Source organism: Lacerta agilis, chromosome 4 (assembly GCF_009819535.1).
Source record: "Lacerta agilis isolate rLacAgi1 chromosome 4, rLacAgi1.pri, whole genome shotgun sequence".
Lineage (NCBI taxonomy): Eukaryota > Metazoa > Chordata > Lepidosauria > Squamata > Lacertidae > Lacerta > Lacerta agilis.
In genome coordinates, this window is record NC_046315.1 from 59,175,724 (window position 1) to 59,247,812 (window position 72,089).

General features: G+C 40.7%; 2 protein-coding genes across 9 annotated transcripts; one reads left to right on the plus strand and one right to left on the minus strand.

The window, feature by feature from the left end:
* Positions 1-4,424: 4,424 nt before the first annotated feature.
* Positions 4,425-44,227, minus strand: GK (glycerol kinase). 7 transcript variants are annotated; one of them, XM_033147211.1, is made up of 21 exons: positions 43,995-44,226; positions 38,705-38,778; positions 37,451-37,557; positions 36,750-36,827; positions 35,349-35,428; positions 33,806-33,943; positions 32,093-32,202; positions 30,473-30,539; positions 28,227-28,244; positions 26,350-26,385; positions 24,781-24,848; positions 23,671-23,713; positions 23,288-23,368; positions 21,772-21,850; positions 20,958-21,054; positions 20,610-20,694; positions 19,059-19,179; positions 16,814-16,957; positions 16,113-16,193; positions 8,715-8,801; positions 4,425-7,083 (listed from the first exon to the last, which is right to left on the minus strand). In XM_033147211.1, the coding sequence occupies exons 1-21, from the start codon at positions 44,070-44,072 to the stop codon at positions 7,070-7,072; spliced, it is 1,686 nt and encodes a 561-aa protein (XP_033003102.1). In that variant the 5' UTR covers positions 44,073-44,226; the 3' UTR covers positions 4,425-7,069. The 7 variants fall into 7 exon arrangements, with proteins under 7 accessions (XP_033003102.1, XP_033003108.1, XP_033003107.1 ...); XM_033147215.1 differs by lacking the exons at positions 4,425-7,083; positions 8,715-8,801 and adding exons at positions 13,169-13,302; positions 43,062-43,165 and having other exon boundaries at positions 43,995-44,227; XM_033147217.1 differs by lacking the exon at positions 8,715-8,801 and having other exon boundaries at positions 43,995-44,225.
* Positions 44,228-52,366: 8,139 nt separating this feature from the next.
* On the plus strand, positions 52,367-58,724 carry C4HXorf21 (chromosome 4 CXorf21 homolog). Of its 2 annotated transcripts, none has more exons than XM_033147219.1 (2): positions 52,367-52,421; positions 57,307-58,724. In XM_033147219.1, exon 2 carries the CDS (start codon positions 57,316-57,318, stop codon positions 58,186-58,188), a length of 873 nt encoding a protein of 290 aa, XP_033003110.1. In that variant the 5' UTR covers positions 52,367-52,421; positions 57,307-57,315; the 3' UTR covers positions 58,189-58,724. The 2 variants fall into 2 exon arrangements, with proteins under 2 accessions (XP_033003110.1, XP_033003109.1); XM_033147218.1 differs by lacking the exon at positions 52,367-52,421 and adding an exon at positions 55,230-55,415.
* The last annotated feature ends 13,365 nt before the right edge of the window (positions 58,725-72,089 follow it).

Sequence of the window (72,089 nt, forward strand, 5' to 3'; positions counted from 1 at the left end):
ACTGGCTTCTAAGGGCACTCATGGTGGATAAACATCTTATGACTCAGCTGGCAGCATATGTGGTGACCTTCCATAAATGCAAGAAAGCTAATAAATTTTCTAACATGTAGACTGATTATATAGATCCATTTGCTTGAATGTCTGAGCACTGGTTTGGTCTGGACCACCAGTTGCACCTTGTCTTCTTTCCTTCCTCTCCCTTGAATTTCACATCTCATACCCACATCTGTTTAATTCATAAATGCAGAGGATTTGTCAAGTTTCAGTTCTCTACAATAATTCATTTCATCACATCTGTAAATAACTTGCAGTCAATGATATCACCATGTTCAAGTTTATTATTATTACAGTACAGCTGCTGCCTACTGCTGAGAGCACATTACCTTCATTTCTCTGAAAACGGGTGTAATATATTTTGTTAATCAGTTACTCAGTGTGAAGTGAATGAATAATAGCTATTCCTTCAGAAAGAAGCTTCAGTTGCAGCATTATTTTTCTTTATGCCACTCCTGAATAATGTTCCTTCTCCATCAACTAACTTTGCCAAGAAGGTGAGGCCAAACTGTATTAAACAATTAATGCAAGTTAAACATTGGCATTTTCTATTACAATTACTCCACAGAGATTTAATTATAAGGTCCCACTTAATCCTTTATATTTTTATGCAGAGAAATGAATTTTAATTAAAACTCATGCAGCAATTTAACTTGAGCTGTTTTAGTACAATTACTTGGTAATTTGATAAATACATGCAATTAGAACTTTCTTCTGGTTTTGGGATTCATACATTTTTTGCATGTAGTTCTGCAGTGTTTAAAATGATTCCTGAGAACAAATATAGAGTCTGCTGAGAATAATAATGTTTTGTTTGTTGAGATATAGAATCCAGCCATATCTGTGCCCCAAGTATACCCTAAACCTTAACATGTCCATATTTCTAAGAAACTATTTGTGAATGCACTTCAGCCAAAGTTAAGCATTCTTAATTGACTTGATTTCCCTGCGAGATTCACCCCTCCCTGAACACTGTGTTAGTTAGCAGTGACAAAGGCCAGCAGTAATAGGTTTAGGATTACATTTTCGCCTGATGTGAGCCAGGGAAAAGAGGTTTCAGTCTGCAGCAACAATATGGAGAAGGTGAGGTCAGGGCACAATGTGGGCTGATAGTCTGAATCCTGGGCTGCCACCTTGGGAGAAGCAAGAACCTCTTGGAGTGTAATGCTTTGAACCCCTCAATCATAGGCTCAGATTGCATATATGTGTAAATAAACCATGTACTTATCATAAAGACACTAAAGGTAAAGGGACCCCAGGAAACATGAACCCTAGGTAAGCACCTGGATTCCTGGAATTGTGCACTGCTTGGGGTGGCATGTAGCAATAACATTCCCAGAGAATTCAGGTGTGTGCTGAAGTTTTAGCAAGTAGAAAGCAGCATAGAATAAGGCATTATTAAAATAGCTTCCATCCAACCATGCTCCGTTTTCTTTTCCCCAACTTCATTTTCATATTTCCTCTAGCTGCTTTTGAACTGATGCAGACCTCAACTTAATATGGGCATTCATTTTTGTGAAATAGCTTGGGGGGGAGGAGGGGCCCGGGGCAGGAAAGTGGGGTGGAATAACTAGTTACTATTATGAATATAAGAAGGCTTGAGATCTAGGGTTCTCTAATACAGCAGAGTTGAAAAAACAACAACTTGTTTTTAAAAGTACCAAACACTATTACTCCAACAGTAGCAGGTCTTCTTCCTTTTTTTTTTTTTAAAGTAGAATCTTCCAGATGAAACACTGAAGAGCTATCTAACTCAGCTTAAAGGTACCTGCTCCCATTATGCTGATTTTTGAGCATTTTTAAGAGTATATTTGTAAGAAACTGGAACTGCCCACTAAAAGAAATGGAATCTGGGCATTTTATTCTTAATGTGTTTAAACAGTTGGCAATTGTATTTTATTCTTTTTGAGCCAAATGGTGATGTACCAATTTTTAATTATTTTATGAGACATCTGCCCCTTTTTAGCTAAAAGACAAGCCTGGGTGTTGGGACGGCAGTGAGGGCAATCCCATTTCATACACTGCCTCTGATGTACAGTGAGAGCGTTTCTGTTGGCAAGGCTTTTAATTAGGTTTTACATGGAATATATATATATATATATATATATATATATATATATATATATATATATATATATATATATTCTTCTTTATTATAAACATCTGGTAATTTCCAGCTTACACAATGCTGCTTTATAAAACTCAATTCTTTCATGCAGAAAATATAATGTGTTGGGTTTTTCAAAACATAAAATTAAAGAACTTGCAGAGCAACCAAGGCTCATTATATTGAGGCATAGTTTGTGCACATGCTCATTTACATGAAAAGAGAAAAGTTGTTTATGACATTTACTCAGGGCTAACTCAAGCAGTACTGGAAAATGCTATCAAGGAAGCAAAGCACAGTTGCAGCTACTAGAAATAAACATCTGTGCAAATGATTTTGTGCAAAACACAGTTTGTTCAAATAACAACATGTGCTATGTGGGCCTCAGAAGACTAATTCCACAGCTGATCAAATAGGAGTTTTAACAACAAAAGTATTTCCTTAATAGCTTGAAAGGTTTGGTGACAAACTTTCTGCCCCCCCCCCCCCGCTCCACTCCGGAAAACTAAGTTATATATGCAGTTTTATTAAACCCTGTTTGGTATAGGCCAAGTAGGAAGAAAACTACCACCACCTCAACAAAGAGTCATAAATCAAAAAAGAGAATCCATAGTGTCTTATCAGCAAATGCACCTGCTCACCACAGGCTTGTGGCACAAAAGCCAACAAACAAGCTAGCAGTCAAGACTGAGAATCTGTTTCCTATCTCCCTAAAAGCTTGTGATGTTCAAGTTTTCTTATTATTTAAATACACTGGTCTTCAGGCTGGTTCTTGTCCAGTTGTACCATTTTAAAACAGGAACACCCAGACACTTTTGAAAAGACAAGGGGCATGTAGCAGCTAGGCTATCCTTTGCGCATGAAACCGTCTCCTACCATTTCATGAACCTTTCAGTTTTAACTGTTTTTTGCCGATTTCTTTGAAGTCTATGTAATCCTCACTTTGAGGTGACGATACTATCCCTGTGGAGAATTTCAAGTGCAAATGGAGAGTTATGGTTTGGAAGCAAAACTTAAATAAAATATAGGGAAGAAACAAAATAGAAAATTCTTTCCAGTAGCACCTTAGAGACCAACTGAGTTTGTTCTTGGTATGAGCTTTCGTGTGCATGCACACTTCTTCAGATACGGCAGACCAGCACGGCTACCCACCTGTATATAGGGAAGAGTTTACACACTCGCCAATACTATAGAGTGGTACCTCAGGTTACATACGCTTAAGGTTACATACTCCGCTAACCCAGAAATAACGCTTCAGGTTAATAACTTTGCTTCAGGATAAAAACAGAAATTGTGCTCTGGCAGCGCAGCAGCAGCGGGAGGTCCCATTAGCTAAAGTGGTGCTTCAGATTAAGAACAGTTTCAGGTTAAGAACGGACCTCCAGAACGAATTAAGTTCTTAACCCGAGGTACCACTGTACTGGTTAACAGTTTAACAGCACAATCCCGTGCATGTTTACTCAGAGGTGAGCTCCATGGGGTTTAACCAGACTTAAAGGTTATATACTTGACCAACAGAACACACTTAATATGAATTACCACTGGATACAATAAAACCTACACCCAAGTAAATAGGCATTAAGATTGTACTTTAAATATCACCAGTCAGTAACTGACTGGAAGTGTTCCAATAACTTATTAAGATATAAATGCAACAATTCAAGCAAATACATTTCTTATTTTAAAAATATGTTAACTGTGCTGGTATAATTCTTTGATTTATAACTTATTGAACTAGATATGCAAGACATATCATATACCTGAAGGGGGGGTGAATGGCTACCACACTGATGTACAGGAGGTGGCATGCTGCCATCTTAGTTCTTGAAATGCTAGGTAAGAAAGCAAACAAAATTGACTTACAAATTAACATGCTATGTTACTTTAAGGCAGGGGTCAGCAAACATTTTCAGCAGGGACTTTTTCAGCAGTCCACTGTCCCTCAGACATTGTGAGAAGCCAGACTATATTTTGAAAAAAATAATAATGAACAGATTCCTATGCCCCACAAATAACCCAGAGATGCATTTTAAATAAAAGGATACATTCTACTCATTTAAAAATATGCTGATTCCCGGACCTCCCGCAGGTCAGATTTAGAAGGCGAATGGGCCGGATCCAGCCCCTAGGCCTTAGTTTGCCTACCCGTGCTTTAAAGCAAGAAAAACAGAATCCCAGGATGAGATTTTGTGAAGTAGAATTTTCTTGTTTCCCACCAACCAACCAACCAACCAACAAACAGTAAAGCATTTACACACTTGAATCAGATTTCATTTTAAATTTATTCACGGCTTCCATTGCAAACATAATTGCAAACAAGATTTAGGTCATTTTAAGTCACATGTATTCTCAGCAGTGCAAAACCAGCCAGTGTTGCTGTTACAAACTTTCCATATGCCCATTTAAATTTCAAGGTGTCACAATATATAGGGGGAGGGGGGAAATCACAAGAATCTGTTCACAAAAAGTGAACAGTTAATTCTGTTTTGTAGAAAAGAAGTACATTTTACAAAATTGCAACTGTAATTATAATATCACAAAAATAATTTAATGTCCTATATACCCCCCAGAAACTGTAGTTAAAACTGCCCATCACACATTGTTTAACAAAGCATCAGCCAAACACATATGAAGGCAGCTCAAGAAACAAGTGATTTCCAGGTTCTTTTATGGTTTGCTGTTTCATCATTTGTTTGGGAAAAGGGGTTAGTATTTGGCACTTATATCTTTGAAACCCAATGTTATCACACACTGAACACCCTAGGTCTGTGTCCATTCCATTGACCTCCTAGGAAAAATACAGTTTATTCAGCCTGCCAAACACCTGCCCCTGCAAGCTCTCCCCTCCCACTTTTCTCTGAAAGCTAAGCTCATGGAAATAAGCAGAATACATTGTAAGAGAACAAGGCTTTCTCCTGTGCTAGCAGGGGGAAGCCTTGGCTTGCCAAATACGGTCCAAGCTACACAGTGCCTGTGCAAGTTATAAGGCTAAGACGTGGAGTTTTACAAATCCTACTACCAAGTTCACATGTACAGTAGTTCTGACACAAACCAATATTCCAAATTGCTTTTGTCATTTATCAACATGCTGAAACATTAAAACCCAATCTACATTTAAGGGACAACGTTGTCAAGAGAATTCTAGAATTTACACCAAGTGCAGAATGCGCTGCAGCTTCAGAGACCATTGTTTAAGATTTTCATTGCACTTAATGAAAAGGCATTGGTATTAGACCTAAAATACTTTGAATTTCCAGTGCTTAATGTTATTTCCCAAGTGATCAAACACACATATTCTGTAACAGTGAAGACAAAGTCACATGAGACAGACACAGAAACCATTTGAGCATGCACATTCCCTTTAGCTCCTAAATGCACATATTTAGAAATACACACCAAACTTTCAAATCAGGCAATTTCATGTTAAGATTACACCAAGCCCTCTTTATTTACCAAATATAATCTTTTGCATAAGATTTTATAGCAGGGAGTAAGCTATGTCATTTTTCCACATAGGAGTTACTTTTTGCAGCAATTTTGGGGTACATTCCAGCAATCTGAGGCATCTCAAAGGACAAGGCAGACTGGATCCAATTCATTTCACAGATGTGGAAACCAAAACTCCTTCCAGCTACAGGCAGCATTGGCAGAAGAAGAAAAAGATAATGTGGGGTACATATCTGGGAGGACCAGAGTAGCCTTTGCTGAAACCCTGTTACATTCAAGATTTGAAGGGGGTATTTGTCCTTGCTTGCCTTTTCTAATATAGTTCCCACTCCATTATTCTGTTCCTTTACAGCATTCCAATTTCAGAAAATGGGATACAGAGCAAAATAGGATGGTGGTGGTAATGATGGTAAAAGCAGAAAAGGGAACCAGGCTGTGTGAGCTGACAGATGTTTCTACTGATTTTTTTTATTAAGAAAAGAAACAATTCCCTCCAAAGATTGTAGAATGGATCACCTGAAAATGTGTCAGCTTAGCTTTGATGTTTTTGGCTAGCAAGTAATGCTTTTGCTTTGATGCCTAAAAACTTGCACCCAAGACACAAAATTGCCACTGTCTAGAACGTGGCTATGCTAAGAGGCTGAACTTTCCCATTCCTACACCACCAGCTCCAACACATCCAGACAATGGAAAGGTTCATTTGGACTGTACCTGCTGCCCAAAGAAAACATAACAAGTGCATCCAAAACTATTTAATCTCTGTCTTTACACCTTAGCATAGTACTTTGCATGTGGAGCTTCTTTGCTGCTTAGGTCTCTGGCTTGCTAATGTATAGGTGAAAGCACATATATTTTAATCTTAAATACACATTTGGAAAAATAATCTTGTTAATTAACTTGTGGCACTTTCAGGATTTAGGGTCCTCATTACTAATGGACAATGCACATGAACAGAAGAGAATAAATCAGTTATTCAGGTTTTAGTATGATGAAAAAGCACCATTAACTGCTTCAATATTGGAAGAGTCTAACTCATGACGATACAGACAGGCGTTGCTCCATTGGTCACTAGTGAGCACTGGCTGATACCATTATGGGCAATTTTCTAGGAAATGGAAAATGCCACCATGACTTTACAGATGTGCATACTGCGCCAAGCTTTTGAACCATACAGTTGACAATAATACAACCCTTTTCTTTGTGGCAATTTCCCATGTCAAAATGTATAAAACAGGTGATGATGGTTGAGGAAGTTAATGAAAGGTTTGCATCCCAGTGTACATTTAAGTAGGGAACATGTGGCAGCAATGTTATGTGTGTTCCTCATTCCACGTTCAAGTCCTCTCCTATATATTCATGCTATTTTGACAATTAACCAAGTCAAAACAATCCCATGACAATGGAAGAGAGCACCAGATTCTCTTCGGATGCTGCAATCTCCTGGAAATCCATTAAGGAGCCTCATTTGCAATTACCTTAAATAGAAAACATATTGTCAGGTGTTGAATACTTCTTGTTGAAAAAATGCAATGTTTATGATTACTTCTTAAGGAGAGGTTTAGCTAAAGGCAGTTCTCTCTTTCTTTCTCTGGGATATGTGTGGAGAAAGAAGAGTAAAGTCTTCATATGGGTATTACCTCTGTAGAGAGAGGCACTCACAGTAAGAAGAACAATTAGGGCTTAGTCCAGTCTCTGTCAAATCTTTTGGAACATAGCCTCAATATTTGATTGTAGTAAAGAATACAAAAGATGGGTCTGATATTCAGAGGCAAAATCCAGTGGCAACTTCTCCTGCACAAGTCTCATTGAAATGATTAAGTTAAGCTATAGTAGGTAAATTCTGGATAGGAAGCCCATTCATGCCCCACAGGTCAGCTAAAGGTGAACTGATAAAAGTATTAATATTCTGCAAATGCTTTTCTCTATTATCATGGGAAGAATACTGCACATATCTACCACAAACCTACAAACCGCTGGTCTGGTCTACCCTAAAGTGAACTATGGGTGCATAATATAAATTGCAATGAGCTCACTGCCTTGAAAAAATAAGGCACCATCCATAGAATTTAGATTGTGCACTGAAATATACTGCACTAGTCCCATGGAGATGACGCTCACCTGTCAGATATGCTACAAGTACACAATCCATGAAATTCCCTCTGCTATTAGTAACATGCTAAGGCATGTATACAATCACAATGAATTTATTCTCTACAGCAAGGTACAGCCACTGTAGTGCCCTCCAGATTTTGTTGAACTTTAACTCCCATCAGCCCCAGTCATAAAGGTCAGACATCAGGAATTATGTGAATTGTAGTCCATCAACATCTGGAAGGCACCATGTTGGCTATTCCTGCATGCTACATCACTCTAAAAAGGTGTAGTACTTGGGGTTGTTTTGCTGCATATATACCGGTATACTTTTCCCAATAGTGATCCAGACTAATTAGCCCACCAAATATTCTCCACAAGCTGCAAATGAAATGGAAGTTTATTTCAAAATATTGAACCACGGTGATCTTTTCAAATGTGAGACCCTAATCTTATGACTAAGTTAGATCATCAATATAATTTGTTTGAGGGAAATTTAAAAACCAACCAGCCAGCCAACCAACAAAAATGCACACTCTTTTAGGAGAGAAAATCTTTTTGATATTAATGATGGTTTGACCTTAAATATCAGCAAGTCAGCTTTGTAGAGTTGCACTGGAACAATAGCCTGTTTGGCCCACCTTAAACATTTATCTGCTGGTCCAGAAAGTTCTAAAAATTTGCTCATAATGTCTGAAAATGCTGATTTCTTAAAATAAATTATGTAGCTTTGAGCTTTCAAAGGATAACTGGAATGCATAATTTTGTTGTAATAAGTAGAAAATCAGAACCTATAATCATGCTTAAAAATAATCATGGCAGTGTGGTTGACACCAGAAGTCCTACATAAAATATTGGTTCCAGAAAATCTTAAATCAACGTCTTGAGAAGCTGTAGCTATTTGTGCCACTGTTTATTCAACATAGAACAAGAATACTGAAAACAAAAGGATAACAATCAAACTAGCAGTGATAACCTTGTAAAAATAAGCTAGTTCAAATAATAATAAACTAACCTGAGATGTACTTTGCTCCGATTAACATTAACAGGCTATTCATTATAAAAAAGCCCAAAGGCAGACTACAGAAGATACTAGTTTCACCTGATGCCATCCAGTAGGAGAGGTTCCAGTCAAGCAAATCAAAAGAGAGATACATGTAAATTGCAAGATTTAGGAATCACATAAATAAATAAAATTTACAAGAAAGCAGCAACATCTGCAAAATGCTAGTTTTAACACACAGTAATAATTAGAGCTGAGCCAAGCCTTTCTGCTTAGATATATTCCGACTTTGCATCCAATGTCAATATTCAATGTGATTTAGGCAAAGCCAATCAAATATTAATAAAGCAGACAATGCAGAACTCCAAAACAAAGCTGATGTTAAGTATTTAAAAGATTCTTCTAGAGAGAATGCATGGGTGATGGAGGAGCATGTGCATGTGTCTCCACCCACATATATATATATTCATAAACACACATGCTAACGTGCAATTTAAGAGCTATAGGCAAAGGCCTGCACATGCAAGTCTCTCTTCAAAAGAGGAAGATGGCATGAACAAAGCCTAATTAATGTACAGTGTCCCTCGGGGTACCTCCAAAGAATCCGTTTGCTCCATCATCATGCATACTACCCCAGTAAGCGGAATATGCATCTACCACTATCCAGACTGCAATCAAAAGCACAAAATAGCAGTATTTACCGGTATTTCACCCATTGATCCCTTACAGATGTGCTAAAACCACTGGCTGACAATATAGTGTTGTCTAATCTAGAAAGTTTTATACATGGATACTAGGCAACAATAAATTCAAGTAACAACTTGACTAGTTGAGCAGCATACATGCTGGGATAGCTCAGTCAGTAGAGCATTGGACTCTTAATCTCAAGGTTGTGGGTTTGAGCCCCATGTTGGGTGAAAAATTTCTGCATGGCAGGGGGTTGGACTAGATGACCCTCATGGTCCATTCTAATGCTACAATTCTTTGTTTCTATGATTAAAGCTGCCTTCAGGAACAAAAACTTGCATCTAGTTCAATGGTTCTCAAGCATTTACCTTCTAACCCACCTCACACCAATTTTGCTGATTAAGCAACAAGCTTTTCCTCTCTATATCAAAAGATACCCTATCTCAGTAGTGTGTCGCAACACACTCAAAATGCCATCCCTGACCCATTCAAACATTCTTGGACACAGCATGGAATACACAGCATGTATTTCATTATAGTCTTCTTGGTAAGTTATCAAAAGACTCAAGTAATAGCCTTCAAAACAATGAAGAGCTCGCCCCAAGTGCTCTACAACCTCTTCCCTTGGTTTGTACACAAAGAAAGCACCTAAGGTTTAGATCAGGGGTAGTCAACTTTTTTATACCTACTGCCCACTAATGCATCTTTCTTGATGGTAAAATTTCCTTACCGCCCACCAGTGCTGCAGTAACTCATTTTTTTTTAGCGCAAGTAGAAAGGAGGGATTTTTTTTAATGTACTTAAATTTATCTTTTTATTTCTACTTTATGCATGTTTATGTTTTTAACTTTATGAAGTTCAATGTGAAAACAATAAAGTAAATTGAAATTACTTCTTTCTTTTATTTGGTAAGATAACAAAATGTAACTTGCCAAAACATGAGCCACCCTAAACACTATGCTTCTGCCTGTCTCTGTTTTCTCCTATTTTTTTCTATTTTTCTTCCTATTTTTCTATTTTTTCCTTCCCTTTCCTTTTTACCTCCTTTTTTACTCTTTTCTTTTACCTTCCTTATGGCAATGTCCAGAAGTAAGCTTGAGCTAGTTACACTGGTGGAGGAAGAGGAGTGCGGGGGGAGCGCACCACCCCTGGCAGCGCGACCCCCAGGGTGCCATTGTGGCTGCCCGAGCTGGGCACCACGCCCCTGCAGGCGGTGCACCCAGCCCCCAGGATGTGCGCCAGTTCCGCCCCTGCCTGCCCTCCGCCCCCTGGTGCTGGAGCATGAAGCTCCACCACTGGCTAGTTAGCTCACTTATTATTATTAGTCAACAACAATTCTCTCCTTCTCCTGCCTATAATTTTTTCCTTTCCTTCTTTCTCCTATTTTACAAGTACTCTGCTCCGCTTCTGCCTGTCGCTGCTATTGTGCATCAGCTCACACTCCTCCCCTTCTGTTGCAAACATCTTATAACATTGCCCCACCAATCGCTCTCCTGCGTTTAGATTATTTCCTTTTTTGGCGTATGGTATCACTTGGCAGAGCCAGTTACTTTCTGGATTACCTCATATCAGGCATGGCCAAACGTCGCCCTCCAGCTGTTTTGGGACCACAACTCCCATCATTCCTAGCTAACAGGACCAGTGGTCAGGGATGATGGGAATTGTAGTCCCAAAACTGCTGGAGGGCCAGAGTTTGGTACACCAGGCCATACAAGATGGATACATTCACAGGCAGGGCCATTGGATACTTTTCTACTGCTGCCTATGCCTACAGATGTACCCACTTGGTGCCTCAGAAACATAAGAAAAACACAAGTAAGGGGGCGGGAGATTCAAACTTGGCTACCACACTTCCTCTTCCTGCATGTTACACTCGCTCACGCTCGTGCTTTCATGTGCGTTTGTGCACTTGTCCCCGCCCACACTTCCTGCTAACCACCTAGTGCGAGAGAGATGAATAGAGCATTCATCTCTCTCGATGGAAGGAGGATTCAGCTTGTGCTGTAGAATCCCCTACCTCCCACCCATAATCCTGAAATGCCCACCAGTGAGCGGTAGGGACCAGGTTGACAACCCATGGTTTAGATCAGGGGTCGGCAAAGCTTACCTTTCCTGGGCAGGTTCACTGCCATGGAGAAGAGAAGAAGAAGAAGAGTTTGGATTTGATATCCCGCTTTATCACTACCCAAAGGAGTCTCAAAGCGGCTAACATTCTCCTTTCCCTTCCTCCCCCACAACAAACACTCTGTAAGGTGAGTGGGGCTGAGAGACTTCAAAGAAGTGTGACTAGCCCAAGGTCACCCAGCAGCTGCATGTGGAGGAGTGGGGACATGAACCCAGTTCACCAGATTACGAGTCTACCGCTCTTAACCACTACACCACACTGGCCCCCTCCGTGGGCCAGATCGCACGCCCACGTTTTCTGGCATCTGCACAGATGTGATTTCCGGAGCTGCGGTGCTGGTTTAGCGCAGCACACAGGGACTTGCCGAGCGGATGGCTTGGTTCGGGGGCAGCTCGGGGGGCACTTGTGGCCCATGGGCCTTAGGTTGCCGACCCCTGGTTTAAATGATCCATGGTGCGTTTGATGCAGTTGCTCCAAGCCCCACAACACCCAGAGCCTAGTACCTCTTTTACACACACCTGCATCCGTCTTGCTACCCACTCTACCTCTTACTTCACTGTAACCTTTGTGGTTGTATGCCAGGCCATAGCAGCTCCACTGTGATCGCAGCGAATGCTTAGGGGTGCCACGTGTGAGTGTTAGAGAGACTACAGTATAAACAAAATAGTAATAACCAGCAAGGCACTGTTTCTTGACCCTCACAAACTTCAGCTCTCACAGGAGAAAGAGAGGATATGGCAACAGATAGTTATGGGGAGGATTCCTCCTGGAGCTATGGGAGAAGGAAATTATTACCTTGAGGTGGGGGCACACCACAGAATGAGGGAGAGACTGGTTTTTTGTTGTTGTGAGGACTCACTCAACTAATATCATTCCAAAGTGTATGATGACTGCAGGGAGAGTTGTATAAATGACTTACCTAGCTTGCATCTGAGATGAGGTGTGTGAGAGACACAGTATCTAAAGAGGGACTTTTATTTTTGTCTTTTTGGTGGGTGCTTTTATTAAACTACATGTGGCCTTTGCTTTGATTTTTATCTAGGAAAGGTTTATGTTTCCGATGATCTACCAAAACCAAAGTCTCCCTACCCCCCTCACAACAACCTTATGAGGTGGGCTGGGCTGCTGGGCTGGGATACAGTGACAGGGCCCAAGGTCACCAAGTGAGCTTTATGGCTGAGCAGGGATTTGAAACCAGACCTTCCCAATCAAACACTGCAATGATGATGCCTTCAGAATTACTTTGCAAAATAAGATAGCATCAGTTTGAAAGAAATGGGATCTCATAAAATGGCAGCCTTAGAGAAGACTTGAGTCGCTTGCTAGAACCTGAACAAAACACCCAAAACTCCATGAAGGACAAAAAGAGAAAAGTAAATATGTTCTTTGATAAAAATCAAGGCTTCATAATTCATTTTGACTAGGAAAAAAAATATATTATTACATAGCATTTCCCCCCTGAAACTTAAGCTATTAAAACAGACTTTCAGATTTCTATCTAGATCTTTAAAGGTGATATTACATGTGCAAGCTAGCACTATAAAACTAATTAACTATGATTTCACTGAAATACTAACTTTAGAAATAGTTTCATGCTTTGCTTCTGGGCATTTCATTTCATTTAATTGTGAATAAAACACAACACCCTATAGAGCTGGTTTCTTCCTTGTTTTATTGCGCACATTCATGAGGAGAACCCTGATGCCCAAAACAGGAAACACAGACTTTGTTCTTCCTCTGTCTCAAATTCTTGTTCTATTGGTCTGGGTCTACGTTCAGTGGGTGCTGCTATATTGATGGGATGAAAACATAAGACAGTGTCATTTTTCTAATCTCTGAATAAGCACAGAGGTTGCCATGTCTGCTAGCCATTGCTAAACTGCCTTTAAAGTGCACTGTCACTAAGGTGGGTTATAAATGCAATATCTATGCAAGATAATTTAAGAGAATTAATACACACACACGCACACACACACACACAAAATCAGAACACAGAAAGAGCCAGTGAAGCGTCATTAGCATTGGATATCATTGGCTTGGTTCACACATAAACACCATAGCTAATGTTCAAATACAGTAAAAACACCAAAGTCCCTGCTTTGTACTGGGGAGTCAAGAAACAAACTGGGCTACCACTCTTTGGAGTGAAACAGGCCATGAGCTTGTGTTCCTTTGTAATGAAAAGCCAAGGGTTATGGTTTGTTGTGCTTGATGTAGAACAGCCAGGAGTGGGGGTAGAAACAAAACAGTAGCCTTTAGCACCATGGAATTTGCTCCCTGTATATAAATGAATGCAACCACAGAGAACACCCTTGCCAGAACAGGGCCTCTGCTGCAGATCTAACCATCACTGGTGATAGGTACCATTCCTTGTTCCATTGCTTCGGGGAGAGGACTACTAGAATAGAGACCTCACCTGCGTGCACAGTGAAGGAATAAATTTAGGCTCCTGCCCAGTTAGAATAGCACCAAGTGATTATTTCCAACATTGGAAGAAAGGGTGTATGGAAAAAGGTCAAGCTCACAGAGCTACTGCCCCTATATGATCTTGAATGCCACCACATTCAGTAGAGCACACTTGAATGCAGCAGCTGTTTCTGTTGCAAGATGGAGCCATAGGCGGGATGTACAGGACAAATCTGAGTGAATATTGTTCAGTATTTCTCAAATCTTCTCTCTATTTCTGGGAGTACTATACCCTCTCTCCTATTACTGTGTTGCCCTCAACTTTTACTGCTTAGTGAGAACATGGACCTTTAAATTTGAGTTTCTTCTTTACATGCCCATTCTAATGAAGAAACAACCACCAGAAACTTTATTTACTTAACTAAAACTCCCCTCTACAGCTGTTATGGCTTTAAAGAAAGAAAAAGCCATAGGTTTTCAGTAAGAGTCCAATGACTCCTTCCACGCAGAAATCATGAAGTTTGAGAACCTTTGATCTAGTTTATGCAACTTCTTCCCGTTGGCTGAAGGAACCAGTAGTTTATTATTTTCTTCAGATTTCATATTATAATGCATCTATAACAATCTAATGATAAAGCACAGAAGTCTGTGCTTTATCATTGTATTTTGTTCATTGTATTTTGAAAAAAACCCTCAAATAAAATCATTACAGTTTAAGGCTATAATTTTAAGCACACCTACAAGGCGGCGGGGGGGGGGATCTAACTGAAAGAAATAGGACTTGCGCCTCAAATTTGCATACTTTGGATCTCATTACAGGCCAGCTCTTTAGTGCTATTTTGTAAATGTCAATGACCTGATACTCACATCACATTAAGCCATAGTTTAAAACAATTGGTTGTACCCAATGCTAGTCCTATTCAGAGAAGACCCATTGAAGTTAATAGGCATGGCTAACTTAGGCTCAATAATTTTGCTAGGTCTACTCTTGAACTTAATTGGATACAAGCTTTGGTTTAATGTAAACCAGGCTTCCTCAAACTTGGCCCTCCAGATGTTTTGAGGCTACAATTCCCATCATCCCTGACCACTGGTCTTGCTAGCTAGGGATCATGGGAGTTGTAGGCCAAAAACATCTGGAGGACCGAGTTTGAGGAAGCCTGGTGTAAACCAACAGACACATGCTGCTCAAAATTTCCTGTAGCACTCCCTCCCCCTGCCCACCCCTCCAGCTGAGTCTGGACTCGAGTCTGGCTTGTTATATTGTCAGAATCTAGCCTCACTGTTAGCTTCTCTTCAAGGATTGTTCTTGACTTACCACTGCCCATTCACCTTGAACCATAGTTTGTTTCGTACTATGGTTTAATGTAATGTGTGAATTGCGTCAATGAAATGCAGCCACCCTTTAATATGTTCAACACGAGAATTGGGATATATTATTCATGAGACTTCAATAGCAATCTATAGGTCTCAGAATCAGGAAATTTTGTTTAACATACACTTTTCTATTCTGGTTGTTATAAGCCAAATTATTTCAGTCAATGTGGGATTGCAAGCCCTTTCCTGCCTTTTGCTGACACTGTAGATAGGACAGCTTCTCTTATTTAAAATTAATCCTACTTGATAGCATAGTATCCATAGATTGGTCCTACACAATTTATTTACTATTCTCTACATGTGAGAATAAAGTCCCACAGAACCTCTATTTCACTGGTTTCAAATAACTTTTTTTTAAAAAAGGATTAACACCACTCTCTCTTTTTAGCATTTGTTCATATATAAACATGTTTCCTATTTGCAAAATGTATATGTAATTCTGCTTAGGAACCTTTAGACTGAGTTCCTGATGCCATATAAAATTATCATTAAAATGTTAACTCAGGCAGCCAAGAGGAAGCAGATAGCTATTATTTAGATGTTGCCAGGTGCCATACAGTTTTCTCTAGTCTCTATATACTTGCCTAAAAGCATTTATAATCGAGTTGCTCCATAACCACCTGTTATGGAAGTTAGATTTGTTTAAAAAGCTGGGTATATTCTTTGCTGCAGCCAGTTTAAAACTTTTATCTTCAAAAAAGATAGGTAAGAGGAGCCTCTGTTTACAAAAGCATTAATCACAAAAGGTGAATGACATTCTTCTAACAAAAACTCAGCATAACTTTCACAAGCTAGTAACAATTGTAATGGCTTACCGTCTACTTGTGGTTCTGTTGTTTCCCAGCCCATTGACTTCTGAACAGCTTTCTTCCACCTGGTATAGCGATACTCGCTTTCTGAAACCACAAGGAAATTTTTCACCCCAATTTCTAACCTATATTTTCACACATATCCTGTTGCAATAGTCATATCTAGTCATATGACAGGGGTCGGCAACCTAAGGCCCATGGGCCACAAGCAGCCCACGGGGGTCGTTTAACCGGCCCACAAGCCACCCCCGAACCGAGCTGCCTGCTCAGTGAGTCCCCATGCGCTGCGCAGGGATTTGCTTCTGTGGCGTCGGAAATTGCGTCTGTGCATGTGCAGACGCCAGAAATCACAGACGCACGCACGATCCAGCCCACAGAGGAATCTCCGCTGCAGTGAACCGGCCCAGGTGAGGTAAACCTTGCCGATCCCTGTCATATGAGATCTGGACTGGTCTTGTTAGTCACATCTAGATAAGAGTCTCCTGAACTCTTTATCAAGTGACAACAACATTCAAACAGAAGTGTGAAAAGCATTGACTAGAGGCAAGTACTTTTAGCCCAGAACACACCCGCACTCACTCTACTAGTCTAATTATACCAATGGAACAAACTGCACTAGTTCCTCCAAGTCATGTGAATTGGCCAAGGCCCAGCATGGGCTGATGAATGCTCAGAGAATGGATAACATATATTAATTTCCTTCTTACCCTCAGGATTGATCTGTGGCTCAAAACGTTCACTGGTCACTGCCGTAAAGTCAGCAGGATTCAGACTCCAGACTCCCACTCCTTCTGCAGCTCCTGCTGCCATTGCTGCTCCCAGTGCAGTGGTTTCAGGCATGGATGGCTTTACTAATAAGCCAAAAATGAAGGTAGAGTGTTTATGGACTGCTTTACATAGCAAGGTATTTATAGGATAATGAAGTACTGTAATCACTTTTCAAGTGAAGTTAGAACACCAAGCAGCATGCTTCTAATTGGCTTAATGCAGAAAAATAAATGAGAATCTGAGTTAAAGCCAAATATATATATAGCCTATTAATTTAAAAAAAGAGAGAGCAGCACTGGTTCTTAAGAAACAAAGCAGAGCAAATTGGTATCAGCTGTAAAGATATTAATATCCTAGATGTTATTGCAATTAATTAACCCCAGGGTTATTTTGCTTCCAGAGATTTTAATAAAAGATGAGTAAGGAGAAAGGGCAAGCTTATGTCTTTTAAATAATATCTTCTTAAGTTTGAAATAGTGCATGGGTCAAAGAATTCCTCCCCCCACAACACATGCCCAAATTTAGAGTAGTATTCAACCAAGTTTTACTCATGAGTAAACTTGTTGAAAGTAACTGACCTCTCAGTACAGTTCATTAATTTTAATGGGATTTTCTCTGAGTAAAACTAAAGCTCACCCACACTTCCATTTGCCCTGCTGCTTCCCCCGTGTTTATAGCTGAATCGGACCGAATGGCAATTGGGTTTTCTGTGGATTGCCGCTTGTTCTGATTCAGTAGTAAACACCATGTTTCCCCAGGAAAAGCTGTAGGGCAAACACAAAACTACTCAGACCATGCCTAGAAAGGATGGGACAAGCGTGAAACCACTTGGACCAGTGCTTTCTAGGCAAAGGACAAGCAGAAAAGTGTGGACGAGCCTTAGTTGATTGTTCCTTGGTGTCTGTTGCCTTGTATTACACTCATCCAATTTAACGTTTACACCCAACTCATTAGAACAGGGGTCGGCAAACTTACCCGGCCTCGGGCTGGTTCCTCTGGCGCCGATTGCGCGGAGGGTGGGGCAGTGTGTGCCCATATGTGCGCGCACTTGCTTTTCCCAGAGCACTTCTGGCACGGTGCTGGAAATAGCTTGTGCACATGCGTTATTTCCGGCGCACTGCTGGTGCGGCACCGGAAATAGCTTGTGCGGGCCTTCGCAGACCCGGAAGTACACCGGAAATGACGCTTGCACATGCGCACAAGCTATTTCCGGCGCCGCACCAGAAATGACACTTGTGCATGGGCACAAGCTATTTCCAGTGCTGCGCTGACCTGGAGATGGGCAGCCACACCAGTAAGAGTGGGCAGCAGCGGGGGCCGGATAATTGGCTTGCGCAGGCCGTATGTGGCCTGCGGACCTTAGTTTGGGGACCCCTGCATTAGAACTATATAAAGGTCAACATATGCTGCTGGATTTTGAACTTTTACAGATGACATCAAAAACAGAGTTGCTTAGCAATATTTACTGAAACTGTCATGATAAAAAGAGGACTTGGAAGACATACATAAAATAGAACCCACATAAGCCAGCACACTACTGCGAATCTCTGTACATAAATTGTTTGCGGGGGGAAACCCCATTCCATTAAAAAGTCCCTTTGCACGATTCATTTAACAGAGAACTTGCTTCGTTTATCACAATTCGGGGGGGGGGGAGGGGAGAGGCTGGGTGCGGGCGAGGAGAGGAAATTGCCTTCCACAGCAACCTCTACAGCAGGAGGCAATGCTGTTACCATGAAAAACAGGGAGAGCAACCTGCCTCCTTCTCCTGAAGGAAATTTGACAGGATGATGGCACACATATTTTAAAGAACATTCTTTCTGGGAAAGAACATTGTTCAGTCATGGCTGAAGGACACATATGTGAAGGGCTCGTTCTAACCGCGCGGAGAGGAGCTGAAAGTAGTTATTCTCCACAGATCCAGAATAGCACAGGAAGATAAAATTAACTGGCAAAAACATGTATGCAGATGTAAGCTGCACAGTTTTGTATTCAGAAGGCCAAACTTTTTATGACACAAGTAGTTCTGAGCATCCTGCTGCATCAGCTGCTCCAAGAAATATAATCTTTAATTGAAACCTTTTCAAGGGAGAGGAAGGCAAGTTATCTTGTCTATTCAAACCGTCATACTTATTTGGCCTTGTAAGTAATAATACTAAAAGCACCAGGACAATTATTGCTTACCTACTGGAATACAGAGAATGTCAGCTTGAAGCTGCATAAGGATCTTATTGTTAGTCATTCCTCCGTCGACTTGTAACTGTTTCAACGGTATCCCACTATCCTTATTCATTGCATCCAGTATCTTAAAACAGAACCATGTCACACATTTCACACAAATCTCTTCAACAGGAAGAAAAACTCTTTGGATTGTATCTAATGGCTGTGCAAGCAGAAGGCAGCTTCTGCAATGAATCTCTTTTACTCTACCTGCCCCTGCACCCTGTATCCTAAAAACCTTCTCCAGAGGGTCAGGGGCCCCCAATAGCGGGGGCTGTATCACAGAAGCCTGCAGTGAGTTGAAGGAATTGCTTGAAATCAGGTGAAGGGATTGTCCCAGATCCCTCTGCCCAATTTCAGGTAACACTGCCTCCAGCTGCAACCTTCTACCACACAGCCCCCACTATTCAAAGGGTTTGTGTGACTATCTGCAGAAGGTTTTTTTTTTGGGGGGGGGGGTGGTACTGCAGGCAGAATAAATATAGGAAACAGCCTGGCTGCACAAGCTTCTTTCTGCTTGGGCGATAGTAGGATACAACTCTCTTATCATTATGAAGCTGCTAGTACAACAGCAGGAATCTGACTGAAGTTCCTTTTAAATTTAAGAAGCACACACAAGGATGCCTTATTTGAACATAGCTGTTTAAAGAGATAAAAGTTACAAGGCCAAACTAGACATTCTAATTTATTTTTGTAGAAAAATCATGCCCTGAGGTATGTGCTGAAATTAAACAAATCTTTAAGAAATTGTTGGGGGTGGGGGTGGGGCGAGAGAATTGAAAGTGGGAAAAACTTGACAATTTCATCTGCATTTTGAGCAAAAATCCCAGAAGATGAAATGTCCTACAACTCAAAGGCATTCAGGTATGGTGGCCCATGGAAATATATCCTGAAGTCAGAGACACCCATGCTTGTTTGTTTGTGTAGTATTAGGGAAGAGAAAGATGTTCTACATGCTTTTAGAGTTGAAAAACAAAGCTTTTAAATTCATGCTCCTGTCTGTGACAATAATTCTTCTCAAGGTACACAAATTAGTCTCGTGATACTAGCAGCTCCTGCTTAAGACATTATGCTGCCTGAGGCAGAACACCAAATACTATGCCCTGCCCACAGTCAACCTGCATAGTGTCCAAGGTTAGCCAAGTTATTTTGGTACTTGAGGCAGACAATTCCATAACTGCCTCTCCCTGGAATTAAAAACACAGCAATAAATGAATAATTAAACTTCTACTGCTCTTTCGTGGCACCCAAAATCAACTGCCTCACACTTTGCCTATTGAAAGAACCAGGCCTGGTTACTAACATTAGTTTTTAAGCTATACTGAACAACCTGAGACCTTTGGTTCTCCCAACCTTCCCAACAAACTTTTGAGGTCATACAATTTAAATCATCTGAATCATACAAAATACAACTCATTATTATTATTATTATTATTATTATTATTATTATTATTATTATTATTATTATTTTAAAAAGAAGTTTGCCATTGCCATCAAAGCAGCATTCATCCATACCTCTCGTGTTTGGAAGCAGACAGCCTCTAGTGCAGCAAAGGCAATGTGGTTTTTATTTGTAAACTGAGTAAGGCCACAGATAATTCTGTAGAAGGAAAAAGGAAAGGAAATTCTACTATCAAGACTAAACAAACCTTCTTTTAAAGTCTCATGTGGCTGCCACTGAACCCCCTATAACGCACGGTGGCTGCTGTGTGCACATTGCCCTCTCAGCTGGCAAGAAGTGTATATTGGCAAGATGTACAACATTCCACTGTGTATCTGGCCTAATTACTTAAGAATGGATAAAAATAAATATTGGCAGTTCCTGAAATTCTTTAAGTTAAACATTTGGTCTGATATACCTACCCTCTTGCACTGGGTTCCCAGTATGGTGCATATAATCCTGAGAATGCTGGAACAAAGTAGCAGCCATAAGAAGTGCCCACTTCAGCAGCAAGTTTCTCTAAAACCAATGCCAAAATAGAGTTTATCTTCACGCAGCAGGAGCAAATAACATTTATTGCTATTTATTACACTTGTCAGTTGCTTATTACTCAAATGTTACAATTAAAGGTCAGATTGTCTAGAAATGTTTTTATTTAAATAAAAAATAAATTCCAAATTTATGAAATGTTGTCACCCAGATTACTCCAGTAAATAAATATTGGACTAAGGAAAATAAGAGTCCCAATTCTAATTATTTACAATTGCGTATCAAAGAACAAGAGCATTCTTGGGCATCTAGCAGCATGCCAAAAAGTAAAACTCTTGTTTTCAAATAAAAGAGAAGTATTGCACAACAATCCTATATATGTCTACTCAAAGGCAAGTCCCACTGAGTTCAATGGGACATACTCCCAGGATAACAAACTTGGTGAATGATAGCACTGAAAACTCTTGCTATTCCTACAAGCAGTATCCAAGTAATAAGATAGTCTAACGTAGTGATTTCTATTTCCAAAAGCAATAAAAGGATGCAAGACTAGGAATCTACATGTATCCATTTAAATTCATACATCTCTTCCAGACATTTGGTTTTAGAAATGTCACAGAATATTACCAGTTTTCTAAAACCAAGTGCATGCCACAGTTAGTGTCCTTAAAACTGACATATCCTAGGCAAGGGGAAGATCAAGCAACTCTTCACCAAAATAAGCTACTCCAAGTTATTGATACTCACCAACTTCACTTGAAGACTTTGCAATGCCGAGGTTGTCTCTCAGCCAACGTACAACGGCACCAGCTATGGCAACAGAGCCCTACATGAAAAGGGCAAGTTAATGTGTTTTGTTACTTCACTCTCACTCTTAGAGCAAATCATGAAAGACAACACACAAAACCAAGGCATGCCTTTTTCACAGTTTTGGAATTCTTAAAGGTGCTGGGCTCATAATTAAAGGAGTCCCAGACTTAAAAGAAGATGCTGAGGATATAGTCCCAGAAACATACATAATTAGGGCAGGCGACAAGAGTAGTCACAGATCTGCTTCATAACCTGTAATGATTTAGTATCACTTCACCTTTAGCACAAAACTTTTCAGCGCAGTAAATTCACATAGTCAGCTGCCAGTCATCAAGCACAAAGCAACTCAGTTTAAATCAAGTAACAGATATGCACGTATGAACCAGCCTCTACCAAGTCAACTTTTTGTGGAGTCACAGAACATTGCCCTTTGACATCAGAGACCCCCTTACCCCTATGAGTAATTATATAACCTTTAGAAGACATCTGAAGGCAGCCCCATAAAAGGAAGCTTTTTAATGTGTAATGTTTTATTATATCTTTATATATGTTAGAAGCTGCCTAGTGTAGCTGGGACAACCCAGTCAGATGGGCATGGTATTATTATTATTATTATTATTATTATTATTATTATTATTATTACCAAAAAGAAGCAAACAAACAAAAAACACCTAACTTGCATTAATTACCCAAGCACTTTGTAGTAGGTTTGCAGTCATCCATAGTACCGTATTTTTCGCTCCATAGGGCGCACTGGACCATAGGGCGTACCTTGTTTTTAGAGGAGGAAACCCAGAATTTTTCTTCTTCTGGTTTTCCTCCTCTAAAAGCCCTGGTTTTTTTGAGGATCAGCTAAAAGTTTTGCAGCTTTTTTGCAAAGGGGGAAAAGCAAAGCTCCTTTTGCAAAGGGGGAAAAGCAAAGCTCCTTTTGCAAAGGGGGAAAAGCAAAGAGGAAAAGCCCCGTTTTTATGGGGTTCAACTCACATTTCTGCAGCTTCTAAAGGAAAGGGAGCCTTTCTTACGGTTTCCAGACAGATAATCTAATCAGCCAGTCACATGTCGCTGGGGAAACAAACAACCTCCCTCTGCAGCACATTCAACAATGGAGGCCTGGGCAAGAGGGCGGGGCTGAAAGGGAGCCAGGGACTCTTATCTCTCTCCCAATCTCTTGCTGATCAGCTGCTGAGTGGGGTCCTTTCAACACCCCCTTTTCTCTTTGTAAAATAAAAAGCATGATCCTCTTTTGGCCCCTGGGCATTCAGCTCCAGGGACCGCCACCATTCGCTCCATAAGACGCACAGATATTTCCCCTTACTTTTTAGGAGGAAAAAAGTGTGTCTTATGGAGCGAAAAATACGGTACATATACTGTCGTCACCTCTTGGTATTAAAAACCAAAGAAACAACTTGGCATCTTCAAAAGCCCATAGTATTTGAAAAATAATTATACTTACTTCTAATGCATAATACACAGGTTTGTCTCTGCCCATTTTGTACGCCACTGTAGTCAGAAGGCCATGTTCAGAAATTGAAGGCTGGAAACAAAAAGAAAAAATATGTAACTACTTGATCTGGAAAATATTAATTATTTTTTATCATGTTAGTTTACCCCTGGCTGTTATCTTGAACACTGCCCAACTGCCCATAGCATTCTAGCACAAGACATTTCCTCTTTGGGACCTTCATGTTAAACAAGGTACACGTGAATATTTTAAGCTCAAGTGAGAATGTAAATTATACAGAACATAGGCACAGGAAAAAAAAACCTTAATTTTATTTGTAAAACACAACAAAAATATTTTTTAAGGTTTCAAGTTGTTTAATTCCCAGCACTAACCTTTTGACCTGTATTGCAGAGTAGGAAGCAGCCTGTTCCATACCTGAAGTGCAGACACAAAAGTTATTATTTGCTACAAAATGAAGCATAAGCATTATTTTATGCCATGCCATAAAATAACTAGGAATATCAAAACAGTAGTAACATAACTGGAATGCTGGTATAGTAGGACAACTCCTCTGCATAGAAATGGCTATAATCGGGTAACTAGTCTAGCAAAGACTGGCTGAATTGTGGCAAACCAGCTGACACTGGATTGGGGAAGCAATGGAGTCTTCCTTCTATCTCCAGTTCCCGCCACTACCACTGCCCTTACTTCATTCAGGATTGGTATATGTCTTGGAAGGCCAAGCTTCCATAATTCACGCTGGAACATACTCTATAATCCTCTGTATGGAGCATTATGGGGCAAGCTTTATTTAGTTTGCTGTGTGTGCTAGCCAGGGAGAAATGTGGCCAGCCTGTTGGGTAGACTGAGTCATGTGGACTTCCGATTTTAAAGTCCATTCAAATAGCTACAGGAAATAAGGTAGGGGTTTGGGAATGGGTGAGGATATGGAGTGCTTTTCCAACCAAGGCACTGCAGAACCTCCTATTCCTGACTATGTTTAGCCCAGGACACTTATTTTATTAGAAACCCAGTTCTTCTTCATCTGCTGGGCCTGGCATGGTCTGAAGTACTGCTGACAGAAATAGACTGAAGGGGAAGGAGAACAGGCCATGTACTCTTTCTTACACAAGTGTGCAAGGTATTTCAAATGCATTTTAAAGTATGTAGCAAGTTAATAAAAAATAATCAACCTGATTCATTATTATCAAGATTTAGGAACATGTAGCACTCCAGATGCTGTTAGACTATAACTCCCATCAATCCTGACCATTGTCTGTAGGTCCAACATTTGGAAAGCCACAAAGGAGGAGTTCTTGCAAGAGGTGAGATTCAAAGTAGGATCTTCCTGACTCACAGTTTCATCACATACCCATTGTGTTACACTGGCTATCCCACAGTGTGCATTCCTAAAAGTGGCTGATCCTCTAACACGCACCCCCCCCCTTGTATCAGATCTATGGGTGCAATGATGTAGGTGTCAGTTCTCAGGTTAAACTTACGTATTTTTTGCTTGACCATCTTTGAAGCACATTTGTCCCACTAAAGCAGCAGATTGGTCACCTAAGCACTGGAAGTACATATAATTCATAAAGTTCAGTCAAAGTATACCTGCATATTTAATTTTTAAAGTAGGTCTATTTTGTTTACAATTTGGCCTCTTGCAGATCCAGAATGGTGGATACAGTAATCCTAGTTTTTCTGCACATCTAGAATAGTTTAGAAGCACCGATACCAATAAATGCAAACAAACAAAAATGCAGAGGAGAAAATGGAAAGAATGCCCATTTCCAAAAGAATGAAATCAGATGTTTGCCTTTAAAATTCTGTTTACATTAAGGCTGCAATGCTACACACGTCCTATCAAACTCAGTGTGGCTTACTTCTAAGTTAACATGTATAGGAGTGTGCTGTAAATGCTGCTTTCAACAGCAACCTAGTTTAAAAATGAAACTTGAATGTTATTCAAAAATATTCTGCACTTATTTTTAAACTATATCCATCACTATAAAAATCCTGCCTCTCTCCTAAAAGGAAAAAAAGACTTGAGGACAAGCATTTGATACAATACATTTATTGTGTAAATAATAAATATTTATGATTCTCAAATATAGTTAAATTGTTTTCATGGAAAAATACTGTTTTGCCAAGTAATCACTATCCTTACTTGTGGAAAATTCTGGGCAATTAGCCTTTTACATAAAAGCTAAAAGCTACAATTCCCTTCTGTGATTTTGTCAGATGCCTTTTGAATTAGTAGAGGGCCAAGCAAATCCATTTATTTCACAATTGCATCCCTTTTGTCTTAGCAGACATAACTGTGTAGTGCAAGAAATAAGGGAACTTTATGACCAGACCTCTGTGCTCTTAGGTAGTCTAAAGGCTTGTTTTAACTGTTGTTGCAACCAATTAAAATTTGTTGCTCTGGAAACTCGTGAATTATAGTATAAGAAACTTAAATGTATTTTTTCTTGGTAATTTAAATCACCTTGGACAATCTACACTGGGCAGCATAGCTCCTATGCAGATACATTTCAGGCAGGATGGGATGCAAGTACCTGTTCCCTTTCCTTCCTTCCTTCCTTCGTCACAGAGGCTGGAGAGAGGCGAAAGGTTCAGTTTATACATTGTATTCTGCTACCCTTTGTGTTCCATGATATTGGAACACCGTTTAAAATCCCTAAAATGAAAGTTATTGGCACTTAGGTCTGGCTGGAAGCACCTATTTAATTCCACAGTAACTGGTGGTAGTTACTCACACCATCTGCTCCAGGCTTCAGGCTGGGCACATTAGATGCTAGTTATGTTTTCAATTAAGTCTACTTACTGCATAATCCTATATGAGTCTACTGAGAAACAAGTCCCACTAAGCTCAATGGGCTCCAAGGTAAGTGTATATGGGATTGCAGCTTAAACTTATTTTTACTAGCTTATACAACTGATACTTTAGACATGTAGTTTCTACTGACTGCACCCCCTCCATTTTTTAAAAAAATAAAACAAGGTCTATCAAACATTCCACTGTATTCAGAAATTGTACCAATAAATTACAACACGATTAGGGAACTCACCCCAGAAATTGGTACGCCAGTCAAAGCTCCAGAACTCTATAGCAAAACAAATACATTTTTAAAAGGTTATTCGACATCACTAATTTTCATCTAGTAGGTTTTCCATTATTTAAAGAACAACCGAAGCAATGTACAGCTAGAAAACATCAAAGCCATAGTCAAGCAAGTCTATCAATGCTGTTAAAAAATAAAGATCGTGAAGTATAATGAACGCTGTTGAGCTATATGCAAATATTCTCACACACAGTCTTTCAAAAGTAAAATTAATCACCTACATGCCATGAAAAACAGAAAGGCCACATAACATCTCTATTAATGGGGGGAGGGGGGAATAGAAATTAAATCCTTTGCTATTTAATTTGTCCAGCAGAGTCCCTCTTGTACTACAGCGCCATAGAAACCCACCTTTATTATATAGCTCGAATAATAATTTACTACTCAATTATATATAATTTCCCACACAAGGCAAAGGGACAATTTTAATTTGCATTCAGTTTCTTCAAACTCCATAGCTTCTGAGAGGGGGAAAAAACCAGGTACCAAAGATAAAGCTTATGGAGAGTCTTTAAAAGCTACAAATCCTGAATGATATAAGAATTACAACATTGGTCTTCCATAACAGGAACAGAAATAAGTATAACAGGATACAAGTTAGCAACAGATCCACTGAGTATCTTACTGGTATATGCAAACAATACAATATTTCCAGATGATGGAAAACTACATTTAATGGTAGAATAGTGGCTTTTAGTTACAAATGGAATATCAGCCCATCTATATGTATATTTAGATTAAAAAACACAAAAATTCTAACATTGTTCATTATACGATTGAACTTTGGCTGAAACCAGGATGCGATAACTGGTCCCTGTTTTAGCAGGAAATGCGCTATATGACAGCCACAACACAACCTTACTTCTATATGCCCACTGATATCACTGTGAAATAGGCCACATACATAGCGAGCACATCTAAACTGGAACTGACTTGGGGAAAGAAGAAATAATCTAAGGGGCAGATAGTGCACAGCCATAGCGTTACCATTAGGCACACTGAGGTGAGTGCCTCAGATCCAGAGGTAGCAAATCCCAGTTCATTGAAGAGCTAGTGTTTGCTCTACCATTTATACACATATTAAAGCACATCACAGAGTATGACTTGATTTCTGATAACATGTGGGGCTACAATAAGATGGTAAACAACATGCTTCAAAATGGGAGGTCAGTGCTTAACATACAAATGTGACTGTGGCAGAATACTAGCGGAAGAACACACAGATCTCATTTTGTAAGATACCATCGAACAGTTTGTGATGTTTTCTTGAAAAAGAAAGAAGAAATACATGTTTGTGTGCTTGCAAACAGCCAGGCATGCCAACACCTAGTACCCACCAAGCCACCCACGTCAAAAACAGTTTTTGTTTTTGCAGGGTGCATGTGTGTGTGTGTGTGTGTGTTTCCGTACACTGAGCAGTAGCACTTCAGTGAAGCCATGCAGAGAGTACAGTCAGTGCATTTCCATTTGGGGATACCTTATTAAATAGCATTTTGAAGGTGAGATGAGATATATACCATAAACTAGTATTCCTCCTCTTCAGTGTTTTTGCCCTCAATTCATATAATCTTTCACAAGGAGAGTTAGGAGTGAGAAATAGTAGTTTCCCATTTTAGCTCTTTTTTTTTTTTTGCAGGTGGGGAGTGGAAACACCTCAACAGAAGCACTAATAAAAGCTTCAAATTCATTCGGTCTGATTTGAGGATGCCACCTGACACATTCCCTTTCAAAAAGCTACAGGATTTCCCCTAAAGAAATGCACTGCATCTAAGCAGAATGGATGGAGATGTGAGTAGGGGACATCCTAACACAATCCTACTCACCAAGGTAAGGGAGATTTTCTATAGTCAGCGAGGAAAGTAGTGGGAAGGTAGGAGGGGAAGAGAGACAAACAAGTTCACAATTTCAAAGCTTGGTAGTCTAGTAGTCAATTCTCCTCCTATAAATTGCTGTTTGGGGTAAAATGAGTATCAGACCTACACACTTTGAAGCAAGCACTCAAAAGGTTTATAACTCAAAGTAACGGACTTCACTCTTCTATTCTCAAATGACTCAAAGTATATATAGCCTTAGTTACTGTACTTGCTTAACAGTAATATCAGATTACTGATATCAGAGGCCAAACCTTTCAAAATTCGAGATCCTGCATTGTTAATAGTTGACAAGTAAGTGAAGGGAGCAGGCAGCTTTTCCTGTTCTTGTAGCACTGTGATAAGCTGTACCGGCAACAATTTCTTCTCTTCTTCAATTATTAAAAAGGTACGAGACTCATAATATTGAAAGTTTAGCCACTCTAATTTGGGTTAAAATATTTTTGTACAGAAACACTTTCAACTCAGTTGGAGACTATTGGGGGGGGGGGAAGTACTGACTATTTGTCAAGCCCTTTATTTTTAAAAGTCTGAAACCTTCCCCTAAACATCCCACAATGAAATACAAGAATTCACAATGGTTTATGTTGTATTCAAGACACTAACGTTATAGCTCTATTTTTGATTATTGTAAACAATCCAAATGCTTTAAATTAATTTTAAAAGGCCACTTCTGATACCAGTACTCTATTCACCAGTAACATTATTTCTCATACAGAGCAGAGAAGTTATTACTTGAGGGAAATGAAAGTACAATTTGTTTCATTTTAAGCAATAGATCAGCTGTATCAAGTAATTTTTGTGAGTATTTCTATTGCTTTCACAAACACTTTCCATTTAAAGGTAGTTCAGAAACTGGAGTCTAAAGCAAATGGCTTTTTTTTTTTTTAGAGCTGCAGAGGTCACAAAAGGAGATTTGGGCCACACTATTGAAAAACACCCAGTCCATGTAGCTGGAATACTTTTCTTGTGAAGAGCACTCATAAACTAATTTAAATTGGGTAATTGCATATTTTCATATAGTATTCACTGATAAGATTTTATCTAATCTGGGAACTAAGAAGAACGTCAAAGTTTCTTCTAGCTAGTGACTCAATCGAGCTGCAGTACTTGTTTAAAAAGAGGGCTCCTGACAAACTGTTCTACAAGCCAGGTCTGGGAATACAGAATAAAAGTGTCTTGCGATTTTATACCCATTTAAACAATCACTTCTTTAATAAAGTTTAGACCATTTCCAGTTCATAATTGTACAGAACTTTCAAACCAAAATTATGGTAGCTGATCTTCAAATGGAAAACATATCCAGAGTGTTCTATAGTGGACCAGGCATGCTGAATCACCACCGAGCTATTTCCCATAGCCCAGACATGTATGGTGCTTCAGCCCCCTTCAGTCTCCACCCCACCCTCCGCAAGGCCCAACATCAACATACATAGCAGGAGTTCAGCCTGTGCACTGATTGCCAGTGGCTTCCTAGAGTGAGAAGGGGTGTGTCTTTGCGGGGAAAGGGTTCTTACATCTCGCCAAGACTCTTCCAATGCTCACAATGAGTCACTAACCAGGAACATAATGAAGGTATTTCAGACAGCAGCTTTCTACACTAACATTTAAATTTGTAGAATATCAACTCCTTCAGTGCAACTGTAACATTAGAGAAGTTGACCTTAGATCCTAGTGGAAGTGTCTACAACAGCCTTCTACAACCTGCTGTCCTTCAGCTGATTTAAATGTACACTCAGCCCTCAAAAAACTGACACACACCTCATTCATAACTTTCAAAATAGCCGCCCACGTGCACAAATTCTGCAGGACTCTGCCCCAACTTAAAGCACAGCCCTAACCATGTATTCCCCAGAAGTCCTACTGAATTCAATGGGGCTTACTTCTAGTTAACGTAGGTTAGGATTGCAGCCTTAGTTCTCAACTCGAGGTAACTCTTCCACGTTAGCGGAATTTGTAACCTGAAGTGTTTGTAACTTGAGGCATTTGTAACTTGAGGTACCACTGTATCATCTTCTAAATGTAACTTTTCTCAAGTGAGGTAGTTAACAGTCCAATTTAAAAGCTATTCTTTCTGTTTTACAAAAACAACTTTTTCACAGAACTGAGTTATCCAGCTTATTAGATCAAGATTAAGCAGGCACAATTCTCACATATGTTGTTAACTAAAAGAATTTAAGGAAAAGTTGTATATATACCATCAATCCATAGATCTCCGAGGAACTCCGCACTTTGGGAAGTATTTCCATAGGAATTCCAAAAAATCTGGGGAGGAAACCCAACATTTTTCAAAAGTTAATACAAAATTATTCATGGTTGTTAATTAAAAAGTTGAACTGGGGGTGGATGGAGAATATATGGGGCCCATAATGTTTGCCTCAAAACAAGAAATGTCCACCTAAATGCTTCTTCTGATTGGTTAAAACTGGAATCTGGTTTACCACTACAGTGGTGCCCCGCTAGACGAAAATAATTCGTTCTACGAATTTTTTTGTCCAGCAAAGTGGCAATGACAGCCGCGCTCCGCTAAAAAAAAAAAAAAAAAAAGACGAAAATTTTTCATCTTGCGAAGCAGCCCCATTGACTTTTTCATCTTGCGGGGCAGCTTCCGCTAGACGAATGCCGTTCGTCTAGCGAGTTTTTCGTCTAGCGAGGCATTCGTCTAGCAGGGCACCACTGTATTACCAAACTAAAACTTTGTGTGGCCAACAGAGGTCCCACTTGAGCTTCTCCTTAGCTAATAAAGCTATCGTTTGCTTAAAAATTGTTGCAAAGGTTTGCAAGCCCTCGTGATGTGTAGATCTAAACACTTCATGCATAACTCTCTTTTCTACTTATTCTGGAGCTTGATTTGACCTGAGCTTATGTGTGCATCTCTCCCAGCTCCAATGATCACCTTCCCCATTGCTACAGGTGCCTCAATAATAGTTTACAAGCAGCCAGTAGTAACAATCTTACGTATTCTACTAATAAATGACAATACTACTTTCGCTTCTCAAAGGTTAAAACAGAATTATTTGCTAGCTGGGATATAGAAAAATGCCACCAGATATTTCACAATTAAATCCAAATGTTCTCTCAGTTATGGAATGAACTGCTCCCATCAGGTTATCACAGAAAATCCATGAATGCATGTTTGGTTGTACCTAACCAATTGAAATTCCACACTCAAATTAAATTTGATTAAAGTGTGTTAAACACAGTGCGAGATTAATTTTTAAAAGTGAGTCTTGTATAATTTGAGGAAGAAGTGAACATCAATTTTACCAATTGGAGAGGAACCTGTGGCCCTGAAAATGTTGTTGGACTCCAACTTCCACCAGCTCCAACAAGCATGGATGATGGTAGATGTAATCCAATAACATTTTGAGGCCTACCAGTTTAGAGTCTAATGGTTAATTCAGACAAGATTTCATGCCCAATATTTTACAGCTATAGCATGATATCTGCACAGAATTGTGATGCATCTTGTGACCACCCACTATTTGACAAGCTGGATTTGAATCTTTACCATAAGCAATAATAGCTGCAGAATCTATTGTGTACTAATCTTTCAAACACATACAGCTCCACGTGGATCCCCATCACAAAGCCGGAATCAGATAAACTCGTTCATATTAAGCAACAACTTGTTCTTTAGTTTCAGAACACAGACCATTTAGAAGTTTTTCACATGTGACCCTGGAAAAACAACTATTAGGACCAAATGCCACTCAGCTAACAGAATTTATTTCCAAGTAAACCTGCTTAGAATCTGTACGTCAGTATGGCCAAAGCAAATCTAGGCACTGAAGCAGATGGACAGACAAGTTACTTACTTGCAGAGTTCAGTATCCCATTCTAACGAATGAATGTTGAACAGCATTGTTCTACTGGCATTGGTTACATCAGTGCAATGAATACCTCCATTTTTTCCACCTGTTAAACTCTTAAATTAAAATAATAATAATAAGCAAAGACAAATCAGTAAAACTAGAAGCTCGTCACTGCTTCCCTAGAAATGGAAGTTGGAAATCTGGTAGACCACTGTTCACTATTACTATATTTAAAGAATTTGGTCAAGGATCCCCAATCTTTTCCTGCTCACAGGGCACATTCAGAAATATAAGAAACAGTTATAGTCACTATAGAAGGAAAACTGGTGATGCTTACCCTCCCCCCCCCAAACCCTCATTAAACTAAAATAAAATAGGGAGTGGCAGGGAGTACTGGTGGGCACCAAGGCTGCTTCTGAGGATGTCATGATCATTTGGAGAACCCAGTATTTGACTTTAATAGGAACAGTTATCTTAATGTAGTATATGTATGCAGGAATAATACAGCAAGCCTTTTCTCAAAGGCAAATCTTTCTTCAAAGGCAAGAGTGAAAAGATCAAGGACTCATATACTTTACTGAGAACATCACAGAAAGGGGGTCTATATGACATTTGGAGTGAACAAAACCCCAGCGATTTCAGTTTTGCGGTTAGTTCTAACTGCTATACATCACAGTCCAGGCTAAATTTCATTTTTATTACACAATGATTGATCCCACCAGTCACATCTACTAATATTGGAAATATAAAAATCACTGACTATACCCTGGTTGAAGTTACTCTCCATCTGGGAAGGGGGGAAACATAGTTCACAAACTTGGTCGTTCCACCCAACTTTACTTACAAACTCTCTAGCCAGAGAAAATGTTTTGAAAGCCCTTCAATATTATTTTAAGGAAAATGATGTAGATAACACAGCTACCCCTTTTCTCTGGGACACAATGGTGGTGGTCATTAGAACTCCCATTTTAATGGCTGCAATGCTTTTGAAAACTCCTGCTTCTAGGACATGTACTGGAATTTTACTCTTATGCAAGATCTTAGAGGTTTATGCACATGTTCACTCTCCACGTGTTCAATGAATTCATGAGAGTGAAGCAGGATCACACCCACTGTCCATTCCTCCCTCATTCCCTGGCGTGGCTACAAATTCAGCATTAATATGAAAGTGTATGATTCACATGATCAAGAAGCCTAATTGGCCAAAGTTCCCTTTTAAGCGCAGGAGCCGTAAATACTTTTGTATCCTTTCATCCTTACGTCAGACATGCATCTGCTAGGTGTGTGTGGCTAGGCATGCACAATCCCACTGTATTTACTGAATGCATGGAAGGGTAGCAGCCATGATCCCTTGGATTATTAGTATCTGACACACACTATTTATATTTATAAAATTTATATACCGCCCTTCACCAAAAGATCTCAGGGCAGTTCACAAGATAAAACATTAGCACCCTGATACTTTATGAGACAAGCTAGGGGAAGGTGAGTACTTAAAACCTGTTGACCATAACTGATGTGTGCCCATTTTATTCAGGTGTATTACATTCTGCTGCAAATAATGTTGGAGGCAGATTATATAGGCACACGTATGATTCTGATGAGGTGGCAGTGAAAACTGATTTCCTGGTTAGAAAATGCTGAATGTTGTTTGATTAAAATTGAGAAAGTATAAAGCAAAAGAAGTTGATTTCTATATAGCCTATTGAGACATACCCATATTAGCCATGTGTCAATGGTACCAAACAGAGCTCGCCTTTCCTGAACTGCTTGCCTGACCTCCTTCACATTGTCCAGAAGCCAGCAAAGTTTCACAGCACTGAAATATGTGCTAAGTGGGAGGCCTGTCTTATTCTGCAAAAATGAAAGATTTTCAGAACATGAAGGAGAAACACCAGCAATAAAAAGGTTCATCTGTAGCAGAAGCACAATAAAAGGGTCATTAGCATCAGTCACTCTCTGGTATTGTAAACCCTGCGTGTACCAAAATCCAACATGATCAAAGATCAAGAGAACAGGTAGTTTGAAGACCTGCCACGTAGCAAAACAGACGGAAACATATACTAAAGGTCATGTTTTTATACAGGTTATCTGACTGTGTTTGGAAAGCAAATAATGATGGAGGCAATCAGAAAGAAAGAACTCCTGCATTATATAGTGGAAGCTTTCAAAGCAAATAGGTTAAGAGGCTGTTTTACTCATATGTTCCTAAATAATTTTATTTTGGCAATGTCTAGGAAATATGCCAACACTGAGGGGCAATTTCTGTGTAGCTTGGAATAGATGAATTGACAGTGAAGTCATTAAATAACCTCTTGTATCATAATCTATTTCTATGAAAATTTAGGTAGTTTCATATTCTTAGTAAATAAGGAATGCTTGCTATCCTACTTGTTCCTACCTTCACACATAGGAGGAATAATTTAACCCTTCTTACAAGTGATAACACATATACTTCCTTCAACTTTTAAAAACATGCTTTCTGCTCTCCTTTCTCAGTATTCTCAAGGAAAATTATTCTTACTCTTATTTACTGTATTAAAATTGTATACTGCCCTTCATCTGTAGATCTCAGGGCAGTTCACAACATAAAAAACAAGACAGACACACACACCGCACCATGTGCAAGCCAATAAACCTGCCTTGCACAAACACATTTAAAATAGTATAGGATGTTAATCAGTCAAATGCCTGAAGAGGAATGTTTTCATCTGGCACCTAAATGAAGGTACCAGCTGAACCTCCTTGGGAAGAGCATTCCACAAACAGGGAGCCACTGCAGAAAAGGCCCATTCTTGTGTTACCACCTTCTGGACGTATCGCAGAGGAAGCAAATGAAGAAGGGCCTCAGATTATGATCGCAGGATTGGAGTAGGTTCATATGGAGAGAGACAGTCCTTGAGGTATTGTGGTCCTGAGCTGTTTAAGGCTTTGTAGGTCAAAACCAGCAATCTGAATGGGGCCCAGAAACTAATTGGCAGCCAGTACAGTCAGGCCAAGATTGGTGGAATATGCTCAAACCATCTTGCCCGGCTGCCAAATTCTGCACCTGCTGAAGTTTCTGAACCATCTTCAGAGCCAGATATAACACATTGCAGTAATCTAACCAAGAGGTTACCAGAGCATTGACAACAGTAGTTAGGCTATCCCTGTGCTATGATAACCTAAACTGTATTCACTACAAAACAAGTACAATGTGTTAAAAATCTCACATCAACACCTCACTTCCCTATATTGTTAAAACAACAAGAGATTTTACCTTAAAAAAGGATTTATTGTTCCCTGGAATTTTTTTAAGCAGTCGCTCAACAGTAGACTGGGTTCTTAGGTCAAGCCACACTATAACACAAAGACAAACACAAGTGATTGATTAGGGCTATGTTACTGAAAAATTCAGTAATTCAGGCTTCCACCACAGAGAAGTTATTCTCCAAATAACTTCTACACACCAAGCAGAGCTTGTGTGTTCTGGCATTTCTCCCACAGAAGCAGAAATATGTTTTTAAATTGATTTTTTGGGGGGAGGGGTTGCTTCATTATGGACTGTGTTATCCTCTCCCTTAATCATGTAGTGTGGATGAGTGAGTACTGCTACATAAACAGAGTTTTGACCCCCTTGTCATAGCTTTTAGGGTTTTTAAGAATCTGCCTTTCATGAAAGGATTCATGATTATAATATAATTAGATTTAACCCAGGCTTGCAAATATGTGAGCAAAAGTCCTCACATATTAAGTGTTCAATGTTCTGGCACACACAGACCACTTGAACAATAAATAATGAAAGTATCCCTTCCTGGGGATAATTCTTGCTTGTTGCAGGCAACATGGTACTGTGAAGTGGCTATTAACAAGCCGGCATCAGCTTAAACTGAGTAAGATATTAAAAACGTGTTTCCCTCTTATTATAGAGCTAATACAACTAAAACCATGTGATATGCACCACAATGATACAACATTCTACAAGAACCAAATACAGTTTAACAGGCTGTTTGTTAGAAATATTTAGATCAATCAGATGAATGAATAACAGTTAACTAAAGGCTAATGCCATTCAGACCCAAAGCTGAAAGCAAATAGCAGGCCAGTTGTCATTTTTTAAAAAGGAACTCTAAACTACACCAGCGAGCTTAAATTCACACTGTACAAACTCACCTTAATACATGCCCCCCCCACACTCATGTATCTCTATGTATTTTTTTACAATAAAAAACTTAATAATTCAACATGACTAAGTATAATTTAGAGATCAAGCATTTGATAAAAAGGGGGAAGAATCAAACTGTAGAAGTAATTTTACTGAGATGAAAATGACATAGGGTTGCGTTCAATGCTGCTGTTCTGCTGGAACAACAGACTTCCAGTTGCGCAACAGAACCTCCAACCTCTCCACTGAAGCCCCACTGTGGACTCTAAAAACCTGCTACAGAGGATTGGGGAACCCTCTGGAGTAAATTTTATGGGTGTACAGAGAGAGAAGAGGAAGGGGAAGTCCTGTTGTGCAAGTAGATTACTGCTTGCACCGTACTGGATACATCTCACTCATAGGATTGGATTCCAAGATAAATTAGCTTCAGGAAGGTCACTATACTACATTATAAATAAATAAAATGATTAGCACAGTCGAGTGGAAAACTACATCCCTATTAAAAAAAATACTTACCTAGAGCATCATAGAGAGGCTCTCCAGTTTGTTTGTCCCAAACCACAGTTGTCTCTCTCTGATTGCAGACACCAACAGCTTAAAAACAGAATGAAATTTTAACATTTGCTGGATTTGACACGGCATACTTCATCTTTTTAGAAATATTTCAATACTTTCCATAATTTCCATTGTTTAAACACTTTCCCTGTTAATTCTTCCCCCCCACCCCCCATTCTTAATACAATTTACTCTCAGGATAAATATACTGGTTAGGATCCAGAGAAACCTATGTATTCACAAAGTGCTCCTGTGAACACATTTGGCAGAGGGGCAAGAGAATTTACCAGAACTTGCTTTCAGCAGCAGCCCTTTGCACTAAATAAAATGCTACACTGGGCAATCCCTTAATCTGGGGTGGGGGAGAAATAAAGAGGGCAGGCTGCCTTTTGGAAGGGATGGCTGAAATCCCTGTGCAAGAGACCACACACTTCCCTTGGGTTTCCAGAACAGCATTGCACAAACCGCAACCTATTTATTGCCTCATTTCCAGCTTATCCCATCTTATGAAAGGAAACGCTGACAAAATAACACACCAATATGCTACACTCTAGAATAGTTTAACATATCAGTTTTATTCCTAAAGAAAAGTTCAGAAATGTACCCTTCCTGACCACTGCTTCAAAAAATGATTATTTTTTTAATGAAAATGTGGTAAATACCTTTTATACTGGCAATGTCCACATTCAGTTGTTTCAGCTTCTCACATGTTTTTTCAACACATTCATAGACAGAGTGTAGTATTTCCTTTGGATCTTGTTCTACCCACCTTGAACAGATAAGATAAGCATAGAGAAAACCAAGGTTAGTATCAGAAATCTGTATTTTGCATCTGGCATTATGTACACAAATATCACGAAATCTCATCTGTTTCCTCCAACGCAGGGTTTCCCAAACTTGAGTCTCCAGCTGTTGTTGGGCTACAACTCCCATCATCTATAGCTAGCAGGACCAATTGTCAGAGATTATGGAAACTGTAGTCCAAAAGCAGCTGGAGACCAAAGTTTGGGAAACTCTGCTACCAATGCATTAGAAATGAATGACAATTTACTGACATAATTTTCAATTAGTATCAACCAGTTTGTCACAAAGCAGAATCTAGTGGATTTTTAGCATTAATTCCTCTTACCATAAAATTGTTAAGAAGCAGAAAAGAAGAGAGAGCTGAAGAGCCCATACATCAAAGGCAAGCTATATTGGCTGCTGCTTTTCCAACTCAAAAAAATGTTGTGCAAGGCTAACCCAGTGCCACTTCTGTTCACCTGACCTCTGGTTGGTCATGGTGCTGCTACTTACTGGGAGATGTTGGGAGGGGGGAGTGGGGTAGTAGTGTGGTTGGTGTGGTAAAAATGCACCAGCGCCACCTACCCCATCCTCTTCTGCAGCAACACAACCCCAACCCAACATCCACTACTGAGGCTATTGATTAAAAACAAATACAGTAACAAAGACAAACAGAAAAGTATATTACATTAATGCAATGACTTCCGTCTTCCAAACTTTGCCTCATATGCCTACAAACCATTTCACTGGCTTAAGTGGGAACATGCAGGCTTGGATCCAAAGACATGTGAATGAAACACCACCCAAGAAACACGTCTTTCCCATCCCCTACTCCTCACTGCAGCCCCCTGTGGTCTCCAGTGTACTTCTGAAAGGCATGGAGTGGATGGCTGCAGTCAGAGGGAGCAATGGGCATAAATTCACAGGGACAAAGCAAAGTGAAGAGTGGAAGTGACTTTCTGCTCATGTAGAATTTAAAGTTTAACAATATCACACCATGGCTACTGTCTTAACCCCAATTACCTGGAAGAAAGCTCTACTGAATTCAATGGGACTTACTTCCAAGTAGATATGGTTAGGATTGCAGCCTGAATGAAAAGTGGTCAAGTATGCAAAGAAAAAAAATACTCTACCCTTCTTTGGGGAATTTCTGTTGGATTTCTACTTGGTGGTAACTCAACAGCTCAGCTGTTTTTGCATTAAAGACCTGTAATGCATAAAAGAACACCAAACCAGTTTGTAAAAACATAATTAGAGGGAGAGGCAGACAAAGAAGCTTGGCACCCGCCTCTCGAACAGTTACTTGAAGATATGTTTCAGGAGCATTCAGAAGTTAACTCCCCTAACAAAGACTATATTATACATAACAGAAAATTGTCAAAGAGCAAAATGATGCAAGAAATACTTGCTTAACTCTAGAAGAGGCCACTAAACCACATGTTACAGGAACCTGGAGGTTTTTTTATTTTAAAAAAATCAGTTGGAAGCAAAGACTTCTGGACCATGAGTTATATTATGGCTTTTGCAACCATATGGCTCAATTTTGCAATGATAGGAAGGTTAATCATCCATGGAGACAAAGGGAGCAGCAGTTTCTGGAGCCTCCCTTTGAAAGGATTACTAACAAAAAAAGAGGTAGATTAAGGATACCACCCTAAAAGTCTGAGTCACCATTAAAAAGAAGGGTGAAGAGTCAATTTGCTTTTAAAACAAACAAACCACTAACAGGTACACATACAGGAATATAATATAATCTATTTACTATAGTGGTGCTGAACTTTATCACAATATAATAATTTCCATTTGTTTTAAGATTTTAGAAATCAGTCCAAGTAATTTCTATATTTATACTGTTAAGTGACACTGAAGATAAAAATGTTGAAATCAACGGTTAGACATAATTGATTATTCTTTCCCAAAGTACATATTTATTAATCTAAATAAACTACTAACCTAAATAAATCACAAACTCTCTCAAGTGTCCAAATAATTATGCTTTCTATGCAGTTTCTAACGTGTTATGAAAATCTAAAAGATATCAAATCACTTCAAAAGATCAATAAGTTTGCATGTTCATGCCAATTTTGAAATTATGTTCCTTATCACTTCTTCAGATACACACTGTGTGTATCTGAAGAGGTGTGCATGCACACGAAAGCTCATACCAAGAACAAATTTAGTTGGTCTCTAAGGTGCTACTGGAAGGAATTTTTTTATTTTTTATTTTGTTTTGACTATGGCAGACCAACACAGCTACCTACCTGTGACAGTTTCTGAATAGTTTAATAAGAATGGTGCTGGAAGTGGATCATTTAAAACAGGCCATTATCTTTAGTGAACTCTGAATCAATGCAGGGCTATGGCTGCAATTCTATACACCAGTGGTTTTCAACCAGTGTGCCGTGGCACTCTGAGGTGCCTTGAATGATGGTCAGGGGTGCAGCGGACAACACTGTCACTCTTTCCTTCCCTCTCTCCTCTGATGCCCTCTTGCATCTCTGCCTCCCCAAGGCTTGCACAGCTGTTTATTGCAGCAACCCTGGCTATAAACTGCACAGGTGAATGCTGCCTCTGGGAGGCACCTCTCTTTTTAGGGGCAGCTCAGAGACCAAGGACAGCAGCAGCAGCTGTCTGGAGGACTCCCAAGGAGAGGGGAGAGGAGACGAACCCTCCATGAGAGGGTGTTTGGAAAAGGGGTGACATAACTGGGCTTCTGAGCCTCACAGGGGTACCACAGAAAGAATGTAGTTAGTTAAGGGAGCCATGGACTCAAAAAGGTTGAAAACTTCTGCTATACAGCAATGGTGGTTAATCTATAGTCCTCAACATGTTGCTAGATTCCAGCCCCAACCATCCATGTCACTCAGTGGACTGACCTCAAGGATGCTTCCTTCTGAAATGCAGAGAATAGCACAGGAGGGCCTCAGACAGCTCCTGCTATTAAAAGACTAAAGGAGTTTTTCCTGAAATTCAACTCATGTTGGCCCATTAAAAGAAACATCCTGTACTTTTGTGTCATCTAGCAAATAGTCTCAAAGAAGTGTGGATAATTAATATGTATGAACTATTTGTGAAACATTTTCTGTTTGATTTAAATATTCTCTACCAAATCTTTTATTCTAAATTTAGATTTGCTTTTCAGTTAATGTAACTATGTAGTTCAAAGGTGAGGATCAACAGAGGAATGTTTAGGAATGCTTCTAAGAGGGAGATGCTTCCAAAGTACTCAAACAGTTGTTAATCATTGGCTTGGGGTTCATTGAACTTATTTTACTCTCTAAGTATTAACTCTTTCATATAAGAGAAGCATGTGCTGCACCTGTTGCTGTACCCAGACCATTACTTCTTTTTCAGGAAGATGTTTTATAACAATATATACAGAGGAGTTGTATACATTAAGACTCAATTCCAATATAAAACCAATGGATGAAGTTAAAAAAATATATTTTTCTATACTTTATTTTGTTCAGAAGAAGGATAGACAGATTAAGCAATGCTCCTTCTAGGGTAGTTTGTCCACCTTCGGTCCCCATCCTGCACTCTGGTCTCAGCTGTAGCTGCTAGAAACTGTCAGCATGTGACAGCAGTCACTCCCCAGGAATGACTTCGACTGGCCAGCTAAACAAGGTGAAAGTAGGCAATGGGTCTCAAACCGTTGGTGAGTTAGGGACTTTTCCTGTATGCAAATATAGACTTTGGCAGATTGAGTGGACAAGACCAATAGTGGGTCTAATGGCCAAGAAGGCAACAAACATTTAGCTGCCTATCTCCTTCTGAGCCCAATTTAAACTACAGTAATATCTCGGGTTACAGATGCTTCAGGTTACAGACGCTTCAGGTTACAGACTCCGCTAACCCAGAAATAGTACCTCAGGTTAAGAACTTTGCTTCAGGATGAGAACAGAAATTGTGGGGCAGCGGCACAGCAGCAGCAGGAGGCCCCATTAGCTAAAGTGGTACCTCAGGTTAAGAACAGTTTCAGGTTAAGAATGGACCTCCAGAACGAATTAAATTCTTAACCCGAGGTACCACTGTACTGGTTTTGGCCTTAAAACCCAAAATGGGTTGGGACTACGTTATCCGGAGGACCACCTGCAGCTGTATGAGCTTGCTCAAGCTTTAAGATCAGCTTCTGAGGTACTGCTCTCTGGTCCATCAATAAGAGATGTCAGCTTGGGTACCAAGCACATTTCTTTCTGCACTCGTGGAAATAACCATGGCCCTATCATTGTTTATTTTCAATAGAATTCTTAAAGTCATTTAATTTCAGTCTGTGTTCTATTAATAGCTGTGTTCTGATGAAGTATCATTGCTCACTGTAAATGGGGTATAATATGGATTTTAATTTGACGGTGCTGATTTTGTCTATCATGTTCTGTAGTTTTCTATACACTGCCTTAGAAGGGCAATGAATCCTGAAAGGCAGGTTGTAAATTTATTAATAAACAAACAAAACATAAAACAAGTATCAAGCCCATGGCTGGCTTTATGTTTCAGGACAAACACATACTTGTATAATCCTGATATAATATTGCAGGGTTGCATTTACCCCTCAGAATACAGCATATGTTTTCATAGTGTCTATAGAAACACATTTATGGATTTTTATATGCAATTCATAGAAACCTACAGGTTCAATGGTGTCCCAGAATGGTCTTTTAACATGTGCTGTATATGCACACAAAGTTAGTACTAAATCTGGCAGCCTGTTACTCTGATACAGGCAAGCAAAATGATGTTCATAAGAACATAAAACAATGACAAAGGCATTCTTGTACTTCATGCCAAATTGTAAGCAGAATGCATGGAAATCCTACCAAAGCAATTTAAAACTCTGGTGCAGAATTAGTACCTTTTTTGGGGGTACATTTATGCACTGCAATTGTTTTAATGGTATGATACACATCCCCCTTATCTATGATGTGATTCCACTTCAGCAATAAACTCTTGACTTCAACTGTCCCTGAAATCTATTTTAACCTTGGATGTTTTCATAATCTTTGTTAAAACAGATTCCTGGACTTCAGCCAGATCCTCTATGAATGTTTGCCCAGTTTTAAAAAGCAAAGAAAGAAAAGAAAAGAGAAAAGTTGGGTGAAGAAAATGCTTAAAGAACAAGAGAGGGCGGTCAGACCAAGATTATTATTATTACTACTACTACTACTAAAAACAATGATTTAACCCTTAAATCTGGTGAAAACATTATTACACAAAATCACCTGCTCTATACAAGTACAGTCTGAGTGAAAAACACAAACAAGATTTTACCTTATATATAAAATTATATTTAGAAATGCTTGTGTTACCAAATTCAGAGGGACATTCCCAAGTTTGCACAGCACTACAGTTGCAAAACTGGATTAAGCAGGATACAAACTGTGCATGAGTGAAGTAAATGATGACATTTCTTGCCTGCCAGCCATTTTTTATTTCACTGTCCTCAGTTTTGAGGTCACAGTAGGGTACCATAGTTCTGACAAATGCAACTACCTGTAGTGCATATTGATCTCTGGATGAAGCAGTGTCACCTGTTTTCCAAGGCTTCATTCACACTGGAATTGCCCAGAATCCAAGCTAAACTTTTTAGTACAACACTAATAATGCAAGAAACGGGAACAACAATGTTAGAAGTTGTTACCAGATTCTATTCATCTTTTTTCTTCCCTATATAAACTTTTCCATCCACCAACCTATGAGTTTACATGCTACAGGTGATCTATGGTAGACAGCAAATGGATCCTGCACTGTGGCTTGTAGGATAAGAAACGCCAGCAGAGTAAAAGAAAGCTCTCATGCCTACTTCCATCCACCACACCATAGATCAGAGGACTGAGTGGAAATTCCCTGTCTCTCATACTGCCCGGCATGACAAGAAAAAAGGCAGAACAGTTAAGAGAATAAAGTGAGAACAGGGCTCTATGTCTGACTGCTCTCTATTCCAGGAGAAGCCAATATTCCCTTCTCCAATTACCCCTGGGCACACAAACAAACAAAAACCAAAGCCAACATCAGCAGCCCTATATGTAAAGACAGAGAGGTAGAAAAGGCATTAATCACTTGCTCTTAGATGTGTTTCATGCGTAATAACAAAATAATGGTTTCTTTGCTTTTTAAGCCCTGAGGCTCCTACCGGTCTCGAAACGCAACCCTCTGACCCTGAAGCTGCCCCCGTGTGTGGGGTATCCTCTTTTAAGGCGTTCTTAGCTGGTCAAGGGCACTTTCCCCTACTCTCCCTCCGCGAACCTGGGCAAGGGGAGACCTCGCTTGGCACCTGCCCAGCCCCTCTCAGCAGCCTCCGTCCTCCACGCTCCCACCAAGGGCAACCACGCCGCCGCCGCCGCTGCCTCCTCCTCCTCCTCCTCCCGTCACTCCATCATCCCCCTCTCTGTCCCCGGAGGCGGCCGCTCGCCGGCTTGCGCTTACCAGGAAGCGCGTGGAGCTGGTCCCTTGATCGATGGCCCCAACCAGCGGGCCCATCGCCCCACCCCGGGCCTCTGCCATGGGCAGGCTCCGTCCGCGCGCGAGACCCCGGCCCGTCTCCTAGGCGATCCTGTCACCCGCCACGGCGAGGGCGGGCGGGAGCGAGAGTGACAGAAGACACTCCCGAGCCGGCGCCCTCCGCTCTTGAGAGCGGCGCGTGGCTTCCCGGATCAGAGGCTGGAGGCGGGTAAGGGGGCGCTGGCCCGACGCTCTGCCGCTCTGCCGCCAATCAGCGAGCCGGGAGGAGGAGGGCAGGGCGGGCTTTTTTCCCCACAGGAAGCGGCCCAATGCATCAGGAATGGGGGCCGCTGAGCTAGCTGGTCACGTGCACCGGGCCTCTGACGTGAACTGGAGGCTCTTCGGCCTTGGGCTGCACTGGCTCTCCGCTTGCTGTTGCCGCCGCCGCCGCCGCCCCCTCCCCAGGCAGAGGCGGCGGTGGATTGTGACGGCGTCGGTGGTGCACTGGCTCTCCGCCTGCTGCTTGCTGTTGCCCCGCCCCCTCCCCAGGCAGAGGCGGCGGTGGATTGTGACGGCGTCGGTGGTGCAAGAAGAGCCTCTTGCCTTGCGCAAGCGGGGAAAGCGCTAGAACGCCGTGAACGGCCTCCTCCCGGCGTTCTCCTCCCCGCTTGTCGCCTGCCTCTGAAGTGCGAGGTGGCTGACGGAACCGGAGTCCCGTCCGGGAAAGAGGAATCCCTCCCCCCCCCCACCAGTCCTCAGCGCGCAAGGTTTCCTCAGAGGTGCGCTGAGTCAGTGCGCATTTAAGCAATCCCTCGCTCGAACAGGCCTGGGAAGTAGGCACCATCGACCTGGCACTTCATTTCAAGGCAGGCACACACAGGGTGGAGTGCCGGATTTACGTATAAGCAAAAGAAGCTATAGCTTAGGGCCCCACACTCTTGGGGACCCTCCAAAAAATTAAAGGAAAACAACCACTGGATGTACATTTCCAAAATATAAGATAAAAAACACATAAAATAAAACCTACATACAGCAACAGTGTTTTGTGTTGTGTAAGCTCCTATTTGTTAATGTGCAAATGGCTTTAGATACCTACCTATTAGGTCCATAAATTACCATATAGCATATATTCAACACAAAAAACAGCGACAATTTGTTGTTGACGAAGGACAGCTGGACATATAAAGGGCCCCATTATCTTCAGTATCTTAGGGCAGTGTTTTTCAACCTTTTTTGGGCAAAGGCACACTTGTTTCATGAAAAAAATCACGAGGCACACCACCATTAGAAAATGTTAAAAAAATTAACTCTGTGCCTATATTGACTATATATAAAGTAATTTTTCCCACGGCACACCAGGCAACATCTCGTGGCACACTAGTGTGCCGCGGAACAGTGGTTGAAAAACACTGTCTTAGGGCCTCATCAAACCTAAATCCGGCCCTGGCTGCACTAATTGCTGGGGAGTCGCCCTTGCCCTGTTAGCAAAACCGGCTATATTGTGGCAGGGGGTGGTATGTCATGCCTTTGGCCTTGTGGGATAAAGCTATTTCTTCCTTACGAAGTGAAAAGCAGCAGCAAGACTCACTAGGAGAAGATAAACTTTTTAAAAAACTAGCTGCCTAAAAGAAATGGTGCTACCGGTAAGTGCTATTTCTGAGGGGTGCTACTTACGGTATGGTGCAGCCACAGAAAAGATCCTGTCATCAGCCACACACATCACATTTCTGAAGACGGGCACCCAGGCTTCATAATCATATCACATGTATATCATGGACCACCAACAACTTAGAAGCCATCACTGCCACATTAAAAGAGTGCAATCTACCAATTTTCTGTGAGGCTTGCTCCCAGTCCCAGAGAAGATGCCACTCTGAACTCGATGGGCTTGCTTCTGGAATTATTTCTGGATTTACTTGCTATAATTTATATTCAGCCTTTCTTCAATCATGGAAGCCAAGGTGGTATGCATGTGGTATAGGAGAACCTGATTAGTTGGATAATCAAGTTGGGTGCATTGTGTGCTTTCAGATCATACCCCGGAACATGGATTGCACTAAAAGCAGTCTGGTAGGGTAGTTAAGAAATTAGTTCTGTTGCACCATTCCAGAGAGAACAAACGTACCAGTAGCAAGTCACTGCAATCTGCAGATTACTTTTAGTGCTAAGAAAAAGAGTATCAATGGCACATTCCCAACAGCCTGAAAGTTTTTCATGAGGTTATTTTGCATAAGTACTGCAAAGCAGTCAAAACATTTTAGACACTGTGTTAATGAGACTCCACATTGTAAAGAAGAGATACTAGAGTTAATTTTGGTTGGAATTAATATTGAAAACCGAGTTATCCATAGAAATAAAAGGTGTGGCTTTCTACTCTGTTGCTTTGTTTAAAAAAGGGTTGTGATGAGGTCAGCTGTGTGGGTTAATGAACACAGACAATAGGCCTTTTTGTTCGTTTTCAAGGAACACAGAAGTGCAATCAAAAGCTGAGATGTTTAAACAAATAGTGTTCATGGCTGAACAGGTTTCTTCTACCTATTAATATTTTGTACTGCAGCAAAGAAAAATTTCTGGTAAAAACAAAATAAAGAATAAAAAAAAATCCTTCCAGTAGCACCTTAGAGACCAACTCTTCAGATACACTGGCAGACCAACATGGCTACCTACCTGTAACTGAAATTTCTGGTAGTTAGACTGGGCAACACACTGCTGGTGTTAGAATACTGCATGGCTTTCTGATGTCAATTTATTTTGTTTTCCTTCCAAAACAGGAAATATATGACTTAGAATTTAAGCTTTTTAATAATAATAATAATAATATTCCAGCAATGTGTTTATATCCCTGAACCTTTTATGATTGTTTTATTTTATTTTTAAAATGGCAACACTAGCAAAGGAATTTATTGTATTTTTTCAGTTTATTTATTAATTACATTTATATTTCCCCTACCTCCCAAAGGAGCCCAGGGCTTTGCACTTGGACTTTAGAAAGAAAAAAGGTAGTCATTGTAAGTAAAGACTTATTTTTTATCTTAGTTTTCTATCTTCAGGGAACTCTTTTCCCAGTAATCCTGCAGAGGAACCTCAACACATATAGAAATGGAATGTACTAGATATGACTTCTGGAGAAGTGGAGCTTTAACCCTTTCCTTTCCCTACACTTGGGCTTAAACTACACTAATAAAGAAGCAACATTTTATACTGTACATGCCAAGAGTGTTATGCAGAGCTATTGCTAGGTGGTTCAGGGTGCAGGCCTGTTACACAAATTTGCTTTATGCTGGTTTATATGTACAGGATAGGCGTGCCTGGCGTGCTCTGGTCCATGGGGTTACGAAGAGTCGGACACGACTGAACGACTGAACAACAACAACAACAAATGTACAGATATTTCTGGGGAAATTAAGATGGCAGGTGGTTTGGGTCTCATCAGCATTTTGCTTTGCAGTGTACCATCTGTCCTGTGAGCAAAGTAAAAAAACAATAATGGGAGGACAAAAGTCATGAGATCATGGACTCTGTATGAAAGACCCAGGGCTTGGGCGCCCTGAACCATCCATAACAATGCCCCTGGTATCACAGTCCCCTCCACGGAGAAGCATAAACCATTATTTACATAACCATTAAAGGTAAAGGTAAAGGGACCCCTGACCATTAGGTCCAGTCGTGTCCAACTCTGGGGTTGCAGCGTTCATCTCGCGTTACTGGCTGAGGACGGCGGCATACAGCTTCTGGGTCATGTGGCCAGCATGACTAAGCCGCTTCTGGCGAACCAGAACAGTGCACGGAAACGCCGTTTACCTTCCCGCTGGAGCGGCACCTATTTATCTACTTGCACTTTGATGTGGTTTCGAACTGCTAGGTGGGCAGGAGCAGGGACCGAGCAACGGGAGGTCACCCCGTCATGGGGATTCGAACCGCCGACCTTCTGATCAGCAAGCCCTAGGCTCTGTGGTTTAACCCACAGTGCCACCCACTGTGGCATAACATAACCATTACTTCTGTGTAAAAAGCTCATGGAAAGACTTCCATTCAAAGTTAAGTTGCAGTCTCTCTCATTTATAAATTAAGTACTGTGGTACCTCGGGTTACGTACGCTTCAGGTTACAGACACTTCAGGTTACAGACTCCGCTAACCCAGAATAGTACCTCAGGTTAAGAACTTTGCTTCAGGATGAGAACAGAAATCGTGCGGCGACGGCGCAGTGGCAGCAGTAGGCCCCATTAGCTAAAGTGGTACCTCAGGTTAAGAACAGTTTCAGGTTAACAATGGACCTCCAGAATGAATTACCGTTCTTAACCCGAGGTACCACTGTATAACAGAAAGAATTACACTGGCTGCTAATTAAAGTTCCAGGCTAAATTCAAGGTGCTAAGACAGGCATACAAAGCCCTATACAGGTTGAGATACATAAAATATCATCTCATTTCTTATATGCCTAACTGGTCACTCCACAGGAGAGGGCCACCTGCAGATACCATCTTATCAAGAGGTCCATTCTGAATAATGTCACTGTTGGGCCTTTAGTGTGGCCACATCACTTCCTGAGGGGGATGGCCCTGCCGCCGCTGCAGATGATTAGAAATGAACACAACAAAATTATGTACCTACTTAAACAACCAAACTAAATAGAATACCAAATTTATATGTTTATATATATTCTTATTCTGCAGTAGAACACTGTTAGTTTGAAGCTACTACTCTAATGTACAAAGATTTGCAGGGCAATAAAAGGGAAAGCACTCTCTATTAAAATACTTTTCGACCAGGCATTTGGCCTGCCCAGTTGTTAATTTTAATCTCTCTAATATGTTGATTAGGACCTTAGGGTAAAGTGTGTGCAATAAGTTGTAAAAATAAATAATAAACAAACAACGAGAAGTGTTTTATTGCTGTCTCTCTCTGTTATTGTTGATTATTTTGTATTCTATTGCTGTTAGACACTTTGTACTATTTGTAATGGAATGGCAATATAACAATGCTTTTTATAAACAAACCCACAAACTAGAAGTCAGTTAATGAACATTTGATTTTGACATTGAACCTCCAGTACAGTATTGGGTATGGGCACAGTGCATAGGAGTGAGGGAGAATTCACCAATACCTGGAACAGTTGCACTAAGTTTTCTTCTCTCTTTCATTAGTGCTGTGGATCTTTCACAAACTCAAGTGTATCTGAGCCCAATACAACGTTATGCAGGGCTCATATGCTCTTGCATGTGTGCAATTTGTTATAATTGTGGTGAATACTGGCAGTACAGTACAATTCCCAAGATTTAATGGAATGGAATTGTTCATACAGGAAGCCACCTAAGGTCTGTTCAGTTATGCTCTCATTTGTCTTAACTAAAGATAAGAGCTTGACAGCAGCTACTGATCGTCAGCAAAAAGATCCCATTTTTAGTCAGTCACATCCTTGTATATTTCAACTCAGTGTCAACCACATAAAATGTGGCAGAATGAAATAATTATTGGGAGGGGGGAAACTGCATAGTTGTTATAACTAAGAGGTGTCTTTTGAGGAGTAGGTGCAGAAACCTCATTAGTAAATGTGTTGTGATATATGATAAGTCTTTACGTTACGGAATGCTAAAAGAGATATATTTTCAAAATACTTTGGTTCATAACCAAATTGATGTTTCTTTGTAAATCTTTCTTGTCCTTTTTTTGGGTGAACTTACATAGCCTTTTACAGCTATACTGCTTTTAGCTGTGATTAAGATACCCAGCTAAGAAGAATGATTCTCATGTCCAGGAAGTGGGCAACTGGCCTGCACTGGATGGAGCTGCAATCCCCTGGAAGGAGCAGGTTCACAGTGAGGGGGTGCTCCTGGCTTCAGCACTCTCACTGGGGGCTCAGGTGGCCTTGGTGGCTAGGAGTGCCTCCTTCCCTACAGAACCCCTCTTGTGCTGAGTTTAGCAGAGCGTGCCCCTTAGGTAGTTCCTCTATGGACTCAGGGGGTCACAGTATGGGAGAGGGCATTCTCTGTGGTGGCCCCTAAGTTGTGGGCTGGCACCTTCATTGTTTAGCTTCTGGTGAATACTAAACATGCACCTCTTTACCCTGGCTTTTGATACCTGAGGTGTATATTTTTAGGACCCACCTTCTTTTTGTGATAGTAAGTTTTTTAAACAGTTTGTAATATTCTATTTTAGTGTTGTAACATGCCCAGAGACCTTAGGATGAATGGCAGGTGAATAATAATAATAATAATAATAGTCATTAGCTCTGCTTAGAGAACAAAACAAGATTTCTTGTTTGTAGTGCAGAGGTTTGTGGAAAGGGATGAAATGCAATCCTCTTATCCAGTCAACCTTGCACTGGCCAATCATAGTGTGTCAGTTATGGATATGAATGAAATCCTTGTGTATTAGAAGAGGGAAAACTTGTTTGGGTGCTCCATATTGGACATTTCAAACAAGTAACCTCCCTAGCCAGAAGTTTCCCAAATATCAGCTCATAAATATGAATTCTTGAACTTAAGACCTATTCTTTTAGAGCCATTTTTAAAATCTAACCAGCTCACTAACCAAATATATTCCAGAATGCAAATTACTAGAAGCCTTTTTCAGTATCATAAACCAGCATCTGCGTATAAAGTGGATGGCAGCTGGAGTTCCATTCTCATTTTTATGTTATTATTAAGCACAATTTCTCAATTTTATTAATACAGAATTTCTGGAAATCAACTCCGTTCCCAAGCCTATTGTAAAAATTATACGATTTGAAAATGTCATTTTTAAAAGAGGAGTTCTTACTAATTCACTTCTGCTGCAATAAGCATTAAGTTAAGGCCCATGTCTTAACTTGCATGCCCTGAAAATGGCAATCATGTTATTTTGTCTTATATGTTGTGCTCACTTATAACTTAGCATCCATGCACCCACACTTTTACTACTTCTGTTCTCTTTCTTTGCATGCTGGGGACAACACTAGAGTTACTGCATATACATGCTTTATAAAAAAAATTGGTTACATTCTGAAAAGAATTATGTAGAATACCCATGTGAAGGAATGGATGCAACAGAAATGCCATTTTGAAAATAAATTCTGTCTTTTGGGGTAGGGTGGGCAAGAGGGTGTGGAGTTATGAGGACAGCACTGGGAAGATTGACTGGAATTGGTGAAATAAGCAGGAGAAGCTACATTTGCTTTTGAATGCTATTAAAATTGCAACAGAAAAATGTAAGATATAAATCAAAATCATCTTGTGATAAGTTAATGAATGCAGTTCAGAACTTCAGTGCAGCAAGCCTTTGTCTGATACCTGCATACAACAGTTGCATACAACAACCATACTTTGCAAAGGCAGATGTGGAACATTACAAAGAAAAGTTCATCTTTTGCAAGTACTGCTCCTTAAAGTTGTTACGTTTGACACTTGTATTCGCTAAGACATACATGGAACACAAAAAGCTTTTATTTGGACATTACGTTAAAAAAAACTGATTCATTTGTACATACGTGGTACAAAAAAAGCTTGTATTTGGACATTGCGTATATAAGAACTGATCTGTTTGTATTTCCTGTTCTAAATGTTGGTCCTTAATTGTTTCTTCTCAATTAGATAATGTGAAAAGAGTTATGTGAGTTATGTTTATATGATGTATAAACACAGTCAGTTACGTTGTGGGTATATTTGTTAGCTGAATTTATGTAACTATTGGTTTGATGTGCAGAGGTTCTGACTGACTTGTAGAGCACCTGTCCCTGCTCCCCCAAAGGCCAAATTAAGGAGTAGATTATATAATGCCCAGGACAGGTAGCCACATTGTTCTTTTGCCAGACAGCTGACTTGGTGGCAACTGGAACCCTCAGCAGATGGGACGGACTTGAGAGAATTGCCCTCCTCCCTTGCCAATGTCACTCCCCCTGCTCCCATACACAAATCTCTTCACTCTTCTAAAATATTAGGCTGCTCTGATAATGGGAAGAAGTAAAGCACTTGTACTAAAATTCCCTTTTCTATATTAATTCAAGTGACACTTTCTCTGCATTCAATTTGTCTGCCCTCTTCACATTTTAGACTGGTTGAACAAGATTCCTGAATTAGCAGCTTAACCGCTGCGTTTAGTTTTCACCCACTGTATTTGGTGATGAATTACTTTGCTGGCAATAAATTTGATGACTATCAGTTTAATCCTGTACATGTCTACTCAACCTTGAGTCCTATTGACTTCAGTGGGGCTTTGAAAAGAAAGAAAGATTTAAACTCCACCCTTCAAAAGATTACTAGGTGGTCTAGGTAAATAGATACAGGTTGCAGCCTAAGGCAGTCGCTGCAGCAATCAGCTAAAGTAGCATATTATACTCAAGGGCGGGGGAGTAATGCTTTAGGGTTACAAAATTGCTTGCATTGTTGCACATTAATTTTCTATCTAAGGTTTAATGAAATGCAGTTCTGCACAAGGTGAGGAAGCCTCTCTTCACATTACGTAAACATGAATCAGCTAGCATATATATAAAAAATCAGCCAGCAATGTATAAATACATTATAGGAAGATGCTAGAATATGGGGTGTGTTTATTCCACGTGTTTGTGGGATGGTCTATTTCCATTGCTAGTAGCTGGAAAGTTCATGGATAGTTATGATACAGTCACATTCATCTTTGGTCAGTGAGGTGAAAGTGTCTATGGATAGATATGGCAGAAATGTGACCCTCCTACTTGTGGTTTCTGTTGGTTCAATTCTAATTGCTTCAGGGCCAGACCAAGACATTTTGGACTGCAAGATGACAGACCCTCCAAGTGTCCCTATTTTCCAGAGATAGTCCCAGATTTACAGAAACCATCCCAGTTTCCAATTTGATCCCAGAATGTCTCACTTTCCCTTAGGATGTCCCTATTTTTATTGGAGAAATGGAGTTATGTGACCCTTGAGCCAAGGAGATAAGTAACTATACAACCTTTAGAAGACATCTAAAGGTAGCCCTGTACAGAGAAGTTTTTAAATGTTTTAAAGTTTTACTGTGTTTTTATATACATTGGAAACCACTCAGAGTGGCTGGGGCAACCCAGTCAGATGGACGGAGTCTAAATGTTGCCGCTGTTGAATAGGATGTCCCTATTTCCATCAGTTAAACATTGGAGGGTATAAGATGAGGAGCAACTGACTGAGGTGCCATGAAAGGGAAGCAAACGGTTGGCTATTTAGCTTATTACCATTGCCATGTTGATGCTGGGGGGGGGGGTAGGTGGGGGGTGGAAGAGGCACTTGTGGTATTTTCAACCACAGATGTCTAAATAACTTGCCTTGCCATGAGTACTGTTGCTGGGGAAGCTATTTCCTGTTGCACCTCAAGTAATGAAATGTTGTAGTCTGACCCTGCTGATGGAGATCACTCACATAGGGGACTTTCCAGGGAATACTTTCCTGATGTCCCCCAATCTCTCGATCCGGGAGCCGGCCCTATGCCAAGGGCTGCTTGCTAGTGTGTGTCTGTTTTAGGCTGTTCAGAAGTGGGTCAAATGTTAAAAGTTTGTTTAGAAGATGAAAAGAAACGTGTTGCAACTTTAAATCATATAAATCCATATTAAGACTCTTATGCAAAAGTAATCTGCAGTGGAAAGCACTGTTGTTAATGTCTTGTTTTAATTATTTCTCTGCTTTACCACATTTGCTGTTGCTAAATTAAGCCAACTCCCATATATTGTTTAAAAGACCCATTGCACTATTATTTTAAAGCTGATGTCTATTTGTTTTCCAGGATTGTATAGGGTAAGAAGGGCAGGGAATGGATGCTAGCAAAACTAAGCAGAACACAGCTACGCTTAAAGAGTAGTTCCACACATTTTATCTATCACTAGGGGGCTCCAGCTGCTTACTTCTTACAACATAGCTGGTGTTATAAGGTATCAGAGTAGACCAATGTTCTTTTTTAAAAAGAGTGTTCTTATTATATTTTTGAAAAGAATTTTCCATCGCATACAAAACAACATAGCTCCAAATGTACCAGCCACAATGTTTTAGAAGAGACAGGTCACATTGCTGTAGTTTAGAGGCTAGACCAAGGTTGCTTCTACACTGTTTTAAATCTTATTTAATCATTCACTGTATGTCATTTTTAAACTAACTCTGAAGGCACTGGTATGTGCATCATTATGCTTAGAGGATATCCTGGAGGAAATGTACTTTGCAATTTCAAATCTGAGGAGGGAAAGTAACCCTCTTTCTTAAGCCCATTTAGAAATTAGGGTTGCCTACCTTTGAGGGCCTGTGAGCCAACTTTGCAGTTTTAGAGTGTCATGCTGCTTCTTGCCCTCTCCCCTAGAGCTGTCTCCCCCATCACCACTAGGCAGAATAAGAAAACACACACATGCACACTTCATTTCCCCAAAGAATCTGAGTAAATGTTGGATACAGAATAATTAGAACAGCTCATCTTGAATTCACATTGTGTTACAAGGTGTCCTCACTCAAACCACTATCAAATTAAAGCTTTCAGTGGCAGACTGCACAGTAAAAACCACAGATCTCGGACACGTGTCTGAGAAAAAGGTATTTCAGACAGTCTTTCCCAGCCCTAACCTGGAGATACATGGGGTTGAACCCAGGACCTTTTGCATGTGCTTCACCACTGAGTGATGGCCTTTCCCAAGACAAACAAAGTTCCTACTTACAGATAAAAGACAGCAGTTGTACCGGTATGTAAAAATGATCATCAGCCAAAGATGGCAAATGATGGCTTATTAAGCATTCTGCCACAAGTCTAAAAACAAAGGAGGAAATTTCATTTTCTCCTGATCATAGCTCAGATTTCTGTTTGCTATTTCAAAAGTCTGAAATTATGGTTCTTATTGATAATTTTAATATATATATATATATTTAATCACTTTGAGGGTTCTTAAATATCTACTAAAGCGGTGTATACATTTTATGGAATGAATATAAATTATATATAAAAATATTGCTTTATGTCTGCATGAAATGCTACCCAACAGGCTTTACTTTATGATGAACAGCCTGTAAATAAAAATGTTTCTAGTTCTCAGTGACAGCAGTCTGGAAATATTGGCTGATAAGTGAACACAGATTAGGCAGCAACAAACTCTTTTAACAACAGACAGTTTCACAAAAAGGTTTTGTGTGGGAACAAAAAGAGGAAGAAAGAATTAAAAGTTGTTTGACAGCAGAAAGTTATTTATAAAGCTCCTCCTATGCCCTCCACAGAGACTTCCGTTTAAAAACCAATTGTGACTTGAGACCTGGGGGGCGGTGTGTGTGTGGAAACCACTTTGCCACCTACAAGGCTGTAAATGAAACTCTTACCCATGAGCTACCGTAACGGAAAAGAAGTGTTACATAAGAAGCTTTTAAGGCAACCAAATGCCTGTGCAACATTTCTGCACACCATTGCAAGCTGCTGCACAGTCCTTGCCTTAAGGAGCAGCTTAGTTCTTCAAGGTAAGTGAGAACTAGAATATACCGTATGCAGATTATTTTTTCTTGTGTGTGGATTGGGTTATCTGCTGTGTGTCTCCGATGTACATGCTTTATGATGCTGTCTGTATAATTCCAATGAAGTGCAATCTAGAATTGTAAGGATTTAGACCTACAGTCTAAACTGCAAATGAAACCAGTTTAACTGAAGAACGTGGGTGGAAATTAAATGCTTCTTATCTTATTGAGTGAAACTGACCCAGTGGGTTAAGGCTTTCAGTGGTTCTCAGGATGCTGATTACTTTACTGAAGTATGGCATCCATTTATAACCTCCTCAAATGAAAACAATGTCATCTTGGACCCACCACATACACTTGGTTGGTTATGGAGCAATGTGCTTCATGGTTGAAGCCGTCTTGTCCTAATTGAGCGGGGAGGGGGTAATTTGTTATTGTTGAGTGGATTTAATTTTGTAGCATGCATTTACAAAAATGACATGCTACAAAATTATACTAAGAGAAGGAAAGACCGAGGAACTACAGGTATAATACGCTGCCTTCACAGATACTGTAATTGACCAAATCCACCCTTTATTTCATATAGATGTAATAGGTCACATACACAGCAATAGTTGACTAACTCTGACTATGCAGTAAGACATGCACCAAGATTTATGCTCTCCAAGATTTTCCTATAGTGCCTAAAAGCAGAGTAATAGTAGGTGGACAATACTATTGCATTTCTAGTCAGTTCCACTCAAGCTATGCAGATGATGTTTTTGAATGTACTTTCCTCTGTGCACTCTTCCTATGCAGAGATCCATTGTCTCTAGGAAGAGTAGCTGTAGGCAGTGGGGTGTGAATAGCAGGGCAACATCCCTCCAACTGTAAAAAAAAAATGTTATAAATGAAATGTTATAAAGAAATAGTTCAAGAACCTGAAACCCCACAATAAAAAGAGTAGAACTTTTCTGCTGTTATTCAGAAAGTTGCCAGGAACATTTTGTAATTCTCCTCCCCCTCGCCCCCGTCACCAACCCCCCCCCTTGCTGTTTGGTTCTGTGCCTTTCTTAAATAAAATAAATAATCTATGTTCCGTTTCCCTGAAACCAGTGCCATTTTCTCTCTTAACTAACAGCCTTCCAACTTATACTTGAAGCATAATGTTCAACTGTTTCCTAAGCCCTGTAAACATCTGTAGGATGAAAGAGAACAAATAATCCATTATGTATTCTCTGATGTCAAACTTTGTGGCACTTCTTGTTTCTTGCCATTTGTATGTTAACATAAGCTGTGATCAGAATGTGAAAAAAGTAAGTATGTGAGTAGGTCAGGGGTCAGCAACCTTTTTCAGCCGTGGGCTGGTCCACCGTCCCTCAGACCATGTGGTAGGCCAGACTATATTTCGGAGGGGAAAAAATGAACGAATTCCTATGCCCCACAAATAACCCAGAGATGCAGTTTAAATAAAAGGACACATTCCACTCATGTAAAAACACGCTGATTCTCGGACCGTCTGCGGGCCAGATTGAGAAGGTGATTGGGCCACATCCAGCCCATGGGCCTTAGGTTGCCTACCCCTGGGCTAGGTCATCTCAGAAGTTTTCAAAAAGTGGCTTTTACATATTGTGAAAGCTCAAATATAATGTGCAAAATAGCAGGGAAATGTCAGGAAATCAGAATCAGCTGCAGTGTGAATGCAGGCAAAGCTTCACAAACCCCACCCCACTCTGGAATTAGTGTGCATTTAATAACCTAGAATTTATCCCAATCTGGTTGGTGTTTCTTATCTCCTTAGTAGCTGGTAATGGTTTCAGTTGTACTTTACACACTTATGTCACTTGCTGTTTGCTCCTGTTATACCATTCCCTTACCTGCCACATTGTGCTTCATGCTAGCTCTTTCTCTTTTCCAGTTCTAAAGGATGTTGTCAGAAGGGTACCTCTGTATAATTCCTTATCATGATCTTATGAATTACAAGCTCACTTGCAACCAAGGAGAAGAGACAGTACATGAGATGAGGTCTCTGAATGGTATCACCTATGACTCAACAGAGGAAACACAGGACAGAAATCTCTTTTGGAGGTGTAAGTCTGTTGGCAAGTTCATCTTCTCTGTTTGTTCCAATGAAAACAGAAACAGTAGAAGGCAGATGGATACACAGACTCCAAATCCAGTATTGGAAAGGCAAATATCTCCAGCTGTGGAAATCTGTACAGGACCTGCTATAAACAGAGACACTTACCTAGTTCCACCTTCTTGTAAAAGCATTTGCAAGAATTACAATGACCTGCATATTGCTGGTGACCAGGTACTACCTATGAGTTCAGTTAAAACAGATTTTACCTATGACAGTGGGATAGGTCCATTCCTGGAGTCATCAGAGATCCCACCACCAATGGAATCCCTATCAGTGCCACCTGCTGAGGTCCCTCGCAAGCCAGCCAATAGGTATTCTTCATGCTGGAGAGTGGCCAGCATCATGCAACACCAGCAACCCCTCTCAAATTCACTACTGAATAACTACTTGGAGGAGAAGGTGGTGGAGCTGTACAAGCAGTATATCATGGATGGCATGGGTAGCAGTGCATCCCCTACTCAGATCTTGGCATCAGAATTCATAATGACCAATGTAGATCAAATCAGCATGAAGCTATCACAAGAAAGGAACATGAAGACCACCCAAGCCAAGGATATGGTCATTAACTGCCTATTGCGACTAGCCAGTGGGAAAATCTCCACTGAAATGAGCACTCCTAGTCTTCACATTTCCCAGTTTAGCACTGTGACTAAATAAATAGAGTCTGCACAATGACATTTCTGAGTCACTTTTGTTAAAAGTCAGTTTCATTTCAGTAAGGTAAAGTCCCTGGGATATGGTCAGAGCACTAAATACTAACCATTATATAGGCGAACTCCTGCAAGAAGGATTGGTTTGTAAACCATACTGAAACCTGAGATGCTTTTTCTTCAAATGTAAATGCTTCATGCTTCCTTCCAATAATCCTACTTCCACATTTCCAAATTTTATTAACTCAAATGTGGATGTTGTCCCATTGCATTGCACTGTTTTGTATCCTAATGAGAGGGAACATTGGCTCTGTTGCCTTGGCAATGGGGACCATTTTGTGTCCAGCTCCCTTCACCAAACAGTAGCAGGTTGGAGGAATGGTGGCTTCAAACAGGCATGAAGAAGAGCGTTGTTTCCCCATTGGAAGATTTTGCAATTAAAAATTAAACCTCATGGGAATTCAGCACAGTACTAATTCTAAATATCCCTTTTAGTGTGTAATTATTTTCCTCCCTTCCCAATACCTTGAGCCAAGTGCATTTCTACCCCTTCTTGGTTTTAATGTACCTATGTGGTGTTTTTGTCTGTCTGCTTGGTTGGCTTTAAGTCACTTTGGTTTGCCCTGGACAATATAAAACGACTAACAAATTTAATGAACCAACAAACACATAAATAAACCATTGTGTAGATGACTGTGTGTCTACCCAGGTTGTATAGGAGTGCATGACACCTTTATCTCAGTGCCTACTCTGTCCTTGCTTCTCCCATCACACCTTGAGAACTCCAGAAATTGCCAGAGGGGCCTATAGAGCATCTGTGGACCCTGATTGCTTGAACTCCTGATTCTGCCTGAGACAGCTTTTCAAAAAATGATGGCATTCCCTTGCCCACTCTCTCTTGTTTACATTCCTATTACTTGTATTCTCTCCCTGTTTCCCTTCTTCTGTTCCCTGTGGAATTCCTGGTCCCTCGTGTTCCTTAGCCACTCTTCCTTATTGCAACTAAAGCCAATGTATGTCTAATTGAAATGACCACATATCATCCCCTTGCCTCCCTACCCCTACCTCCATTTCAGACCATAAGCTCTCCCCACCTTACTGTGTTATATCTGATGATGAGGACTGATCATCACCATGATGAGGATTTGACTTGATTTGAAACTTTGCATTGCACTGGGTATCAATTGCCATAGGTCTTTGCCACTTGAACAAAAAGAGAAACTTGATTAGTTTTCATTTTTTATTATGTCACCAACAAATAAACTCTTATCACTAGTGGTCCAGTGAATGGAATGGAAATGTGATTGCGTTGAAGCTCATATAATTATGACCAATAAAAATAAAGATGTTTCATCTCAATATTTTTCTCAGTGAGTTCAGTCAGTTGGGGAGCCCTGCAACAATGGAAAACCATACAACGAGGAAATGATACTATGGCCAAGTATGTTAAAAGCAGATCTTTTTTTCCATTTTGCAGTGATACTTTCAATTTCCTGAAATTTACTTTTTCTTCCCTACAGTTAGAAGTCTGTGCCATAACACTCAACCCACACTTATTCCTACTCTCACAGATCTACTGCGCAATTACAGATTCTTTCTAAAGGTTTGCTATGGATCCGGCCATAATTCAGAAAGGGAGCCTAGACTCTATTCTGAAGGTCTGGAAAATAGAACAGTCACATGTATGTATACACTAACTTGGCACTGCAGCCTCAATTTTGTGCTTTGCATTTATAACGTAAAAATGAACACCTGCACACACCCCAGTTTCTGCCCCATTTGTGGCAGGGCTGAGGATGCCGTTGTGGCCATTCAGCACCATGGAGCAGCACCATGGAGCAGCAGGAGCCAGGGTTAGCATTGCCTCCTAAACATATGAACATATCTGAAGAAGTGTGCATGCACAAAAAAGCTCATACCAAGAACAAACTCAGTTGGTCTCTAAGGTCTCTAAGGTGCTACTGGAAAGAATTTCCTATTTTGTTTCGACTACGGCAGACCAACACGGCTACCCACCTGTAATATGAACATACAGTATTTGGTGGCAATTAGTTTTGTCCTTAACCAGTTTTTGTTGTGTTCATTGAATTGAACAAATAACTGAAATGTAACAGAATGTGAATTCCAAAGACAGCACTTCAAAGCTGGGGAAAACCCAGCACCTCTGCTTTATAAACCATTTGCAGCAGTTACTAGTCAGGGTTACAAAGATCACAGCTCGCTCTCTGTTTCACTTTCATAACTTCAGAATTACCTTATTTCACTCTCTTTGCAAAGCTGCACTAGAAGTATACAAATGTGAGCAGAACTTCATTGCCTTGTATAGGGGAAGGACTGAAATATCCCATTGATATATATTTTAAAATTCATATTTACTGGTTAATAGAACATTTTCTTTTTAACTTGTTACTTAGACTGAGCTGGAAAATTCCTGTGGGTATAGAAGCTCTAATATACCCATTCGCTCCACTTTTTGTGGACTTTCGCCATGTGCCTGGTTTCCAGCTGTTGTTTCTTTATCTGCCAATGGGAATGGGAAGAGAAAACACTTTGCTGTTGAAAGCAACTGTGCAGTTGTTCCCTTCCATAGATATGCACACCCTTTGGAAGCAATGCAGATGAATAATGTTTGCATTCATATATCCTTGCATAGATCTCTCATCTGCAAGGATAGTCCCCATTTCAGTGAAGAAAGTAGATCTAGGTGTGCACCCCTTTGTGAAGGTGGATATTCCTCCATTAAAGCAAATGAAGCAGCTCATGTCATAGTTACTTTATCATAGAATCATAGAGTTGGAAGAGACCACAAAGGCCATCCAGTCCAACCCCCTGCCAAGCAGGATACTGCTCTTCTGTAAGACAAAAACAATAGGTGGCAATGCTCTTTTTCCATTTAAGCAAGGATTTACACTTGCACAGTGGAACTTTCCCCTCTCTGTTTGGCTTCCCAAATGAGAACCAGGATTTACAGATGTGGACACACAAGTTTTAAAGTTGATTGTACATGCATTAATTACTTCACTGTTTTGTACATTTGCTGCGGAAAACACTGGCAGGTAACACCTATTCCCCATAGCAATCATCATGTGCTAATGTTGCTCTCCCCTTCATGGATCACTGCCTTGTCGTGGCGAAGGGGCTTGAATTACTCAGGAAGCTATGGACAGGTCAAGATGGACAGGTCATAGTGGAGAGTTTGGACCAAACGTGATCCACCTGGAGTAGGAACTGGCAAGCCACTCCAGTATCCCTGCCAAGAAAACTCCATGGACAAAGACAACAGGCATATAAAAGATATGACGCTGGAAGATGAGCCCCTCAGGTCGGAAGGCGTCCAACATGCTACTGGGGAAGAGTGGAGGACAAGTACAAGTAGATCCAGAGCTGATGAAGCGGCTGGGCCAAAGCCGAAAGGACGCACAGTTGCTGATATGCCTGGAAGCGAAAGGAAAGTCCAATGCTGTAAAGAAAAGTATTGCATAGGAACCTGGAATGTAAGAACCATGAACCTTGGAAAGCTGGATGTGGTAAAAAATGAGATGGCAAGAATAAACATTGACATCCTAGGCATCAGTGAACTAAAATGGACAGGAATGGGCGAATTCAGTTCGGATGACTATCATATCTACTACTGTGGGCAGGAATCCCGTAAAAGAAATGGAGTGGCCCTCATAGTCAACAAAAGAGTGGCGAAAGCTGTACTGGGATGCAATTTCAAAAATGATAGAATGATCTCGATACGAATCCAAGGCAGACCTTTTAACATCACAGTAATCCAAGTTTATGCACCAACTACCAGTGCTGAAGAAACTGAAATTGATCAATTCTATGAAGACTTACAACACCTTATAGAAATGACACCAAAGAAGGATGTTCTTCTCATTATAGGGGATTGGAATGCTAAAGTAGGGAGTCAAGAGATAAAAGGAACAACTGGCAAGTTTGGCCTTGGAGTTCAAAATGAAGCAGGGCAAAGGCTAATAGAGTTCTGTCAAGAGAACAAGCTGGTCATCACAAACACTCTTTTCCAACAACACAAGAGACGACTCTACACATGGACATCACCAGATGGGCAACATCGAAATCAGATTGATTATATTCTCTGCAGCCAAAGATGGAGAAGCTCTATACACTCAGCAAAAACAAGACCTGGAGCTGACTGTGGCTCAGATCATCAGCTTCTTATAGCAAAATTCCAGCTTAAACTGAAGAAAGTAGGAAAAACCACTGGGCCAGTAAGATTCAATCTAAATCAAATTCCTTATGAATACACAGTTGAAGTGAAGAACAGGTTTAAGGATTTAGATTTGGTGGATAGAGTGCCTGAAGAACTGTGGATGGAGGCTCGTAACATTATACAGGAGACAGCAACGAAAACCATCCCAATGAAAAAGAAATGCAAGAAAGCAAAGTGGCTGTCCAATGAGGCCTTACAAATAGCGGGGGAGAGAAGGCAAGCAAAATGCGAGGGAGATCGTGAAAGATACAGGAAATTGAATGCAGATTTCCAAAGAATAGCAAGGAGAGACAAGAGGGCCTTTCTAAACGAGCAATGCAAAGAAATAGAGGAAAATAACAGAATGGGAAAAACCAGAGATTTGTTCAAGAAAATTGGAGATATGAAAGGAAGATTTCGTACAAAGATTACCACAATTAAGGACAAAAGTGGAAAGGACCTAACAGAAGCAGAAGACATCAAGAAGAGGTGGCAAGAATACACAGAGGAATTATACCAGAAAGATATGGAGGTCTCATACACCCCAGGTAATGTGGTTGCTGACCTTGAGCCAGACATCCTGGAGAGTGAAGTCAAATGGGCCTTAGAAAGCCTCGCTAACAACAAGGCCAGTGGAAGTGATGATATTCCAGCTGAACTATTTAAAATTTTAAAAGATGATGCTGTTAAGGTGCTACACTCAATATGCCAGCAAATTTGGAAAACTCAGCAGTGGCCAGAGGATTGGAGAAGATCAGTCTACATCCCAATCCCAAAGAAGGGCAGTGCCAAAGAATGCTCCAACCACCGCACAATTGCACTCATTTCACACGCTAGCAAGGTTATGCTTAAAATTCTACAAGGCAGGCTTAAGCAGTATGTGGACCGAGAACTCCCAGAAGTGCAAGCTGGATTTCGAAGGGGCAGAGGAACCAGAGACCAAATTGCAAACATGCGCTGGATTATGGAGAAAGCTAGAGAGTTCCAGAAAAACATCTACTTCTGCTTCATTGACTACGCAAAAGCATTTGACTGTGTCAACCACAGCAAACTATGGCAAGTTCTTAAAGAAATGGGAGTGCCGGATCACCTCATTTGTCTCCTGAGAAATCTCTATGTGGGACAAGAAGCTACAGTTAGAACTGGATATGGAACAACTGATTGGTTCAAAATTGGGAAAGGAGTACGACAAGGCTGTATATTGTCTCCCTGCTTATTTAACTTATATGCAGAATTCATCATGCGAAAGGCTGGACTGGATGAATCCCAAACCGGAATTAAGATTGCCGGAAAAAATATCAACAACCTCAGATATGCTGATGATACTACCCTGATGGCAGAAAGTGAGGAGGAATTAAAGAACCTTTTAATGAGGGTGAAAGAGGAGAGCGCTAAATATGGTCTGAAGCTCAACATCAAAAAAACTAAGATCATGGCCACTGGTCCCATCACCTCCTGGCAAATAGAAGGGGAAGAAATGGAGGCAGTGAGAGATTTCACTTTCTTGGGTTCCATGATCACTGCAGATGGTGACAGCAGTCACGAAATTAGAAGACGCCTGCTTCTTGGGAGAAAAGCAATGACAAACCTAGACAACATCTTAAAAAGCAGAGACATCACCTTGCCGACAAAGGTCCGTATAGTTAAAGCTATGGTTTTCCCAGTAGTAATGTATGGAAGTGAGAGCTGGACCATAAAGAAGGCTGATCGCCGAAGAATTGATGCTTTTGAATTATGGTGCTGGAGGAGACTCTTGAGAGTCCCATGGACTGCAAGAAGATCAAACCTATCCATTCTCAAAGAAATCAGCCCTGAGTGCTCACTAGAAGGACAGATCCTGAAGTTGAGGCTCCAGTACTTTGGCCACCTCATGAGAAGAGAAGACTCCCTAGAAAAGACCCTGATGTTGGGAAAGATGGAGGGCACAAGGAGAAGGGGACGACAGAGGATGAGATGGTTGGACAGTGTTCTTGAAGCTACTAACATGAGTTTGGCCAAACTGCGGGAGGCAGTGAAGGATAGGCGTGCCTGGCGTGCTCTGGTCCATGGGGTCACGAAGAGTCGGACACGACTGAACGACTGAACAACAACAATGTTGCTCTGTGTTACTCTGGGTTGTAGGCAACTATTTTTTACTCAGAGTAGATCCAGTGAAATTAATGATCCTAAGTTAGCCATGTTCTTTAATTTCTATGGGTCTACTCTGAGTAAAAATTAGTTGACTACTGAGGTTGTAGAAACTTAAGTGGCAGGCCATGTGTGCATCTTTTGCACAAATATGTAGCCAAATTTTGCACCCTTAGTGTTTTTTATATGTGGGAGTCTTGTTGCAAATATGTGTAAGGGGTGTACTTCAAAGCTTGTTCCCGAGTGTGGTATACTTTAAAACTTAAAAAAAAAAAAAAAAAAATCTGAGCGAAGGAATCTGGGAAGTTACCGGAAAGTTTGGTTTCATTCTCATAGAAATTGAAACTTGTCAAACACTTTAGTTTTCCAAGTATCTAAATTCTTGGCTTAGGTATGTGAAGAGCAGATGGTGTGTAGCTCATAGAAATAACTTCATGCGCACTCTTTTGAAATAGCAAATAATGCTATAGGGCCCCTATTCTGAAGTGAGCACAGCTACCGGTCCGGGGAGGGGGGGATATTTCTACATTACAGACGTTCAGTGGTCTTAATTCAAGGAAATTCCAGATGAAACCCTGGACACACAGATTACTTATGAAGTGTTACTGAATCTTTGATAATCAATATATATTCTAGAAAACATGGTGAGATAAAAATGTGAAGTGATGTAATCATATTCATGAAAACAAGTTGAAACCATTAATATTTTGCATGCCTGTATTTTTCAGTACATTGTTTTTAAGGCAGGGCCAAATTATTTCCTAATGCTTTTATCTCTTGTCTCAAGTATTCGACTAACAGGCGATGAATTTGATGACAGCCGCTATTAAATACATTACAAGAGTCATTACACCACTGATAAATGTAAAGGAACCTACAAGTGTTTAAAGACTAACAGAAATTGTTAGAAGATAAGATAGTTTTAGCTTCTTCTTTTTTTAAAGTTTTTTATTCTTTTCCAATAGAACAAAGAGAAAACACAATATAAACATAAACAGTAAAAACACAAAACATAAACACAATAAAAACAATAACAATATCAACAAGCATAAAGAAAACAAAAAACATATACAAACCTCAACAAACACCTGTCTTTGTACTTTTCTTGTTTTTAACTTCTCTGCTGGGGGACTTCCCCTGTTCCCCCCACCGCCTTCAAAATCATATATACGTTGTAGGTAGCTTTATATCTTTTTCCATTAACATTTACCATATTTCTTAATACTCTTAAATTTACTTAATCCAATATAAATCATAACTTATACAAGATTTCTTAAAGAAACATACTTTATCAATTACATCATTCGCAAAAATTATCTTCTAAGCAATTTTGTCTAACGTTGACCTGCTAAAGCCGATCTTTTGTTTAATTCTGCTCAAATATTTAGTTTTTCAGATTTAACTAGATAGTCCTTAAATTTTTTCCAATCTTGCGACACCTTCTCCTCCCTCTGGTCTCGGATTCTAGCGGTCAGTTCTGCGAGTTCCATGTAGTCCATTAACTTCATCTGCCATTCTTCCACTGTTGGGATCTCTTCACCTTTCCAGGTTCTTGCCAATAGAATTCTAGCCGCTGTTGTGGCATACATAAAAAATACTCTGTCCTGACTGGGTATCTCTTCATTGGTCATGCTCAAGAGAAATGCCTCTGGTTTCTTACTAAAGGTAATTTTCATTACCTTTTTAAGCTCGTTATAAATCTTATCCCAGAAGGCCTTTACCCCTGGACACGACCACCACATATGAAAAAAGGTACCTTTCGAAGTTTTACATTTCCAACACACATCCGACATTTTAGAATTCATCTTAGCTATCTTAACTGGTGTCAGATACCATCTATACATCATTTTCATTATATTTTCTCTTAAACTATTACATGCAGTAAAATTGATACCTTTCTGCCACAATCTCTCCCAGTCATCCATCATAATATTATGTCCCACATCTTTTGCCCAATCTATCATTGTCGACTTAACCAATTCATCTTTCGTATGCCACTCTAGCAACAAATTATACATCTTGGAAAGGTTTTTAAAGTTCGATTCAATCAGTTCTGTTTCCAGTTTTGATTTTTCCATTTGAAAACCAATTTTCTTGTCTAATTTAAATGTTTCATGAACCTGATGATATTGCAGCCAGTCAGGGACTTGATTTTTAACTTGATCATAGCTTTTCAGCTTAAATGAGTCACCTTCTCGCTGCAATATATCCATATATCTTAGCCAACTTGCAGACATGTTCGGTCTCTTGTAAGCCTTGGCTTCCACTGGTGAAATCCATCTAGGAGTCTTTCTAACAAGTCTTTATACCTTATCCAAACCTGATACAGAGCTTTTCTTATTATATGGTTCTTAAAGGATTTGTGGATTTTAGCCTTGTCATACCAAAAGTATGCATGCCAACCAAACATATTATCAAATCCTTCCAAGTCTAACACATCCACATTGTCCAATTTAAACCAATCCTTCAACCAGCAAAAGGCCGCTGCTTCGAAGTAAATCTTTAAGTCCGGCAGGGCAAAGCCTCCTCTCTCTTTAAGATAGTTTTAGCTTCTGTTCCATTTACATTTCAGTTGGCATGAGCTGTGGGGGGTTTTCATTGACCACCATTCAAATCATAAAGATCAACTGCATACAAGAAAAGTCACTTATCTTTGTTCCATTTCGATGTATTCAGATAACCTCTGATCCTTGCCTTCTAGCTGTCTTTAAGATTAGGGACTACTGCAAAGCAGTCCTGCCAATTTCGGGTTTTTAAAAACAGAGTTGGCTCCAAGATTGAAGAAACCCTCAGTAAAATGTCCTAAGTGCTCTTTCCTACACCAGTTGACATACCTCGCCACGGACTTACCGGTACCTGGCTGTAGTGGCAGCTACCTGTTCCTATTTAAAGTCTTCCACAATAGAACAGTGCTATGTCAGGTGCCTTGGAACATTATGGAAAATTTAAAATGGCATGCCCATATCCTGTTGAGGGGGTCTGACCCAGGGCAGGCATCAGCACTGATGGGTCCTGCCTGGGTGCAGGAGCCAAAGCAGCTTCTCACAGGTGCCAGATGCTGATGCTGAGCCTGTTAAGAGACACACATTTTCAGTTCTATGCATGCTAAAGGTAAAGGGACCCCTGACCATTAGGTCCAGTTGCAGACGACTCTGGGGCTGCGGCGCTCATCTCGCTTTACTGGCCAAGGGAACTGGTGTACAGCTTCCAGGTCATGTGGCCAGCATGACTAAGCCACTTCTGGCGAAACCAGAGCAGCACACGGAAATGCCATTTACCTTCCCGCTGGAGTGTTACCCATTTGTCTACTTGTACTTCGTGCTTTTGAACTGCAGGAGCTCACCCCATCGCGGGGATTCAAACTGCCGACCTTCTGATCGGCAAGCCCTAGGCTCTGTGGTTTAACCCATCCGCGTCCCCTATGCATGCTAAGTCCCACTGAATTCAGTGGTGATTTTTTTTGTAAGGGACAGAACAATCCAAACCAGGTCGGGTTTTTTTGCATTGAGTGGAGGCATCCCTTTCTCAAATCTTTGCCAGCTATACAAAACTTCTGCTGGCTGCTGAATGTGGGTAGGTCACTAATGAGATTAGCATCCATGGTAGCCAGTGAAAAGTCCCAAAACCGGGCAATGCAAGATGGGGAGAGGATGAGTTGCCTGCAGGATCCATTGGGTCCTAGACTGGTTTCACTGCCATTGTGCAACAGCACTGGGCCCAATCTGGACTGAATTCTTGCTCCAGATCTGATACCCCCTCCCCCCACTCTTGTTTCACCCTGACTGCTGTGTGCAGCGGGGCTACAGATACAGCCATGGTCCTGCTGCTCTGTCAAACCCCACTGACAAGGGAAAGAGGAGATTTTGATTGTGCCCTTAGTGTGCATAGTATTTCAGCCTAAAAATAAACCTCTCATTCATATACCTGTAGGTCCCAGTTCTGTTATCCCAGCACACCCCTTGCTCATGTTAAGTAGCGCTTTACTCTGTATGTTATATCTGGTGGTAACATTACATTACTCGTATCTCTAGTCTCTGGCTCTGCAAATACCCTAAAAGGTACTTAGGAGATAATTATTCCTAGCTTGTTTGCTTCTATGGATAGGATAGCCAGTGAGAGTGTGTCACTTTTAAAGAGTAATTTAGCATAAGAACAGGAACAATCCTGGGCTAATAGAATTCATGTGGTAAATAATTAACCTGTTGTTTACTCTGAGGGTGGATAAATGATACTTTTAAAAAGGGAAATTCTAACCTATTCAAATTATTTTCTGTTCAGCAGTTTAATTTGTTAGTGCCTGTTTTCTTCTAAAATAAAATGTGAAGTGATGAGGGGAATACTAACAAGGTCCAGTCTGTGGGTTTGGTATGTGCCAGCAGCCACCTGTGTATCTTGTCATAAATGAGGAGGAGGCACTTCCTCAAGTGACCAGAAATGGAAGTGATAATTTTGACTGATAGGGAAGTAGAGCTTTTAGCACAGAAACTATTCTCACTCAATCTGAAATTTCTCTCTTTAAGTGTCACTGTTAGGACCTATTTACTAATGTCAGTTGCACCTGGAATGAGGCACAGGTGCAGCTACTTTGATTATTCTGTCTCACTGCCCACAGACTTGAAGAAAGGGAGACAGAGGAGGTTTCTGACAAGCTAGTGAGCATTTCTGTTAGAGCAACTTGACTGCATTACAGGGAACTGTGGCTCTGTGGAATTTTGTGCCCTACAGATGTTGTTTCACTCTGCTTCCCAACAGCCCCAGTAGGCATGGCTTACAATGTACATTTCTGGAGAAGGACAGGTCTTTTTACAGAACTTCCTTTCATTTAAAGCAGTATCATGCCACTTTAACTAGTCAAGGCTTCCACCAAGGGATCCTGGGAACTGAAGTTTGTTAAGGGTGCTGACAGTTGTTAGAGGACTCCTATTCCCTTTACAGATCTAGAATTACATGCCCATTTCTCTAATAAAAATAGGGACATCCTATTCCATAATAATAATTTTACTATTTACACTGTGGAGTCAGAGTTGCTCCAGCCTCTCTGAGCAGCTTCCAACATATATAAAACATTAAACATTTAAAAAACCTTCCCTATACAGGGCTGCCTTCAGATGGCTTGGGGGTAAAATAACTATACTCTGGCAACATTTCTCTGATGAAAATAGGGACATCCTACCATACCCTCCAACATTTCTCCAGTGAAAATAGTGACGTCCTAAGGGAAAGCAGGACATTCTGGGATCAAATTAGAAACTGGGACAGCTTCTGTAAATCTGGGACTGTCCCCAGAAAATAGGTATACTTGGAGAGTCTGGAATTATAGCTCAGAGTTCCCTGGGAAGGCAGATTAAACCACTCTGGGAACCTTCTCAGATTAAACCACACTGAATGAAACTTTCATTTTGGCAGAAACTACTGGAACGTTTAACAGAAACAAAACAGTTGTTTTAGATGTTAATCATTTCCTTAGCTATTGTTTCCTCTGTCTCAGGAGTTAGATAAAATTCGTGCTGGTTGCATGAGCAGATCAATGAATATTCTAGTGAATGGAAAAGTACTGAAATTTCAGTCTCATGTGAGACTCCAAACTGAACGATCACAGAAGGAAAGTGATTATTTTTTGTCAAATCATTTAACTTTCTTGATGCCACAGTATGCTCATCATGCACTCACAGACGAGAAAGCTAAAAAAGAAAAAGAAAAAAGGATTTTAAACACCGAGCTAATTCAAGCTGTTGGAGTAAGAGCTGAACAGATTCTACCAAGATGAGTGTCTATTGTAGGATTCTTGCTCCTCATGCAGGCAGAGTTTTATATAGGACAATCAGGGCCGGCGTGTCCATTTAGGTGAACTAGGCAGTTGCCTAGGGCGCCAAAATGGAGGGGGCGCTGGCCAGCCTGCCCCCCACCGCCACCTGGTGCCGCTCCGCCAGCGGCAGAGTGGCGGGAGAGGGGGAGCAGCCCGAAATCGGGTTTCTCCGTCCCCATCACCAGCGGCAGAGTGGCGGGGAGGGGGGAGCAGCCCAAAATCGGGCTTCTCCGCAGGGCCGGTGCTAGGGATTGGCGGGGGGGGGCGCGCCAGAAGGTAATCTCACCTAGGGCACAAAAAAACCTAGCACCGGCCCTGAGGACAGTCCACATGACGATCCCAAAGCCAGCCTGTATCCCCCCCCCCACAGCACTTACTATTTAATTCAGATTTACCCTTTCTGGAGAAAACCTTTCAAGTTTTAAAAAACCAAACAAACCCCTGTTGGCAGTCACCTGTTTGGGAGATCTGAATGACCCATTTACAGTATGAATCCCCTTGCCTGGAAGAAACTTGAAAGTCATATCACTGTACTGAGTTATGGACTATTATCCATTCATTCATTTGGACTTTATTGGCATAATCTGTGGACTAATATAACTTTGTAGAACTCTACCAATCTTTCCAGTTCTTTTTGGAGAAGGGTGCGTGTATGAGTGCATAATCTTGCTTTCCTAAAACCAGGGCTGTCTTAAGCATATGCGGTGCTGGGATGCAAAGACCTGCCTGGCGCCGCCCCCTAGGTTGCCTAGTTCCAGGCGCACAGGAAGGCGGAGCCGGCTGGCTGCCTCAGCATCTTGCTGGCTCAGTCCCCCTGAACTCACGGTGCAGAAGAGCCTGCCACGGTGCTCAGACTGACGGGCGGGCTGTTCCCTGGACTCAACTCTCGGGCCCTGGACTCTCGGCCTGGCACCCCTGAGAGCCCGGTGCCTGGGTGCCCTGCACCCCTAGTGCCTATGGGTAAGACGGCCCTGCCTAAAACTGCATTTTCCCCAATTGTTGGTAGATGCCTCACTGTACTTCTCCCTCTCTCTCCCTCTCTCTCCCCCCCATTCACATTCATTCAACAAAGTGGGTGTTATTGTGGGAGGAGAGAAAATGCAGTAAGTGGCCCCAGTCTCTGAGTAGCAACCAAGAGGGAGCAGAGTCTGACTCTCTTAGCTGCTATTAGAAACAGCCAAGGACACAGTTCAGAACATACTGTGCAGGCACATACCTGCCCATAAGGATATGAGCCTCTCTTTCATCTTGCTTGCTGCTTAGCTGTTCACTGTTTTGTGTCACTGTACCGTGTGACGTGGCTGTTCCTGCTCCCTTGCCAGACACATTGGAAGGACAAGATTCACATGCAGAGGCTGATACTTTGTGGTTCCTTATCACGCAAGTGTCGCATGGATGCCTTGTGGTGGTAGTGTGGGAAGTGATCGCTTTGCTGCCCTCTCATCCTGTGACCAGATTGCGTCAAATGTTACTGGCAAACAGAATGTGAGCAGCCATGCTACAGCTGCTGCTATGCCAAGGAGGATAAGATTTGGGCCTGAAAAGTTCTTCAGCGCTGGCATGAAAAAATGCTGCACTTCCAGATGACCATATGCTGTGTAAATGCACTTGCAGTGGGGTGACAGACAGAACCGTTTATGCTCATTTCTAGTATGCTGTTTTGTACAGTATATTAATCACATGTGGAAAACGCAGCAAAATGTTGCAGTATGTGGAGAGCTACTCTTCAGCATTCTACACACTCCATTCTGTTCATCCA

What these genes read in the sequence shown, in the direction of transcription:
- GK (XM_033147210.1), bottom strand. Translation starts at nt 44,072, where the DNA reads ATGGCAGAGGCCCGGGGTGGGGCGATGGGCCCGCTGGTTGGGGCCATC. An exon ending in CCAGCTCCACGCGCTTCCTG is followed by an intron (nt 38,779 to 43,994) that starts GTAAGCGCAAGC and finishes TATGCATTACAG; the next exon opens with GTCTTTAATGCAAAAACAGC. An exon ending in AAAGTCTTCAAGTGAAGTTG is followed by an intron (nt 21,055 to 21,771) that starts GTGAGTATCAAT and finishes CATTGGTTTTAG; the next exon opens with AGAAACTTGCTGCTGAAGTG.
- C4HXorf21 (XM_033147219.1), top strand. Translation starts at nt 57,316, where the DNA reads ATGTTGTCAGAAGGGTACCTCTGTATAATTCCTTATCATGATCTTATG.